Source organism: Antechinus flavipes, chromosome 3 (genome assembly GCF_016432865.1).
Source record: "Antechinus flavipes isolate AdamAnt ecotype Samford, QLD, Australia chromosome 3, AdamAnt_v2, whole genome shotgun sequence".
Lineage (NCBI taxonomy): Eukaryota > Metazoa > Chordata > Mammalia > Dasyuromorphia > Dasyuridae > Antechinus > Antechinus flavipes.
The window spans coordinates 580,886,063-580,939,975 of record NC_067400.1 but is presented as its reverse complement, the minus strand read 5'-3'; the positions used below and the strand labels follow the sequence as shown (position 1 = coordinate 580,939,975).

General features: G+C 41.1%; 1 protein-coding gene across 2 annotated transcripts; it reads left to right on the top strand.

Moving 5' to 3' along the window:
• Positions 1-26,830: 26,830 nt before the first annotated feature.
• On the top strand, positions 26,831-46,898 carry ELOA (elongin A). 2 transcript variants are annotated; one of them, XM_051988232.1, is made up of 11 exons: positions 26,831-27,023; positions 33,659-33,715; positions 34,609-34,727; positions 35,649-36,849; positions 37,311-37,425; positions 38,499-38,654; positions 39,079-39,176; positions 41,957-42,137; positions 42,617-42,728; positions 43,008-43,186; positions 44,242-46,898. In XM_051988232.1, the coding sequence occupies exons 1-11, from the start codon at positions 26,949-26,951 to the stop codon at positions 44,301-44,303; spliced, it is 2,355 nt and encodes a 784-aa protein (XP_051844192.1). In that variant the 5' UTR covers positions 26,831-26,948; the 3' UTR covers positions 44,304-46,898. The 2 variants fall into 2 exon arrangements, with proteins under 2 accessions (XP_051844192.1, XP_051844191.1); XM_051988231.1 differs by having other exon boundaries at positions 26,871-27,023; positions 38,502-38,654.
• The last annotated feature ends 7,015 nt before the right edge of the window (positions 46,899-53,913 follow it).

The window sequence follows — 53,913 nt, the reverse complement described above, 5'->3', positions numbered from 1 at the left end:
GAAGCAGCTCGCCACTCTAATAATCTGCCTAGAAAACCTGTGTGTCATTAAGAGGCAGAACTAAGACAGATGGGTAACCACAAATTGGTAAAGCCAGGACCTAATAACCAAGCATCCCCTGGGGGAGGAGCCTTTCCACAAGGCCTCAGCAGGGGGGGACCGTGGAATTGTAACCTGAGCTTAGTTGGAAGGCTTGGAGATGGCCTTGTGGTGACCTGCTGCCCAGCAACACTGGTCTGAGTCCAGATTTCGTATCAAGGGCCAGAATAGGCCTTACACGGATTGGACTAGCCGCTTAGTTCTGAAATGGGTGAATCTGAGGCTTAAACCCATCTGTGCCTCTTGGTCCAGAGCAGGGACTCCTAGTCATGATCAGTCCCATTTCTGTGCAGCTTGGTCTGCAAATGCTTTTCCACATAACTTTGTGCGACTCGGTATGTGGTTTTAGCAATGAGGGGCAGCCATAGGTAACTTCCAGGTGTCAGTGGGGAAGGACACAGCAAATCCCCAGGCACGCAGACCCTTGTGCTAAAAGGAAGGAGTACCAGATTCAGGTAGGGGTGGGGCATGCTGAGCAGTGTCTCCTCTGAGCAGTCACATTGGGCTGCACCAGCCATGCGGGGAAACCTTGTTCAGGAGGAAGAAACCAGTCGGGGACAGAGTGGGAACTCAAACCCAAGGTCAGATTGGCCACGTCCGCCCCTTCCCCACAGCACAGAAATAGCTTGCCTGTTAGCTGTGCCGGACTAGGAGGGGGGAACGCTGAGTTCCAAATCTGCCTCAGGCACTAGTTAGGAGAACATGGGCACAAGAGATTTTTACCTCATAGGATTGTTGTAAAGATGTGTGGGGAGTGCCTGGCCTAGGGCTGCTTGGCACTTTGATGTTCCAGTTAGTGTCTTTCTATGGTGATTTTCAAGTCCCATGATTGGCTTGGTTTTCTGATGTCTAGAATTCCAGATTTAGGCCAGACGTCCCTTCTAGATCCTTTCGTTGTGTGTCTGTCTGTCTTCCCCTTCCCACTCCCATCCCCCTTTGGCTCTCCCCAGCTCCTTCAAGCATTTATTTAGCACCCACTTCATACTAGGCAATGTGCTAAGTGATACAGAATCCTAAACATGGCTGCCCTTTAGGACTTTCCAATCTAATGGGAAGACACCAATAAACTGCTAGTCAGTAGAAAGAAGATCCTGTTAAGGAGGGCTGGAAAAAACTTCCTACATGAGATGAAAGCCAGGAGGCAGTGATGAGGGAAAGCATTCTTGGCCTGAGGGACAGTGGGGGGAGGTGGCAGGAGGCTGGTGTTACTGGGTGGGAGGGCCCTCTCCTCCCCCACCCCTCCCACACCACCACATGTCCTAGGCTATGGAAACTGTTGCTTAAGCCTCTCTTTGGCCTTCCCCAGCATCTTAGTAACTTATAAAAGTCTATTAAATGGTAAGTTTTTCAAGGACAGGCCCAGTGTATCTGTTTAATCCTTGAACTTGGCATAGTGCTTGCTCATGTGGAGGGTGCTTTGTAAATGATAGAATGGCTTCAGCTTTTCTAGCACTTGTTTTATGAAATGCTTTTTTATTACAATGGATGCTCAAAACTGAAAGGCTTGTGTGGAATAAAGAGCTGGACTTGGAGTTAGGAAGAAAGGATTGGCCCCAAATTCTCTTTCTAATACTGAGCAGTTGTGGGACCTGGGCTGTGTCTCAGTTTCCTCATTTGAAAATGGGACTAATCTCTCCACTTGGTACCATTGATTCTAAGGATCAAGTGAGATAGCCATGTAAAGTGATTTTAAAACTTGAAATTGATTTATAGATTGATTAGTTGTATTTAAAAAAAACACAAGATAGTTAATGTGGGAATTAACAAAGCCAGACATATTGATCAAATAACTTAGCCAGAGTTACGGAGCTAAGCAACAGTAAGTCTGGGGAGAGAATAGAGTCTAACTTCAGATCAGTGCTCTTTTTGCTTGAAAATACACAAAGGCCCCAGCCCATCTGCTCTACTAGATAGTAATCTGGCTGGGAATGCACTTAGAAGAAACATCACTTCAGTGGATCTGGGATCTATCAGTGTGGGGTCTCTCTCAGGTACCACTATCTCAATCTTGTCTTTTTGGCCTTTTCTGTTGGGGGATTTATTTTAGTATTGTGCAAATCAGCAGCGAACATTTCACACCACACTTGACTCACCCAATGAAATGGGGGAGTTGGAACATTGCTTGCTCCTTTTTACTGTAGATTCCTTACTTGCTCTGCCACTACATCCGTCACTCAGTTACCCTTCCTTTGAACTTCATTCAATGTGTATTTAATCACCCAATCAAGAATCTGATGGCTTTTTTCTACAAAGGTCCGGCTTGCTCCCTTCCTTAACAAGTTCAGTTCCTGGTTCACAGTCTGGAAGTAAAGAGAGCACTGAACCTAAAGCAGTCACTTAATAGCTGTGTGACCCTGGGCAAGCCACTCAAACACTTTTCTCGATAACATACATACTCAGTATGAGCTTAGAAATCTATCTTACTCTGTAGGAAAATAAGAGGAGAATATGATATGGGAAGGGGAGGAGCGAGTAGTCAGATCTGGTGAAGGACAAGGTAAAAGGAAAGAGAATTAATGGTGTGTGTAGGGGGGGAATATAGTTAGCAAATCTCTCTGATAAGACCTCATTTAGGAAAATGAGCCAAATGAATAAAAAATAAGAGCCATGTCTCAATTGATAAACAAGCAAAAGATGCAAAGGGCTATAAATTTATGTATATCCTTTGACCTGATTCAGTTTCCTCCATCATAAAATGTCGACAATAATAGCACCTCCTGGGGTTGTGAGGATCAAATGAGATGTAAAGTGCTTTGCAAATCTTAAAGTACTCTCTAAGTGCCAACATTACTCACATTGCCCTCCCAACTCTGCCTCATACCAGGAGACTTCACTGTACACCCTGATATTCCCTCCACTTTTACTCCTTTCCCATGATCCGCTCTTCTCTGCCTCAAATGCCCAGGGAGATGGCCCTCTCCCGGATCTTGCTTCCCACACCAACATTCCTGGACGCTGTCTTCATTCCCACTTGTCACAGTCTTTGTGGCCCTTTCCTGCTCACTCCACCTCGTCCTTAGGAGCCTCCCAGGGCAGGGATGAGGACCATCCCCCCCAGGCTGACATCCCTGCCCTGGCCAGACCCTCCTCCCTCCCTGACCTTGACCTCTGGGCGAACCACTCGGCTTCTCTTAAACTTATGCCCTTTATCCTTGCCAAGACCTCCACCAGCCTCAGCCTCTCATGACTCCCACCCACCCCAGCCTGCCGTGCTGCTGCACAAAGCTGAAGGGAGGCCGGAAACGGATTACATCACGTCAGCTGGCCCTGACAAGGCGATCCTTGTCCATCTTCCTCAGTGACTTACTGTCCCACTTCCCACAGCACTTTTACCAAACCTCAAACCTCCCCTCCTCCTCTCAGCTGAAAAACTTAACTCATTTTACTAGGAGGGGACGGGCCATTCACTAAGAACTCCCTCTTTCCCCTTCTCCCTTTCTCTTCATTTACTTTCTTGTCACCGCCCTTTACTTCTGTCACACATAGACATAACCAAGACAAAACTCACTGTACGATTCCCCCCATCTTCTCTAGCATTGTTCCTTCTGTCGTCTCCTCCATCACTAATCTTCACCCTCTCCTTGTCTGCTGTTTCCCTACTGCCAGTCTCCCACACCCTCAGAACAATTGCATTGATCTGTTCCTCTCTGTTAGCCACTCTCCCGTATCTCTGTGGCTTTTTTGGCTAACCTCCTTGAGGAGACTGCTCATAATGGATGTTTTTCCTTGTAAATCTACTTCAGGCCTTCAGACCTGAGCAATCAACTAGGACAGTTCTCTCCAAAGTTAACAATGATCCAATCTAATGGTCTTTTCTCCTCATCCTCAGCCTTTTTGCAGCTTCTGCCATTATTAATGAACCTTTTCTTGATATTCCCTATGTTTTTGTGACCCTACTTTCTCCTGTTTTTCCTCTTATCTATCTACTCACTCTTGACTCTTCATTCAGTTCTTGCCAGATAATGGTGGATCTACCCCAAGGTTCTATCTCAGGCTCTCTTTTCTCTAAATACTGTGATATCAGTTTCCATGCATTCAACTATCATTTCTATACTGATGGGCTTATCCAGCTCTAAACTCTTTCCTGTCCCTCAATCTCAGATCTCCAATTGCCTATTGGACACTCATAGTGGCTGTCTATGAGCATATGAAATTCAAGATATCCAGAACTGAAGGCATTATCTTTCCCTCCAAGGCCTTTGCTGTTCCTAGCTTCCTTATTACTGTAAAGGACATCACCATCCTCCCAGTCATCCAGGTGGCCTCTTACTAAGTAATCTCAACTAGCATGTGTGACTGATCCAGTCATTTAACCTCAGTTTCCTCATCTGTAAAATCTGATGCTATGTGCTAGGGAATACAAATAAGAAAAAGATAATTCCTGCCCTCAATGAACTTAACATTCTAATGGGGGAAGATGCCACACAAAAGGAAGCTGAAAAAAGATGGGAAGATGGGGAGCAGGAGGTACCTCTGGAGCTGAAACCTGACTGCCGATGACAAACTGGTTACCTGGAAAGTTCAGACCCAAACCCGCTCTGGAGAAAGGCTTTTAATTTTCGGAGCAGCTAGATGGAGCAGTACATAGAGCACTGGTCCTAGAGTCAGGAAGATCCAAGTTCAAATGCAGCTTCAGATATTTAACAGTTCCTAGCAAGTCACATAACTCAGTTGCCTTTAAAAAAAAAAAGTTTAATTCTCCACACTCTAACCCTTCAGTCAGGATATTAGGCAACTCAGAAGATGTTGAGTATCCAAAAAAAAAAAAAAAAAAAGGCTGAGTTAATCAATGGTGATGAGATTCCAGATGATCAGTGAAATACAAGCTCTAAGTGGGCCATTAGAGGATGGAGTATTTTACAATGACAACCCATGAAATGCATATAAAGGCCATGTGGCCCTTTCCTTTTCTACAATGAAGATGAAGGCAATATGTTAACAGAGAGATCCAGGATTGTGAGACTTTTTTTAGGCCATCTACAAAAATAAATAAATAATCATCTACAAGCATTAACTTAACCTGTTATTCCAAATTGAATGCCTCTTGTCGAATGATCATTGAACTCATACTACTGGAGAAATTGAACCATGTTCATAATGACAGTCTTTCGATAAATAAAACTAAAAGACAAGGAAGTGGGTATAAATAAATACCCAGTTATTGATACTTAAGTGGAAAACTATCACTCATCAATCTCCTTTGTGTTCCTGTCTCTATTATGACTCTTATTGAATTGGGAACCAACTCTCAATCCATGTGATTTCTCTCTAGGCCTTTGTTTCTCCATTTGGAAAATTAGGCATCTGAAGTAATTTTTAAAGTTCCTTCTTTGTAGAAGGCTGGAGCTCTGGAGAAGTATACTTGAAACAAGGTGTTAACTCAGTGGATTTGATGAGATATGGTTTTCTAGTTCACATATATACTTAGTACGGTGATGTAATGGGTCCTTCAAGTTCACACATATTCAGTGTGCTGTAATGATGTAATTACAATAAGGTATATAAGGGCTACGAAGGACTGGAAGATAGACATTCTATCTTTGACCAGGCTCTCATGCCTCCTGCACTAAGATCAAGACTGGGCCAGAATAAAAAATCTAGACTCTATTCTTGACCATTCTTGTGGTGTCTATCCTGTTGAGACCAAGGCCCGTCCGGAGGACCTCCAGAAACTTGGCCGGGACATTACACTTCTTGCTTTAATATATGATGTCCTAAAATCCTTCCAGTTCTTAAGTCTGCTGATAGTCTAAGGTTTTTATTTGCTTAGGCATTGGGAGTTAATTGGCTTGTCCAGGATCATGCAGCTAGTAATTTTCTGAGGCCAGATTTGAACTCAAATTCTCTTCACTCCAGAGTTTGTGCTCTATCCATTGCACCCAACTAGCTGCACCTAGTTCTGTGTCTTAAGATTCCTTCCAGCTCTGACACTGTTCCAAGTACTTTCTAACTTGGACATTCTATGTTCTAACGTTTCTAAGACTCCCTCCTGATCTGACACTGTTATTTCTAATTAACATTCTATGAGTCTAAATCATAATCAATATGAATCTCATTTCCTCCCAGTATGTCAACAAGGAGAGATGAAATAAAGTTTTTTTTTTTTTATTCTGTTCTTGAGGCTGTACATTTTCAGAATGTGATTGTGCTCAGAAAGAAATCTTCCACCAACTTGTAGCTATACTTAAAAGTGGTAATCAACTATGGAAAATTCACAGCTAGGAGTCTAATAGGGGCTAGAAGTTTTGGTTTCTGTATACCCAAAGACAGCAATTGCTTCACTGGTCCCAGGATACTTGCTTCACTTGCTAGGATTGATTGAGGGTACTATAGCACTCAAATAAATAAGTATTGATATTGATTGATTGATACAAATATTAATAAATCCAAGACTTCAGACCCAATCCCTAGTGATTCAGTTAAATTCTCAGTGGAGAATTTGTCCATGTTTGGAATGCTTTTGTTCACCAATTACCAAGGCCACAGATAGATTTGCCCAGTCTTTGTCACTGGGCCCAGTATTTTAAACTGGTAATTGGTGACTAGCTCCCTTAGCTCTCCAAGTGAACTGCCCCTTGGGAGAGGTTGTGTGCTATATAATGAGGTCCTCAGTGCTCCAGTGTCAGTTCCTTTTGGTCTATCTTTGTTATAAAGTTGCTCCCATGATGATCAATACTCTAAAGACTCACAAAAAAGAATCTTGTGTATGAATAGGACACATACCTGGGGATGGAACAGAGGGCTTAGGACAGAATTAAGGGCAGAGGCCAGAGGGGAAACTCAAAAATCCAGTCATGTTTTCTCTCAGAACTTGTTGCTCTGGAATCTACGTGATGATTAATAGAGACTGTGAAATGTTGTGGAAAGAGCAATGGGTGGGGAGTAGAAGCAGACCTAAGTCAGGGAATGATTCTGGCACTGATTTTTACTATTTGGCTAAGTCTCTTTACCTCTCTATTCTGAGTCTCCTCATTTGGAAAAGGGGATAATAATCCTTCCATTATCCTTCCTTCTAGGCTTGTTTGACACTGAAATGAAACACTGAACTTGAAAATGCTTAGTAAACTCTGCAATCCTCAGTAAATGCAGGCTATTAATAATGTCACTGGCAGCATTTTAAGGATTTACTTCAGGCAAACTGTTTGTATATAGCCTCTATCTCTGAGCCTTGAGATTCCTAAGTCTCAAGAAATGTAAAGCCTCAGAAATCCCTTAAGATTTGGGGATCAATTAATCTTTGTTGTTAGTGAACTTCTTTGTAAACAATGACACGCAGTTTTAATTAATAAATTCACTGAGGGCTACAAGTGTGTGATGGAATGACTTAGCTGCTAAAAATGTATTTATTCACCTCTCATGGGGAGAGCTGATGGGATCTTGGAAATCATTTTAGTTTGATTTTACCAAATGCCTATTTTTTAGATTAAAAAAACTGAGACCCAGAGAGGTTTAGTTTAAGGTCACCCAGGATGTAAGTAGCAGGACTAAGATTCAAAACCAAGTCTTAAAACTCCAAAGTCATCCTCCTTAGGTCACCTCGCAGAACAATTTGCATTCTGAGGCACTTTGAATACCTTAAGTTCTCCATTTCCTATCCTTTTCCTTTCCAGTCCCTCTCTTTAATTTTATACAGTCACCAATCAAGAAGCATTTATTAAAAAGCCGAGGTTTTGTCTGGCACACTATAACTGAGACTTTTGAAAGGAAAAATCCCAAACCCCAAACATCCCCTGCTCTACAAGAAGGCAGGTGGAGGTTGGGAGAGTAGCATGTACACATATATGTGTGGCTCTGAGTCCAAGAGCAGAGGAGAGACTCAGTTCTAATTTTTGGCCCCAGCCATAAGTCTTCTGTGGAATAACCAGGGTGGGATATCAAAACTAAAAGGGAGCTGGTAGGTCAGTCACTCGGAACCTATGGAACCTCCCATCAGACTAACTTTAGTCTGTGGGAACTCAACCACACAGAATCCAACAAACCCAAACTACTCACAAGCTAACCGGCCAAAATTGGACCAAGAATCTGCAGAGTAAAGACCAAGAGAACAGTGATCAGACTTCTCCCCAGATCACATCACTTTACAGGCCTCCAGACTAGGCTGGGAAAATAGCAAATCGTAAAAAGGCAGGTCAGGCTAGACATCTTCTCTGAGGTGACCAATACTAATACAGTCCAAAGTAAGAAGTAGGTTGGAAGAGCAATAAAAAATAAAAAAGAACTTGAGCATGAAGAGCTACTATGGTGACAGGGAAACTCAAGATATAAACTCAGAAGGGGACAGTGACTTGAAAAATCTACAAGCAAATGGGAAAAAATGCAGATTGGACACAGATCCATCAAGAATTTATAGAAAAGTTAGAGACTTTTTAAAAAAAGAGCAAAGAAATGAGTCTAAAAATCAGATAAGTGACAGGAAAAATTGGGAAGAGAAATGAGAGCTGTGCAAGAAAGTTATGATAAGACAAGTAATAATTTTGTAAAAGAGGCATCAAAAACTCCCCAAGAAAGCAACTTTCAAAAAAAAAAAAATTGACAGTCCTTTCCTTCAAGGAATTTACTCTCTAATGTGGGAAGACAGCATCAAAGGAAGCTGAGAAACAAGAGGGAAGGAAGTCTGGGCTTCTAGGTAGAAAAATCAGAGAAGTGCCAGTGTAGTATATCCAGATGAGAAATGAGATATTCTTTTTTTCAAGTTAATTTTAATATATTATTTTTCAAATTGCATGTAAAGATGGTTTTCAACATTTATTTCTATAAGATTTTGAGTTACAAATTCTTTTCTTTCCCATCCTCTTCTATCTCCTGCCTCCCCAAGCTAGCAAGCAATCTATATATGTTATACATGTATATTCATTTTTAACATAAATCTACTATTCATGTTGGGAAAGAAAAACCAGAACAAAATGGAAAAAATATAAGAAAAAAAAGATGAAAATAGTATGCTTTTATCTGTATTCAGTCTCCCATAGATCTTTCTCTGGATACAAATGGCATTTTCCATCCAAAATTTATTGGAATTGCCTTGGATCACTGTGTTGCCAAGAACTAGTCTATCATCACACAGTATGAGGATAAATTCTGAGTTGGGCTCTCTCCTTACATGGAGGTTTTGGAATTCAAGAATCCACTCTTCAATCAGGAGGGGAGAAGATCATGATGAGATGGGTGGGGGGTCAGAGTTACTGGATTTATCAGATTTTTCCAACAATGAACTTCCTGGAACATGGTAGAGAAATCAGAAATATCCCAAAATAATGCAGTCAGGTGAGAAATGAAAAGTATGGGGATAGGAGATGGAATGGCTGGAATTTAGAGTGTGTGTGAAATGAGTAATGTGGATTAGACCTGGGAAAGTAGGCTGGATGTAGATTGGGGAGGACTCAATCACCAGCAAAGAACTTTGTGTTTTATACGCATTGGAGCTTCTTGAGCAGAGAGTACTCTGATCAGACTTGTCTTTTAGGAAGATCCCTTTTTTAGTTGTGGATTGAAAAGGAGGAGATATTTGAGTCAGAGATACCAGTTATGAGGCTAGACTGCAGAAGCCAGACAAGAGATGATAAGGATTCTTAACTGGGGTGGTGGCTGTAGGAGGCAAGGTTAATTTTTCTAAAGTCTACTTCTGATCATATCACTCCTGCTCAGATAATGTGAATGGCTCCCCATTCTTATTGACTAAAATCTAAATTCTGAGTTAGTCTAAAAGACCCTGTGCCCCAACTCCACATTATCTTTCCAGAGGAATCTCCTGTTATTTAGTCTCTTACATTCATTTCGACAAATATTTATTAAAGGCCTATTATGAATTCCGGGGAAACTACAAAGCTATATAAGACATATTTGCTACCTATTTAGAAGTTAAGATGCAATGAGAAGAAATAATATGTGTACAAATACATATAATCCAAAATTAAGCACCATAAATAAAAAAGAGGTACAGAAAGCTGTGTGAGGTACGAAGTACCAGTCTTTCCATTTTGGAGAATTTCATGGAAGAGATTAACTTTAATTGGGTCTTGAAAAAAAGAAGGGATTGTGGTAGTAGGATTGGGGAAAGGATCGAGAAATGAATGAGGTGAGCTTGCTTTTTCCAAGGATAAAAAATAGCCTAAGAGTCAGGAAAAGAAGCATTAGAGAGGGGCAGCTAAATGACTCAGTGGATAGAGTACTGACTCTGATCAAATCAGGAGGATTTGAGTTCAAATCCAGCCTTAGACACTTAAAACTTACTAGCCATGCAAGTCACTTAATCTCAATTGTCTTACCAAAAAAGAAAAATAAAAGAAGCATTGGGGAGGTAATGGGTGAACTAAATATGGTGGATGTATACTATATAGGAAAGATTTCTATGAGATAAGTGGTGGGAAGGGGAGTTTGCTAGATTGTGAAAAACCTTGAATAATAGATTGAGGAACTTGGATTTTATCAGTTTACCAAGAAGTAACTGAAGGCTTTTAAACTGAGAAATGAGAGCAATAGACTGATCTTCTGTTTTCTTAGGACAAGTATTGAAGCTATTGCTAAGGATTTCCCAAGATTTTTTCAAATGGATGAATACTACCCATTTTAGTGAGATACATGGGCACAAATGATACTGCCAGAGGAACCTAGAAATCAATGCCAAAAATGATGATGTCTTAAGAAATAAAATGAAGACTTTATGGATCCTTTGGTGTCCACTGAAGGCAGTCAGAAGGGTGTCAGAAGGGGAAAGTATAGTTAGGGAAATACCAGCTGGTTTTGAATATGTTATTTAAGAATGGATTTCTGGGTTACAGTTTAAAACATAGGGACAGTAGGCTTCTGGCAGTGGATGGAATATAACTATTACAAAGGATAATACGATTATATTTATCCAGAGTTTGGGAAATATAATCAAAAGAGTTTAAAACTGTAAAAGGTCAGGAGAAGGGAGACAACTAGATATAGTAGGGGGTAATGAAAGTGTAGAAAGAATAGCAGTTGAGGCATCCAGAAGTTCAGAGGAGGAAGAATTCAGGAAAGGACCCAGTGATAAACCCTGGCCTCAGATGTTTATGCAGAAATCCAGATTATGGTTAACAAACCACTCAACTAGAGATCTCAAAGCCAAGAGGAGAATTTTACTTTAGGTTTCATTGAGACTAGGCAGGATGAAACCCTAGTTTAGAGGAGAGATAGGGGTAGCATTTTATATTTAGATATGAGGAAATCTAGGAATCAAGAATGGGGAAACATGGTGAGTTTAGGAAACAGACCACAAATCTGGCCCAGAAGCTTGTAAGAATAATAATTCACTTCAGTTATCTGACCACCCGTTAGAGTTTTTCCCACTAAAATCAGAGCATTTAAAAATTTTTAAAATTAATGATAATTTCATTTTTAGGCATTTGTTTAATGCATGAACCACTCTTCATGACCTCATTTAGAGTTTTCTTGGCAAAAATTCTGAAATGGTTTTGCCTTTCCTTTCTCTAGCAAATTTTTTTATACATAAGGAAATAGACAAATAGGGTTAAGGATTTTGTTCAGGGTCACACTGTTAGTGTCTGAGGCCAGATTTGAACTCAGGAAGATGAGTTTTTCTGTAGATTGTGCCTGGATCTTCCTAAAAGACAAGTCTGACCATAACATTCCCCTGCTACAGAAGCTCCATTGTAAGATAAAATACAAAGTTCTTTGTGATCAAGAGCTCTCCCCAATCTACATCTAACCTACTTTTCCAGACCTAATCTCACTTTTTCATATACTCTAATGCCCTCTCTACACTAAGGTACCACCTAGCTACCTCTTCAAAAGTCAGCGGGACCTACAAAACGACTTTGTGTCCAATTCTCACTAATATGGTTGCCGAAGTAGAAATTATGGGAACACTGGAAGAAATTGACCACTTCTATCTTAGAGTTTGTGGAAGAGAAGGTGAGGAAATTCTGGTGTGGTCTCTGGATTTGAGAGGGGGTCAGCAGAAAGAAAGGCAGGATCCCCTAAACTCAAGTTCTCTTGGTCAAGTCAGCCAAGGAAGCCTAAGACATAAGGGAAGCAATTCTGATGAAGAAGAAAAAGGAAATTATTTAAGGATATTGATATGGATGCAGGGAAACTCACAAACCTGTCTGGATTTTAAAAGGAAGTTTAAGTACTATACAGTAAGTACAAAAATGGAAGCAAGGACAAATAGCAGAAGCACAGAATGGTCCTGTGAGAAGAGCATTGGGAGCCAGGAAGACAAAGGGGAAGGAATAAAAAGCCTCCTCCTCTTGTTGAAGCTTTCTGTGGGCTAAAGAAGTTCGATGCAGACAGGATTATGGAACTGATGTCACAAATTGAAGCTGCTCAATTCTCCTTTTGCTCATTTTCTTGGATAAGGGGAATGCTTCAGACAGGATCTTAAGTGGCTTACAGGGAACTGGATACCCAAGTAAGGGAGCACCTGCTGCCCTTCAGGGGTTCTTATTACCTGATATCATTGGGCAATGTAAAAAGTGGTAGTTATGATTGCTAAACTATTATCAGGGGCCTTTCAAAGATGTTGGTAAGTTGGAGAGTTATTGACTTAGACCTTAGAAGGTCAGATGTCCTGGTTTTCAAAAACAGAAAGAGAACAGATTGCATACTTTAGTCTCAGAAGCTTGACCTTCATTACCAGGAAAATTCCAGAGCATACTATTTAAAGGATGATCAGTTAATATAGGGAAAAGGAAGCAATGATCACAAAGAAATATCTTGATTTCGGGAAAAACAACTCATTTCAGGCTTATATCCAGTTTTGCTAGAATTGCACAAGTGGTATTTGAAGGAAATATTGGAGATACAGTTTAGCTAGATTTTAGCAATGCATTTGATAAAGTCTTTCATGTAATGCTTATATATAAATAAGAACGAGAGATATGGGCAAGACAGTAGTACATAGATGGTTATTTTAAAAAATGGTTAAATAACTGACTCCAAAGAGTAGTTATTAATGGTTTGATGTTGATTTGGAATTAAGAATCTCTAGTCTAGTGCTCTAGGCAGCTATTCTTGGCCCTGTGCTGTTTAACATTTTTATCAGTGACTTGAATATCAAGATTCAGATGGCATGTTTCACAAATGTTCAGATGACAGAAATCTGGGAGAGATAGCTAACACTAGACTGAATAGTCAGGATTGAAAATGATCTTGGACAGACTGAATTGAATAAGATGGAGTATAACAGGAAAAAACTACAAGATCTCCTATGTGATTTCAAAAACAACTTCCTAAATAGAATAAATAGGATCATCTGAAAAAGATCTGGGGGTCTAGTGAGTGACAAACTATATGAGTCAGTTTTAGGATATGGTGGCCAGGACTACATTTAAAAAAAAAAAAGTCTAGTATTTAGTAATAAGAAAAAAAAGAATAAGCAGTCTCTGTATGGTGAAGGGCCTCAAGGTTCAGCTTTATGAGGTTAAGGGATGTTCAGGCTGAAGAAGAGAAGGCTTGGGGGAAATGCTGGAACTGTCGTCAGATATTTAAAGATCTGACCTGGAGAAAAGGGATTTGGCTTGTTCTCTTTGTCCTAAAGGCAGAACCATGTGGAGGGCAGGATCCTAACAACTCAAGCTCTCCAGAAATAGGATGTACTACTTGCCATGGCGGTGGGGTCACATCCCCCTTCAGGCCAGAGCTGGACAACCACTCTTCTGAGATGTGGCGAGATCCCTTCTGCCAAGGTTCCCCACCCTTGATGGTGGCTGTTATTCTGGTATAGAGTGGAGAATTGAGAGGACAATCTTTTTTTTCCCCATTAGGGAACTTTATAGGGAGAGAGAAAAGAGAATGGGAGTAAAGGTACAAAAGAAATGGGACTTTGGAGGAAGGGTCTCTGTGGAGACTCATCTGTGGAGGAGCTGGGCTCTCTCTCTTAGGAGCTTCATTGCTCTGCCATTTCACTTTGTTACACTGAAAAAGATGGCCTTGGCAAAGAATAAGAGATGCATTATGGGAAGGGAGGAAAATGCAGGGATTGAAGAAGTTATTTAAGGGAGTACCAGTGGATCTTGGGGAAGTAGGAGAGGTCCCTATGGAGGTAGGGGAGAGAAGAGGAGGACAACAGGAAAAGGAATGAGATTGAGAATCAATAAATGTGGAGGGGGACTCAGCCCCAGGGAAGGCCCAATTCACTGGACCTTAATGCAGGACAAACCAGTAGTGGCTGAAATCTGGATGATTTCCTCATTTTGTGGAGAGACCTCCTGCATCCTGGTAGGGGGCCAGCACAGAGAATAGACATATAGGCTGAGATCAAGATTGATTGAGGCAGGAGCCAAGAACTTGCAGCGGAACTTCCAGGAATTCTCCTTGGGCAATAGGACCAAGACCAAGTAGGGAGGCCAAAAGCATGACAAGTGGAGAGATAGCCTAGGAGAAGAAGGAGGGGTCTCGTCCACAGAGAAGACTGGATGACTGCTTGTGATGTATGTTAGAGAGGGGGTTCATTTGTTCAGCTTTGGTTTGACCCGGAAGGCTGCTGAGACCTCTCAGGTTGTGCTGGGAGCCTCCAAACCCAGATCTCTAAATTTCATGTTTGTTTTTCTAGGATGAACTGAAAGCTCTTGGAAGGTAGGGTTGTATTTGCATGTCCAGCGAACAATGGCACACAGTTGGTACTAAATAAATGCTTGTTTCTTTGCTCCTTTTTTTATTTCCTAATAAAGATTTATGGCAGAGAAAGGGTGGCAGTAGGAGGAGTAGAATCTGTAATAACAGGAAGGAAAAAGATAGAATGACAATGAAGGTGCATTGAGGTTTAGTGAAGATGAAGGGTAGAGTGCCAGATTTGGAGGAAGGAAGATCCCAGGCAAGTCCCCAGGCTTCAAAGGTAGGATCTGGAATGAGAAAAACCTGAATTCAAATCCTGCCTTAAATGCTTCCTAACTATCTGACTGAGCAAGTCCCTTAATCTCTGCCTTTCTTTCCCAAACTTTAAAATGAGAATAATAACTTTTTATCTTATTTACAAAGCACTTGGCACACAGTAGGCATTTAATAAATGTTTCCTTCCATTTCTTCATCTGTAAAATCAGGAGCTTGGACTTAGATTGCTTCTAAGAACTCTTCTGTCCTTAAAGCTATGATCTATAAAAGTTCTCTCTCTGCTTCAATCATTGAATTTTCTGATTTCACCTAATATAATTTCAAGTGCCATGGATATGCTATTCAGATGGTACAACCTCAGGGGACTGCCAGCATATTCTCTTCAAGTCTCCAGACTTAGCATCAGATGCGTGGGAAAGCCTCTGGTTTTCAGTCCGTGGGCTTGGCTTGGAATCCCAGTTCTGCTGCTTTCCACGTCCCCTTGCGGTGTCCCTCGGACTCTTTGGGCCTAGTCCCATTGTCCGTATAGGGCAGGGCGTTTCAGAGGAGACCACCGAAGATCTTCCAGCTGTTATTCCACTGGAAGATCCCCTCTGCTTCTAAGGTCCCTCCTGGCCTGACAGCCTGTGTTTTAACCCTTAGCTTCCTGAGACTCTTCCCCTCTCACAGTCTGCCTCTCCTGCGTCCAAGGCTCCTCCGGGCTTTGATGGTCCTTGTTCTGAGGTCTCTTCAGGCCAGACGTTCTATCCATACAGAGCCCTTTCTGGCATCCTCTCTTGTGAGGTCCTTGAGCCCTCCCGACCTGGGACTCCAAGCTTTGCTCCCACCGGCGAATGCCGGCTCTTCCATTCCCCTGGCTGCCACGCTCTCCCCTCCTTTTCCCTTGCCGAGAAGGACTTGGAATGGGGTGCTCTGCAGATGGTGGGGCGTCGCTCGCTGCTTGGAATTGTTTTCCTGTGCGTCTGCCCACCTAGTCTTCTGACAGCAGGGTTTGGCTCCTTGGTTACAGGAAGCAGCTCTCTAGAGTCGAAGTTCCTTGAGGACTGCTGGGAGCTAATTTGGGGCTGCTTGTTCTGCACCGCCAGTTCTGCAGCTGGGCTGCTGCTAGTTCCCCTTTCGTATCTGGAAGGTGCAGGAACATTAGATGGAGCCTACAGCATCTTAATTTCAAAGTGGGCCATCGAAGAGGATAGAATCCTGAAACCTGAGTCAGGTGGATGTGGCTCAGCCCTGCTAGGTGTGTAACCACTGGTAAAGCAAGCCACTTCGCTTCTTGGTGGCTCAGTTTCCTGATCTGTAAAATGGACATAATAATGTATTACTTCACAGGATTATTGGAAAGCCTAAGTTAGCTATTTGGCAAACGTTCAAGTGCTGTATTCTATTATTACTCTTCTAATTCTTATTTTTCATTGTTATTGGGGGGAGGCAGTTCAGAGGAGTAAAAAGAGCTTCAGACTGGGGTTCCAAAATCTTGGTTCCCAGATTTGTCACTAATCACATGATCTTAGGCAAATCTCTTGAGGATAAGTTTTCTTTTCTTTTCTTTTTTTTTTTTTTTTTGTGATGTGTAAAATTTTTTTTATTACTTTTTCATTTCTTTTTTTAATAAAGCTTTTTATTTTCAAAACATATGCACAGATAATTTGACAATATTGACCCTTGCATAGCCTTGTGCTTCAGATTTTCCCTCCTTCCCCCCATCCTCTCCCCTACATGGCAAGCAATCTAATATATGTTAAACATGTTAAAATATATGTTAAATCCAATATGTATAAACATATTTATACAATTCTCTTGCTGCCCAAGAGAAATCAGATAAAAAAAGAAAGCAAATGACCAAAAAACAAAATGGAAGCGAACAACAAAAAGAGTGAGAATGCTATGTTGTAATCCACACTCAATTCCCACAGTCTTCTCTCTGGGTGTAGATGGCTCTCTTCTTCACGAGATATTGGAACTGGCCTTAGTTAACATCTCATTGTTGGAAAGCTTCATGTTTGTCAGAATAAATGATTATAATAATGATTATAGTTCTCCTGCTTTTTTCATAGCACTGTTTGTAAAAGTGTCTAAAATGGTATATGTGAAGAGCTTTGCAACTATAAAATCCTTTATAATTAAACTGGAAATCCAGTTCACTGGATGTTCTTTCCTCACCTACAAGAATCACCACTGTGGAGGCAGTTGGGGTTAAATGACTTGCCCAGGATCACACAGCTCAAACGTGTATGAGTTCACATGTGAACTTTGATCCTTCTGACTTCAGAGCTAATGATCTATTCATTGTACCACTTAGCTATCCCCAAGAAAGATTTTACCATGTGTGTATATGTATGCATGTTGTTTCTCCCTTGGAATCTTTGCCAGTTCCCCTTTTTAAGAACACTTCTAAATTTAAAGCACGATCATTATTTAACATAATGCTTGGATTGTAATTCAAAATGGTCACCCTGAGGCAAACTGTTCCTGAACCTAGGGGTTATATTTGTCATGCCTAAAAAATGGGCTCACATGGATCAGAACCAGTCGTTGGGCTGACCCCCAAGTAGAAGCTCTGTTTTTGAAACTTTTAAAAAGCTATGCAAATGAGAGTTGAAATGCAAAGTCCAGCAGAGTGCAAGGTTCAGCATCTTAACAGGAAACAATTCATGTCAGCTCTTGATGTGTTTCCCTTTATGTGTTTTGTTGACCAACAACTTAATTTTGTTTGTATTTTCCATGTTTCTTCCCAGGTCATGTATGTTTTCATCATGTGTGTTCTACCTGTTCTTATGATACTATGGGAAAAAACAGACACTCCCCTCCCCGAGCTGTGCATGAGAATATTTCATCAATTTATTAGCTATGTCTGCTGTTAGATTTTGTTTTGGGGAGGGGAAATGCTGCTCAAATGTAAGTAGTAAGAAAGAAAGTTTCCTTATCTATATGTTCACAGTAGACAGTATCTAAGGCACTTTCTAGTTCTAAATTTCTGATCTTGTGATAAACTTCCCACTAATCCTGGTGGAAAACTCTGCATGTAGAATTTTGTGCTGGAAGGCATCTTGGTCCAAAATGTTGTCTAATATAGCTAAAAGAGACCTCACTGACATCAAGTTTGATCCGCTCAAATTGCAAATGAGGAAATTGAGACCCAATGGGATTAAATTACTACTCATGATTACCTAAACAGTGATGGTAGTCCTTTACATAATGTCTCTACTTGTTATGATTACAATAGGTAATAGTCAAATTTTGCTAGAAAGAGCAGATTGTTTAAACTTCTTCAATTTTGTGGTCTGCAAGATTTGCACATTATGTTGCTCTAGGGAAAACCATTCCTGAACCTAGAGTTCATATTTACAATAGCCTAGATGTGGACTTACACAGATCAGGACCAATCTTGGACCTGATCCAAAAGATTTCTATGATCTTTGGTTTCACATGAGCCTGCAGAATTTTCTTTAAGGAATTTCTGTTTATAGCTCATGTTGAGGTTTTCACAAATGGGGATAACCAGGTCGCTAACTTCCATATACAGAATCAAAATAAATCATTTTATCAGTTAGGATAATCTTAATTTTACTCCAGAGCACAGACTGATGGGAGCTTACACTAATGCAGAAAATGCACACTGGCATTCAACAATAACCCATAAAGAATCAACAAAGTTCTGCTCATTCCCTGGTGGGTTCCACTTTTTCCACAGGTTCCTAAATCCTTCCATCTCAAGGGCAGCTCGGAGGCTCCCAATGGGGTGACAGCACACTGACATTGGATCAGGAATCACTTTTGCACAGTCCTTACTATCTCTGCCTCCTCCACCCCCCAACTTGTGCCATCTCTTGTTTAGAATTGTTAAGGAAGGGAAACCCTGGAGCTGTGGTCCTGGCAGTGCCCTTTCCCTCCTCCTCCTAGACCTGAGTATTCTAGGCAGTTGGATGGCAGAGACTGTTAGCAGAGCACACAGTGCCTGGCATGGAGTAGGCATTTAGTGTCTGTTGAATGAAATACAATTGAATTGAATGGATCTGCCAAAATTTATGCTTCCTTTCAAAAACTTAGGGACATTTCCATGCTGGACTGAAGACTGTAGTTTAGGATTTGGTGAATTTCCATAAACAATAAATGTAGGGGCTCTGGGCCTTTGTTAAGATAACCAGAATCTTCAGAGACCAGCTCAGGAGCTAAACTAATTCAGCATATTCAGGCCTGCAGGCTTTAATGTTCCTCCTGTTTCAGCAGTGAAGGGGTCTCTTTCCCAAATAACACAGAGATCTAGATAGTACAAAAGACATCAACCAACATACACACTCCAGCTAGTCAAATCTCTACTTTAAAGGACTAGTTTGTACTCCAAGAACAGCAACTCACTTAATACTTCAAATGATCAATTATTTCATCCGTGTTGGCAGACCAGAATGATGTGATTCATGTAGGTACCACATGATGAGACCGAGGAGAGCATTTGGCACCAAATGTTGGGATTTGTCACCAAATATTGGAGGTTTGGCCATGGGAATTCACAATGGCCTTTCTCTTTGGCAAAAGATACATTTATTTACAAGAGAAGGTTACAGACAAAATGAAGAGGAGTGGTAAATATGAAACAGATCTGGGAGAGCATACAGTTAGTGAGGAAACAATTAACAGTGGAAAAGACAAGTTCCTCAGTTAACTCACAATTAACCAGAAGAAAGGAAATACTCCATGGAGTGGGAATTTGCCATTGACTGGTAGGTTAAATCCATGGAGGACTTTAGCACTCTAAAAGAGTTTTCTATAAAGAGAAAAACACCATGAAGCATGGAGGAAGTGGGGGAGAGAGACCCTGTGAGGCAGAGGATGGGCTAATCCCAAAGGGATTGAGCAAAGATGGACTGGGATGGACACATTTATTGGGGTACTTTAGCCTCAGGGTTAAAGATGGAAGTTGGCTTTGTGATCTGATTCAGTTAAGTGGGGTTACCCAAGACTTCCACAGGAGGTGGGCCTGTAAAATGGAGCTGACTCCCATCAGTGCCCTTCTGTGGGCCCTCAGAAAGTCATTTTATCAGTACTTTAGACTTTCTCTGCCCACCCCACCCAGTGACCCCAGGGAGAAGCATCTCCTCAACAAAGGACTGCAACCTTTCCAGGCTTTGGTATGCTATCTCCTAACAGTAATAGTAGCTGACTTTTTCATGATACCTTAAAGTTTCTTTGAGATTTTGCCTATTTTCTCCATTAGAAATCTCTGGTTATTATTAGCATCTCCACTTCTGGTTTTTGTGACTAGATTCTCACTCGGTTCTATTGGACCACTCCTTCTTAGTTTATATCTATGTCAGGCTCAATGGACTCTGCTCTGGATACTTTACTATTTTTGGTCTATCGTATCCTTCAATTGCTGTGTGAAGAAATTTCTCTTTCCTCATATAGCCCCTCAGACCTTGTACTTTACCCTCAATCTCATCTCAGGATCTTATCTCCTGCTTTACTGGAAAAAAAAATGAGGCTGTTAAATATAAGGCCTTATTTCCCATTCTCTTCATCTCAAACCCCTTCCCCACATTATCTCTCTCCTCCTTACCCCCAGCTTCTAACAAAAAGGGAACATCTCCTGTGTCTCTACAAGCACATTGGATCCTCTCCCTTCTTGTCTTCTTCAAAAGATTGCATCCTCAACCATCCTCTCTCTGCTTTTCTGGATCTTTCTGTTCCCTTCCTGTAAACTAATTTCTTCCCTACTGAGTTCACACATTCTTAAGTCAGTTAATTAATAAACTTTTAAACTGTGTTAAATGGTAGAGATATAGAGATTAAAAAATGGTCTTACCCTCAAAGAGCTTACAATTTTTCCCCCTATTCAATTTACTTGGGTTTTATTTTATTATTTAATATTTCCCCCAATTACAGTCAAAACAATTTTTTTTACATTTGTTTTTAAAATTTTTGAGTTTTAGGTTCTCTCCCTTATCCCTAAACACAATTAAGAAACCACTTGTGAAGTTATGCAAAACTGCAAAACATTTCCATAAGTCAAAAGTTGTGGGGGGTGGGGAAACAAAGCATAGATCTCTCACCCTAATGAAAATAAAAATCCTCAAGAAAAATTAAATTTAAAAAAAGAGATATAAAGAGAAAATGCTTCAATCTGTATTCAGACACACTCCTCTATCTCTGGGGCTGGATAAGATTTTTCTTCACAAGTCCTTCAGAGTAGGATGATTGTACTGCTGAGAATAGCAAAGTCATATCACAACATCCCAGAACATTTGCTATTCCTTGTATACAGTACATTTCACTTTGCTTGAATTCATGGTTTGTTTGTTTGTTTTTTCCTGAGAGCATCCTGCTCATTTCCCATAAAACAATATTCCATCATAAACACATAGCACAGTTTATTGACCCATTCCCTAATTGATGGGTATCCCCTTGATTTCCAATTTTTTTTTATCCTGAGAGTTGCTATGAATAGTTTTGTACATATAAATCATTTTCCTTTTTCTATTCCCCCCCCAAATCCCCCAAATCTTTTGATATTCATTCCAAATAGGGTAGTTTTTGGGTCAAAGAATCTACATGAATTTATAGGCTTTTGGGCATAGATCATGTCTTGATCATTTATCTATTTGGGCAAGGGAACTTAAAATTTAATGGGGGAGACTGCATGCAAACAAACATACAAAACAAACCATGTACAGGGTAAATAGGAAATAATTAAGAATGGGAAGGTGTTAAGAAGGGTTGGAATTTCAGTTGGGACTTGAAGTTAAAAGAAGGAGAGTATTCTAGCTCTTGGAGGATGGGGTGAGGAGAAAAGGTAGAAAATGCCTGAAAGAGAGAGTGGGGGCAGACAGAGACAGATGAGGTGTCTTGTTAGTGGCCAAGCCAGGAAGCCAGTGGCACTGTCCACTGTCCTCAAGCCATGACCCGAGATTTCTTCCCCTTTTCAAACTTTGAAAAAGCTGTCTGCATTTTTTTTCTGCTTCCCCCAACCCTTTAGTGTTTAGCTTCCTACATCTTCATTCTTCTCCCAGAATCACTAAGATTCTCTCAGAACTGGATGCCTTTTCTCAATCCTAAAACTTCCCAGCCTCTCTGCCACATTGGACATTGCTGACTCTCCTTTTCTCCTGGATGATCGCTTCTGAATTGTCTGAACATCACTCCCTCCTGGTTCTGATAATTGTCTCACCACTCTCTCTCGGTCTCCTGAGCTGATTTATGGCTCATATGCCATCCACATATTTTGGGTATTCCCCAAGGTTCTCTTCTCCCTCTGGGCTTTCTTCCTTCAGAATTTCATTAGTTCCCATGGTTCAACTTTCCCTCTGCCAGTGACCCCTTGGACACATATTCAGCCCCAGGATCTCCCTCAGCTTCTTATCATCCAATGCCTATTGGACTTTTCCTAGTTCTCTTAAACTTAATTCATTCTTTTTCCTCTCTAAACCCATCCTTCTTCCAGACTTCCCTGTTCCTGTGATCTACCCAGAGTTTAAGTGCACAGTCTCATGATTCCTTGACTTCTTAACCTCCAGGATCCCCACATTGCTATCAACTGTCAAGTTTTGCCAGTTCTACTTTTACAATATTGCTCTCATCCAACTTTAATTCAGGACTTCACCACATCTTGAACTGATAATCACAATAATGTCCTAATTGGACTCTGTCCAAGTCTGTCACCACTTTAGTCTATCTAAAAAGTCTCCCAAAGTAATTTTCCTTAAGCTTAGATCTGACCATGTGACTCCCTACTCAGCCATCTCCAAGAGCTTCCAATTGCCTCTAAAAAGGAAGGAAACAAGCATTTGTTAAGCATCTCCTATGTGCCAAGCATTGTGCTAAATGTTTTACAAATATTACTTCATTTGATCTTCATAACAATCCTGGGAGGTAGGTGCTCATCTTCATTTTTCAAGGAAGGAAACTGAGGCAAGCAGGTTAAATGACTTATCCAGGATCACACAGCTTGTGTCTGAGGCTGGATTCAAACTCAGGTTTTCCTGAATCCAGGCCCAGTTCTCTATCCACTGACCACTTGGCTATATTTAGCTTTTAAAGACCTTTACAACCTGGTTCCAACCTATCTTTCAAGTCACAATGGACATCACATCTCCTCCTGTACGCCTGTCTGTTCCTTACATACAATACCCCTCATCCTGCCTTTGCATTAACTGTCCCCCAAGCCTGGAATGCCTTCCTAGCCTTTCATTACTCTATGTGAGTAGCTCTGTGTCCAGATGTGTCTGCATTAATGTTGTATTGGTACTGCATACATTTTAATACGCACTAGTCTCCATCCTTAGAATGTAAACTTGCAAGTAAAAATTTCCTGCTGGTTTAATTGTATTTGAAGTGCCTAGTGATTAGTTCCTGGCATTTAGCAGGGACTTAATAAATATTTGTTAATCAACAACATAGATAGGTATATCTAATGAACAATCTAATAAAAGGTACTGGGAATGTCATCATTTGGAAAAAATAAACTAAACTTTAAAAAACTAAATACCTTAACTGGTCAAATGGATTTCTGCACTGGATGAAACATGGATCTTTTGTATGGCAGTAAATGTACTTTTTGTGTGGTAATAAAAATGTATATTGAATCAAATACCTTATAATTATTTGTATATATGTGTCATCTTTCTTATTAGATTGTGAGCTTCCTGGGGGTATGATTTAATTTATCTCTATCTTTATTAGCTTGAATTGAATTTTATTGTATACAACTCCAGAGCATTTTCATCTCACAGCTGCCATTAGGGAGAAAACTCTTGGACAGTACCAGGTAACAATCATGAGAAAACCATGTACCAGGCAGGAGGAGTTCATATCAGAAACTCTCATGATAAATACAAAAATGGCTTAAGCTGATTCCAATATTGGAGCAATAGTCCCAGTCATTTAAAAAAAAAAAAAAAAGCCTTGAAAACAAACTACAGTATTCACAAAAAGTGTCAAGTTTTACCAGACATTTTTTGATTTTACTATAAAATGATCAGTTGAAGAATCTGGGATTATTATTTAGCCAAAAGAGAAGACAGGGTTTGCTCGATGTAATAGTAGTTATATTTAAATATCTAAAGAGTCTTTATATAGAGAGTGATTAGCACAGTCCAGTTTGATTCTAAGGGCAGATACAGGAGAAAGAGGGAAATTGCAGAGACCCAGTGACTATGTTCTGCCTCTTGGACTGGCAGTAGCTGTAGGGGAGAGGCAAAAATGGCCTACTTCCCCAAGCCTCACAACTAAAGAAGTGAAAATCATTTTCAAAGTGGAGTCCATTGTTTTGTGGTCACCATCCAGTAGCCCCCAAAGAGGCCATTCATAAAGGAGACTGCAGTTCAGTTCAAGAAATGTTAAGCTTTTGTACAAAGCCGTGTGCTAGTAAGTGAAGAAGGTTCAAGGTCTGTAAAACAAGTCTTTCCCTCATAGAGTTTATATTAAAAATGACATTCAATTCAACAAGTGTAGTGTTCTTCTTTTCTAAAATATGATCATTCTCTGGGAGCAGATTTCTTGGGGGACTTCTGGAGGCAGTTTTAGTTTCAGTTCAGATTAATAATCACCTCAAATGCAGCCATGAGTCAAAATCCAGTCCTTTATTGTATCTTCCAAATTAGCCCAGTTAGCTCTTTTAGAGGCCTATCTCTCTCCTTGGTTCCAAGAGCTCTGCCGCTAAGTCCTTTTTCTCTTCCAGCTTCAGCTTCAGCCTGCAGCTCCCTCTGAATCCTGGCTCTGAATCTCCCGAATGAATTCTGGCTCTCAATCTCCCCAACTGACTCTTGGCTGAGGCTCCAAGAGCTTCTTATATATGTTCTCTTAAAGATGTGAACTCAAAGGTTGAGTCCTCCTCTGAGAGTGGGATTGTGGGAGCTACTTGTGAATCTCCTCCACTGAACTTGTGAATCTCATACTGAATCTTGACTTGTGAATCTTCCAAAAGTGTGAACTCCAAAGGTGCTAAACACATTAGTGAGCTAGAGAACTTGTTAAGTAAAGTTGTCTAAATTAGACAACTAACTTATCACTTTGTAAGAATCCTAACAAACAAGCATTTATTAAGTACCTACTTATGCCAGGCACTGTAATACATACTGGGAATACAAAGGAAAAAAATCCCTTTCTTCAAAGAACTTATGTTCTTCTGGAGAGGAGGACAATACATACTTGGATAAATATATTCAAAACATAGAAAGTAAATTCAATGCATTATTGTTGGAGTTGTGAAATGATCATCATTCTGGAGAGCAATGTGAACTATGTCCAAAGGGCTATCTAACTATGTATATCCTTTGATCCAGCAATGTCTCTATTGTATCCCAAAGATGGGTCGGTATCTCAAAGAGATTATTAAAAAAGGAAAAAGGACCCATATGTGCTGCAAGAATTCTATTTCTAGTGGCAAGGAACTGTAAACTGAGTGGGTACTGGTCAGTATGGCTGAATAAATTATTGTATATGAAGGTTATAGAATATTATTGTTCTATAAGAAACTATCAATAGGATAATTTTAGAAAGGCCTGGAGAGACTTACATGAACTAATGCTAAGTGAAGTGAGAAGAACTAAGAGAACATTATACACAGTACCAACAAGATTATTTGATGATTAATTCTAATGGACTTGGCTCTTTTCAACAATGGATGGAAGCATATTATTTTCATTTTTTGTTTGGTTTGGTTTTTTTCTCATTTTTTCCCTTTTGGGCTGATTTTTCTTCATAACATGATAAAATATGTTTAAAAGAATTGTACATATTTAACCTATATCAGAGTAACCTGTGTGTGAGGGAGGATGGAGGTAAGAGAGAGGGAAGGAGAAAAAATTTGGAATACAAAGTCTTACAAAAATGAATGTTGAAAACTATCTTTACATGTATTTGGAAAAAAATAAAATACAATTGAAAAATTTTTTAAATTCACAAATAATAGTGTGGGGGGGTACCCGAGAATGACCTTCTACAGGAAGTGGCCCTTGAACTCCCTTGAAGGGAGCTAGGGAATTGAAAGGACACTCAGGTAGAGATGTTCAGCAGGATCTTAGTGGTGTGAAACTGCAACCTCCACCCCACCCCCAGAGAGATGAGGGTTGTCTAGATAGATTTAGTAGCCATCTGGGAACTTGGGAGATCTCCCAGAGAGGTTCTGGGAGAGAAGTCCCAGGCTGGCGCTCAGGGTTGGGGGGACACACCGAAGGACATGGATGATAATCCAGAAGAGCAGGCTGGGAAGGAGCAGGATAGGAGAATGCTAGCAAGGGCCAGCAGGTCTAGGAAGGAAAGCACTCTGGCTAAATTGGCTGGGAGTTTGGGGCCTGGGAGCAGAGAAGGAAGTAAGGAAGCAGAGGTTACAAGCCAGACAACTTTGGTTCCTCCGGGTTCTGGGTGTGAAAGAGGCAGAACGTGGTGGCCTCAAGGCCTGGCTGTGGACCTCGGCCCTCCCCATTACTCCCTGGGTGGCCTAGTTAATTTCATCTCTACGGTGATGGGATGGGGTGGATGTCTGCACTTTCTAAATCTATGCTCTTGTGCACGGGTCTAGGAAATTGTGGTTTTTCTTTTTGTTTGTTTTGTTTTTTTAAGGATGAGAGAGTCGGGGCAATGCCTGGAAGCAGCAGGAGGGCTGATAAGGCCCAAACCGAGAAACAGGCTCGAACTACGCGGCTGGAGTCGGTGGGGCCCTTGGGCATCAGCTGCTTCTCACTGCAAGGAGGCAGGCCTGTCTGAGCTCCGGGAAGAAGCCTCGAGCACAAGCAGCAGCCCAGCATGTGCCGTACGCCCCCAGGCCGCTGCGCACGCGCGGAGGAGGAGCGCACCTGCTCTGGGAGAGCTCACACCTCGCTCGTCCGTCGGGGGCGGGGCCAGAGCACGCTGGGGGAGGGGCCACCCTAGGGCTCACTCACCCTTCCCTCGCGGCCCTGAAAGCGCCAGTTCCGCTTCCGCCAGCGCTGTGTAGGCGGCGCGGGAGGTACGCTCCCCTTTCCCTCACCCTCTCCCCCTTCCCTTGGCCGTGGAGGCGCCGCGAGCCCAGTCCCGGCGAGGAGGCCGTGCCAGTGACCACCATGGCGGCGGAGTCGGTCCTGGAAGTGGTGGAAAGGCTGCAGTCGAGACTGGCCGGGAATCCCGAACCGAAGAAGGTAAGTCTTGGGTCGGGACTTGGGTCGTGGTTGTGGTAGGAGTCGGGGTCGGGGTCGAGTCGGGGTCGGGGTCGGGGCAAGGGCCGGGCGAGGGGCGGTGCCGGCGGGGCGGGGCGGAGCTGGGCGTTCGAGGCCCCGCGGGGGGCGTTGGAAGCGGGGGCGGGGGGGGGAGAGAGTTGCGCGAGCCGCTTAACGGTCACCCGGGCACCGGCCTGGTCCGGCTGCCGGGGGAGGCGGCGGGCAGGCGAGCGGCGCGTGGGCTCGGCCGGGGCCGGCCCAGGGCTCGGGGACGCTCGGTCCCCACTCTTAGCTCTCCGACAGCTCCCCATGAGTGACACCGTCAGTCCCTCGAACTCACTCCCACTCCCGGAGCGCAGCCTGGGATCTCCCTCCCCTCCCTTTCCCCTCCAGCCCCCGGCGACTCCGGGATTCGAAAGTTTGTTCTGGGTGAGGGGGGCGGGGCGGGCGCCCGGGATCTGGCTGAGGCCAGGCCCGGCCCGGCGCTCCGGGGGGAGGGGGGTGTGGGGGTCCCGGCGGAGGAGTCGGCGCAGGCCCGGCACGTAGGCAGTCCTCAGTAGCCGGGCACCCGCCCGAGGCTCCACGGCTGTGAGAAGTTGGTGGACAAGGAGCGTGCCTCCTGCGCCTAGCCGCTCTTCTTAGGCTGGCCTCCCTGATCCCCGAATTTGTGCTGAGCTCCTCGGGCCTCCTCTCGCTCTTAGCTTTGCTCTCTGCCCTTTGATTTCCGAGTAGTTTGTCCGGGATTCCCAAACCGAACTGTGCGGTAGCTTCCGCCTGTGGCCTGGAGTGACTACAGACTTTTTTTATGGCCTTCTTTCTTAATAATTGGGAGTTTTGACCTTTGCCGCTTCCCTGTCACTTAAAAATATCCTAATCTGCAGTTGGAAAAAATATATACATATATTTACATTTCATTATTACAGCTCTCTTTAAAGGACCATTTTGTCCAAATCTCTTAATTTTATACGTGCAGAAACCCAAGGCCCATACTATATAACCGTTCTTTTGTAGTATTTGAATAAAAATGCCAGCTTCTAATTCCTCTCAACAAACTTCATCCAAAAGATTTTGTTTATAATTAATTAGATTCTGCTTTAAATAGCCATTCTCAGAGAAGGCAGTTTTACACTACTTTTTCTACTCTGTTCTTCACTCCTCTAAAAGATTTCCAGCATGGCACCACTCCTTTAGTAGTTATACTCTTGTGTACTAAGATGTATATCAAAATTTCTTAGTATGAACAAATTTTCAATTTAATGAACCAAAAGTTAGCTAGTGATTGGATATTCTTTGGAATCACAGCATGATATCTTAACTGAAAAGTTTGGCTTAGCGATTTGTCTTTATATTTATATTTAGGATCTAGTGAAATTCACTTTCCCCTTAAGTGCTCAGACCTGTGTGAGCTGCTTTCCATTTGTCACAAAACTAGGTTTTATGCATCTGTGCATGCTTGAAATAGCCTCTATATTCTGTCTACTAAACTAATTAACTTCGCTCATTCAGAACTCAATTCAAAGAAATTCTTGAGGAAGCCATCTTATTTGGTAGTATAATGTAGTGGAAAGATAATTGAAATCTAGGGACCTGAGTTATATTCCTGTCACCTTTTTTTTGTGTGTGTGCACTATTGAGCTTTTAGTTCCTATGAAATATGGCAACTTTATTCTTTATGTTTCACTAATAGCTGGGTGCAATTTTAAAAAATTTAAACATTAATTTCAGTAACTGTACATTTAGTAAATACTGACTTAAGTCCCTTCACATACTTAATTTCTGCTAGGCAGGAAATTTGTCTTTATTATCAACAGTTAAGATTTTAATGTGTGCTTGTCACTGAAGACCTGAGATTTCTGTGTATCTAGTGGGATAGCACTGCATGCATATTTTCAGATTTCTAATACTGATTTTTACGGGGATGGGTAAATTCTAGTTAACAAACACACTAATGGAGTTCCTCTTTATGACTTAACTAGCTTGATGGGAAGATATACCTCATTGGTATATATGTGGGATAAGTTTCACCTCTACTTCATGATGAACTGCCTAGGTGGGCATAGGACCATCAATTGTATTCAACTAAGTGACTTCTACTTTTTGCCATTGTTCCCCCAATCCCTTACTCCCATTTCCTACTCTATAATGGGGAAAAGGAGAAACCTCACCTCATTAGGTTTCTAAAGATTATAGTATGTAAAGCCAAAAAGAATGATCTTAAGATTTTTCATATGAAATAACTGAGACTCTCCAGAAGGGAAATAATTTTCATAAAGTGAAAACAGCAGGTAGTAAGACAGCCAGGATTCAAACTCAAGTCCAATGTCTGTGCATAGTTTTAAAATCTTAAAAAAAAAGTCTTTGCTGCAGTCATATCTTCTTGTACAAATCTATCCCATCATTCATTAAGCATTTATTAAACACCTACTATGTATTGGGCACATAGGCTCCTAGGGGAGTGTGGGAGAGTGCCATTGACAAGGGGGACTGACCACAAAGAAGAAACAGAAACAGAAAATTGTGATATCAGCAGATATATTGTAACAAGGGCTTACTAAACAAATAAATCTGATGTATCTCTGTGTCTTTGTATTAGCTAGCACTGGACACAGGCTTTGGTTTTTGTGAAGAGTAAACCAGGATGAATAAAGAGTCCCGATTCTTGAGAACATCATTATACAAACCACCTTCATGTACAAAAAAGACTACAACTTGTAGTGCATTTGGGTGGTTTTGTATTGTGAGGTGGGCAAATTTTTGTAATTCTAGCTTGGCATAATTTTTAGCAGTTTTCAATAATTAAAGATCGTGCAAAATTTCCCTTTACAATTGGGATTGTATGAGACGATGGTAACATTGGATTTTTTTTTTTTAATATTGTAAATATAGACAGAATATTGCTGACAGGACTGAAGGTAATATGCGATTTGAATTTTTAAAGTATAAATATATGTTTTATATACAGATTGCTTATTCTCAGAGTTTCATAGAGTCATCTTAAGTGGCACAGTGGATAGCGTCCCAAAGATCTGAGTTCTCAAAGTCATTTTAAGATACTAGCTTTATGATCTTTGTCAAGTCACTGTTGCCTAAGTTTTCTCAGCTGTAAAGTAGGAATAATAGCACCTATTTCCCAGGATTGTTGTGAGAATCAAATGAGATAATAATTGAAAAACCCTTAGCATAAGATCTGACACATGGTAAGCATTATGAAAATGTCAGCTGTTATTATCATTATTATACCATAGCAGTTCAGGAAAGTGGCTACTTGTCCTCAAGTAGTTTAAAAGTTTTAAAGTGGCTAAATAGGCATATTTTACTTGTTTCTAAAAATATATTACAAAACCAAGACACAGATCCATAGTTTATATTCCATATTTATTTCTTTAGATTATTCAATATTAAATGTAATTTGTAATTCCCACTTTTTCCACGTAAATGTAATAGCACAGACTCAGTACATAGTTATCAGACAAATGTTGGTGTCATTTGTTGGGGAATGATTTTCTAAGAAACTGATTGGCAGGTTATTAGTGTACTTTGACATATGTCAGTGAGAAGACTCATTGATGTTTAGGTTTTAAATGGATTTATTTTAGAAAGTTAGTAGAAAAATTGTGTGCTACTGTTTCCTAAATGTTTTCCATTTCAAAATCAGGATATTGCTTACCTTAACCTCCCCAATTTTAGTATTTGTGTGCAAAGACTTGTCTTTGAAATGATTCTGGCCATACTCATACTTAAGCAAAATATGTATGCTGGTTTAACCTTACAGAGTGGTAATTATCAATGTCTAGAATTTTGCTGTGTTATAAATGCTTATGTACTCTTTGATTGGCATTTTAATTTTGTCTCTTTTATTTACATTTCATATTGTGATATAAGAGACACAATCTTTACAGTTTACTTTATTTAGTTATCTTGTCTTTTTTTCCCCTCAGGCCCTTATCATAGTTTCTCAGGTTAATCTAGTATGTTTAGGAAATAGGATGACCTGATTAAACTATTTTGGTTAGAAAGTTAACATATCATGGATATCAATTTTCAAAGAATTATAAGTTGTGCGGAGTATGATTATAAAAAAGCATGTATCTTATAGTCTCTCAGGGTCACCATTGTGAGGCTCTTTTTCTTCATTGTGGGACAAAGTAAAACTGACAAACCTCAAATTTCAGGAGACCCCAAAGGGTTTTGTCAGAGGTACCCTCTTCATTTGGTAGTGGGTTAAAAAGAAAAACATACCCTTGTTGGCATTGCTGGGGGTCCAGGAAATTTGTTCATTAACCAATATGGTGTGATAATGTGGAATTGCTTCTGTGGAATCTACAATATGTTAAGAGGCCAGAGAATCTTTGCTCCATTTCCTTCCACTTGTTACTTAATGTTGTGGTGGTTTATTTGCGTGGGGGTGGTAATTTGTCATATCTCTCAGTTTCCTGGAAATTTTTTTTGCATATATCTTAACATTTGGGTAGATCAGATCATTCAGATTGCTTTTTAATCAGTTCTACTTTAATGTGATACTTTAATGATCTTGGAACCACATAGAAGTTTTAGAGCTAGAAAGAGGATTTACAGGTGATTAAAGGCTAGGAGGGGGAAGTGATATATCCAGGATTCCCCAAGTGGTAGCAAGAGTTGGGATTTGAACCACGACTTCTCGTTCCTAATTAGGTGTTTGTTCCCCTGTACTATAGTTTCCCCAAATTTTTTACTCATATTTGAATGTAAAACCTTCTCCTTAGAGATGGCACCAAATCCCTTTCTTAATGCTCATTTTTATCCAGTAAGAATTGCTTTCTTTGCTCTATTCTATATCATTACTGCCATATTTCAAAGAAAAGTGCACAGAATATAGGCTTTAGGGCTTTGGGATCATTTAGTCCAACTTTTCATTTTATAGAGAAGGGAAGTGATTTGTTCAGGGCTTGATTAGTTAAAGTGGGATGCCCAGAAAGTGGGCCAAGTACTGAAAGTTTTATGTCAGACTTGATGGTAGGTAGAGGGAGACATTGAAAAACAGCACATCTCATTTTCTGAATTTAAATGTGAAAATTTTATTCAGAATGCTACTTTTTGTACTTTTGTTAGACTTGGAATTGTATACTGTAAGCAAAGAAGGCAGTGACCTAGGATATAAAATTGGGTGGTAGAGATGGGGGTGGGAGACTAGCCCTTTGAAAATACAGTTCTTAATGTAGTGGTGTAGCAGGTTTGGAGACTGAAGAACCTGGGTTTGACTCTGGTTCTGCCGCTTATGAGCCATGTGACCTTAGGCAAGACAATCTAGCTTCTCTAGTCTTTGGTTTTCTCATCTATAAAATGAGTCTGTGAAGTGAGCTAAATAAATTGTAAGACAGGGGTCCTCAAACTTTTTAAATAAGGGGCCAGTTCACTGTCCCTCAGACTGTTGGAGGGCCGGACTGTAGTAAAAACAAAACCTTTGTTTTGTGGGCCTTTAAATAAAGAAACTTCATAGCCCTGGGTGAGGGGAATAATCATCCTCAGCTGCAGCATCTGGCCCGCAGGCCGTAGTTTGAGGACCCCTGTAATCTAAGGTATTTTACAACTCCAAACAGGACTGTGTATTAGAGAACCCCACTCTCTGTCATCATGGTATTGACTTTGTGATACATTAGTAAAAGATAGAAGTGTGGATAAGTGTGTGAAAGATAATTTTTCAACCTTACTTGAGGTAGACATATGCACTATCCCATAAAATCAAAGATTCAGAATGGGAAGGGATCTTATAAGTCATTTAATTCTACCCCTTCATTTTACAAATGAGGAGGACCCAGGCCCAGAAAAGAGAAAGTGATCTGCTCAATAAGTAAGCAGCCTTGTAATCCTAACCAAATCCCCAGACTTCTCACTCTACCACACTACTGTGCATTTACTATATCACAGTCATTTTGTTGTGGGTACTTCTATAGATTTTCTAAAGAAAATAGAAAATAGCATACAGGAAGCGAAAAGCTAAATAAGAGCTGGAGGAATTTGAACAGACTAAGAATTAAGGGCTCACTAGCCATAAAGTTGGAATTAATTGCTCAACAAAGTATCTCAATTAATTGAATCCCAGTTAATTGAATCCCAGTTAGGGTGAATACTGAGGTGAATAATAATAAACTTAAGTATGTGTAGGGTAATAGTTTACTAAACACTATCTTCCAGAGGCTCCATGAGGGAAGAGTGCTGAGAAGAAAATAAAGAGAATTTAATTTGGTTCTGCTCACTACTCAGTCATCTTATATATCTGTTATTAATAGAAAAATTCTAATAATGGCAGATTAAATTTCAGCAGGAAACTACTCTTTGCCTGTGCCTTTTATTTTGAAAAAATAGTCTTTAGAGAGTAACTACTTCCTGAAGGCACAATGCCCTTTTTTTCTGAGTTCCTCCTCTTCCTTTTTTCCTCTGCTGCCAGGCCTATGTGGCATTTTTCTGTAATTGATGTTGTCTTGCTATTTTACCAAGTCTTAGGCAAAACACTGAATGTCAGTAGAGTTGATGGTTCTTTCAGATGTATTCTGTAGCATTGTTACTTCAGGAAAGGAGATTTTCATGTGTCCCAGTCGCATTAAAAACTCTGAACTGTGCATTTCTCATTGTCTCTGTAGCTACTAAAACATCTGAAGAGACTCTCAGACTTACCTATCACCGTGGACATTCTGGCGGTAAGGGAATCTTGACAATTTTAAATCTTCATATAAAAATAATAGAAGAACCTTAATGATAAGAGCATTAATAGATATTGACAGTAAACTCCTTGGAAGCAGTTTCTGAGTCTTTCTAATTTTATTCTTGGCACCTGCTGCATTGCCATTCATACACTGCAGGCACTTGATAAAAGCTTAGTAAATTGAAAATAAAATAAAAGGGAAAGCAGATATTTCCCTCTTAACCCTGATATGATAAGATGCTTAAGTATATTTTCATTTGTTCCCCATAGCAAGTAGACCAGTGATGGCATTAGTTTGTCCATTTTATAGAAGAGGAGAGGAATCAGAGAAATGAGAGAACTTTCCCACGTTTACACCTTCATTTGACATTCATTGAGGAAACAGTGTATGTTATATAGTTTAGAACTTTTCAGGGTATTAGGAGAAATAATATTAACTTTTCTGGGGGTTACAGTTTAATTGGAGAATATGACACATAGATAATATAAAATATTATATAGTAGACTCACTAGAGGTTGTTGGGGGATGGGAAAGAATGTTGATATTATAATAAGTGGTAAACCTGGGATTTAGAACACTAGTTTTTCTAGTATATAAGGTCAGGTATTTTCTATCAAGTTCATTGTGGTCCTTTTGCTTTTAAAAGTCTTTCTAGAATTGGGATAAATGTTATTCCTTACCACACTAGAGTTTTGCTACTCTTGTGATCAGAGCTTTTAAATTAAGAAATTAACTAAACTTGAAGAATTCTGAAAAATGAGTTTTTGATAGGTAGAAATGCTTGTTAAATTGACAGTGATGGTTTTACCTCAGAGAATCTGAGGTCTTTCAGTTTGGTGTAAATTAGGTTTAACCCCTCTTGCTGTTTTCTTCAAATAATTTTATAGGAAACAGGTGTCGGGAAAACAGTGAATGGCTTACGGAAACATGAGCAAGTAGGAGGCTTTGCCAAAGACTTAGTGGCCCGATGGAAGAAGTTAGTCCCTGTTGCTCAGGAGGTTGAAAGGTAAGATTGGTATTCTATAACCAGACTTGCTTCATGGCTGATTTTTTGTGTCCAAGAGTGACTGCAGAAAGGTTCTTCAGGTTATAGATTTGTGCTGAAAGGAACCTCAAAAGGCCATCTCATTTATACTTGTTGGATTGAATTGGTCTTGGTCCAACTCTCTTATTTACAGAGAAGAAAACAGGCCACCAGGCCCCAGCGACTTGCCTAAGTTTTAGGAATAATGGGGGCTCAAGCCAGGACTCAGCCCATGTCCTCTGATTCCAAATCCGGCACCCTTTTCCTTTCTTTGCTTCCTTGTTCTCAGTTCTGATAAGAACGTCAGAGTGGTTCATGTAGTCAGACCTAAGAAGAATGGCAGCTGTTCTGATTCTGGGACTTGAAAGGTCTTTTTTATCATCTTTTCCAGGACTGAATTCAGTAGGCCTAATTCCTAGTCTGGAAAGAGAGTCAGTATTATTTGGAATAGAAAGCCTGTTGGTAATTGGCCTAGTTTGAGATTTGTAAGGTGGGTGTGATTTAGGGTAGGTAGATAAATTTGAGCTGAAATTTCCAGAGTTAACTTGACTAGAGAATAATATGTACATGGAGGATTGGGTACTTAGGTAGACTCACAAAGGAAAGAAGCAAGTCGTGTTCTCTATTATTTTTCAGCCTTACCCATCCCACCTGTACCACAGTTTTAGCTATGTGTGCTCATCCCTTTTGTTGCATATTTTCCTAGGTGCTCCCTACTCTAATCTATCCTTAATAACGTGATAGGATCTTTTTTTCTAGATAGATAATGTTTATGTCACTTGGAGCATTTAAGGATTTTCTATTATCTCCAACTCCTTGCCCCTGTTCTCTACACAGGTGGCACTTGATGAATGTTAATGAAATGATCCTTCTCCCCCTCCCCCCTTTTTTTATTTTGCTTAGGAATATTGAGCCTGAGGAGCAAGACCTTGAGAGAAGTAGCTCTAGAAAACGTCCCCGAGATGTTTTTCCCAAGGAGGAGGAAATGGAGGAGGAATATCAGGAAAACTGGAAGGCCTCTTGTAGCCAGCCACACAGTCCTGACTACCGGGAGAAAAAGCATCGAAAGCTTTCAGAGTTTGATAGAATGCCCAAGGCCTCACATAGTGGTGAGACAAGAGAAGAAAGAAAGCGATGGAATAAAACCTCCCCACTGTACACATCCGATCAGGAGCTATCCGACAGTAGTCATGTTCACTCACCTCAGCCTTCCACAAGCCCTCAGCAGTTATCTATGGACTATGATCAACTCCCTGAAGAGGAGGAGGAACAGCCAGTACCACATCGGAAGGCTGGCAAAAGCCATAGTCATGCCTTTCAGGATCGAGGCTTAAATAGCCAAGAGAGACGCTTGGGTGAACCCCAGGATAGAGGCTCTGTGAGTCGGAGCAAAGAGCACAAAACTTCACAGAAGGAAAAGCATCGCTTGGATACAAGAGAGGAAAAGACCTTTAGTTTGGGTCGAGACAAAGTGTCTAAGGCTGTTTCTCGAGAAGAGGGCCGAAGGTCTCCCTCAGGAACCAGTACCAAGGAGAAGCAGACACTGTCTAGTGCTGCCAAGAAAGAGAGGGACAAAGAAAGCGGCGGTAGCAAGAAGAAGTTTTTACCTCCCTTGGAGGTGGCTTCTGTCAACCATACGAAAAAAGCAAAGCACAAGGATGTACAAAAATCCAAATTGGAAAAGACCAAGCTTAGTGGGGACAGCTTTGATGTGGGGAAATGGGAGGGAGAATTTTCTCCCAAGCCAAAAGAGAAAGGGGGGTCTAACAGCTTAAAGATGCGGGAAGGAAAATCCAAAGCCTCTAACTCGGACAGAAAACCATCGAGTCACTTTTCAGGGGCTGGAGAGACAGATGTGGATGATGACTATGAACAGCCCACCATGTCTTTTGAATCATACCTCAGCTACGACCAGCCCCAGAGGAAAAAAAAGAAGGTTGTTAAAACTACAACTGGGGTTCGTGCAGAGAAAAGTCACAGTAAGCAGAACGGTTCCAAAGCTGATCATAAAAACTCTAATAATGCCATTCAGAAACTCCCTAAGATGAATGAGAGCAAGGCAGAAAAGCAACATTCTGGAACCAGCTCTGCCAAACTAAAAAAGGTGAGAAGCTAGCCGGGTCTCCCCAAGCCTGACATCTGCTTGTTAATAACAAGGAGCTTCCTGCTCCTGAAAAAAGTACTCTTGCGAGGATTTAAAAGGTTGTGTGAAATTTTACATGGCTCATGGCAGTGGTCTTGGAAATAAGTGTTCTTTCCTATTCATCAGTGTCCTTTGGGGCCTAGCCTTTACAACTTTCTGCTCTGGGCCTCTCTTGCTGCCCAGGTGGATTTTATTCACTTGTTCCCTAAGTGTCCCATAATGTTTCTCCTTGCAGCAGTGCTGGAAGAGGGAATTGATTAAAGGCCTTTGGCATGTGCTTATTTAATCATTTCCTTAGTAAAGAAGGAAGCCCAGCCAATGAGTGTCATGATTTGGCCTTAAGAGAAGAACAATAACAAAGAGTTGTGATAAAGTGAGAAGGGTAAGATGAGACCTGTCTGACTGACATTTTCATTCCACAGGTCTCCACTGATGTGACCCCAACATTACCAGACATCCCCTTGCCTACCATTCAGGCCAATTATCGTCCACTTCCTTCTCTTGAATTGATTCCCTCCTTTCAGCCAAAGAGGAAAGGTAGGTTCCCTATGTGGGGATGGGACAGTTGCTTCAATATGGAAAAGGACAGGGATATCTCTGAGTTGCTATTTTCTGAAAGAAGCTTGAGCAAAAGCATTTGATGAGGGTCTGAAAAGCTGAAGATAACTTCTTGATTGCTCTTCCAATAGCTCCCAAAATCATTTCAGAATTTGAAATTTGGAAGGGATCTTAGCCTTTATCTAGTCCAGTCTCTAACTGAAAAGAATCCCCACAACATCAGACCCAACAGAATAGTGTCCAGTCTTTGCTTAAAGACCTCCTGGGAGGGAGAATCCACCTATGGGAGCCCTGCCCAGTTTTGGAGAGCTCAGATTATGTGGCATGCTATTCTTGACATCCAGCCTCTTTACAACTTCTATGTGGTGCTACCAGATGTGTCTGATGGAGCTCAAAAGCAGAAATCTCAATCCCTTCTCCATGTGACAGCTCTCCAAAGATTTACTGCTATCTTATTCCCTTTGACTTTTCTCCAGGATAAATGAAGGCCATTATATATTTGCTGTCCATAACTAGTATTTAATTTTAAGATTCTTTCCTTGCTAGCACTTCCTGGAGGTAATTTCCAAACTTTAGCATGGAAACCTAAAATAAAAATTGGTATTTTAACTTGGCAATTTTGTTGGAGGGGCATGATTTCGTGAAGCAGCTGTACTTGTTTTGGATGTTTGGGTAGGTTTAGTGGGGAAAACTTGTTGATATGAGCATATGGTAGTAGATCTTTCCTATTATCCAGTATTAAATTTATTATTGGGATATAAACTAATATCAGATTAATTAATTAGTCTTGTTTGGTCTGAGATCCTGCTGCTCTCCAGAAGAGCAAAAGACCTTTGAGTGCAATCCCTGGGCTTCTGGGGGCTACTTTTGTTATATAATGGTTATTGCCCTTGTTATTAATGTTTAGCTAGAGCTGGTCTGAACTAAGATGGTTCCATATTTCAAAGATGCAGCTCAATAAAGGACTAACCTGTATTTTTGTGAGTGACATGGTTTCAAAAGGAATCTTTTGAGAGAAAATTTAGTTTTATATTCCCTTTTCTTTTCTATAGCAGTCTCCTCACCCCATGAAGAAGAGGAAGCTGGATTTACTGGACGTAGGATGAATTCAAAGATGCAAGTCTATTCCGGTTCCAAGTGTGCCTACCTACCGAAGATGATGTCCTTGCACCAGCAGTGCATCAGAGTCCTCAATAATAACATAGACTGTGAGTATACTTGAGTCCACCTTGGGTTTTATTTGTGATGGAGCCCATCTCTAAGTGAAGTGCTTTATGTTTATCACTCGGTCTTTTTTGACTCTGTTTCTTATATCTGGAATCTTCTCTCCTCTCCTGTCTCTGACACCCAGAGTGTGTTCAGTTTCTCATTCTCTTAAGTCTTTGTTCAGTGCTATGGAAAACTTTCCCCAGTCCCTTTTTATGGACTCTTCTATTCTTCCCTGACTCCAGTCCCCAAGTTGGAAGTGATTTCTTACTCATTTGGTTTTCTTATCACTTTATATTTTTCTTAGTGTATTATAGTTATGTATGTCTTATCTCCATTTCTCCCAGACTCAAATATGACTTTGCATACAATGTATTAATGAAACTGAAGTTCACCTCATTCCTGTTTTTTTTTTTCCTTTTGTAGCAATTTATGAAGTTGGGGGTGTTCCCTATTCTGTACTTGAACCAGTTTTGGAAAGATGTACTCCTGAGCAACTCTATAGAATTGAGGAGTGCAACCATGTGAGTTTCTTCTTTAAAAGAAGTGTGTGTGGGGGGTATTATGACACTCCTTGAGTAACGGCCTTGTCTCTTGTGTATTTGCTTTTCCTTTAGAAATAGTTCAGGGTTCAGCAGGCACTTGCTTTTTTTTCTGATCCCTGGCTTGGCTCAGGGGCTTCAAGTGAGCATGTGTTCAACACCTGCTCCTGTCATTTTCAATAAGCCTCTGGGGCCAGAATCTAGGTGGGATTCAGCGGGAGGAAAAACATGCTAACTACAGCTCTCCTGGCACCCTTGGGCTTGCCTAGTCACAAAAGGTCAAGGGAGAATTCTGCCACCAGAACCCCTGGAGTACAGGGAAGCAACAGTTGAGCTTGATATCCAGGTACCATTGTGGTTATTGGAAAGAATTATATAGGTCAGATGCAGACCTGTCCAAATCATTTTGCTATCATGTTGGGGCATTGTCTTTTTTTCCCCTTGCATTAACTGTTTCACTTGAAGATAAATAAAAGTGCCTTTTAAAATAATTTCCTCCATAGCACTGGAAGTCAAAATAGAGTATCTCTAACATAGGGATTTTGCTGAAGTGATTATTGGACCTCATCTCTGTCTCTTGGAGCTTGTCTTGATAAATTAGCAGAAGTAGAGCTCCTGAGGCTTTTGGAGCCCCAAGCCTGGTAGTGATTATTTGTCAAGTCCCTTGGGATAGGGGCTGGGTTGTGTTCTTTGTGCTGAGAGCAGTGGAGAAAACAGACAAAAGGTGGAGAGGAAGATCCCGGACTGGGATCTTGGCTTTACTGCATGTTTTTCACATGACTTTGAGCAAGTCATTGAATTTCTTTGGGTGTTAAACTTTTCCTCTACAAATTAAGAATTCAGTTTGCATTCAACAGACAGTAATGAAATCTTCCCTGTGCATGACATTGTTCTAGGTTCTGGAAGAAACAGAAAAATTAGACATTGACAGGCCCATTTTCATGGAATTTAAAGGAGGGAGGAGGGAAGGGAAAAATTTTATTAAGTACCTACTATGTGCCAGGCACTATATTAAACACTAAATAATTTCATTTGGTTTTCACAACAATCTTGGGAGCAAGGTACTATTATGATTCTTATTTACAGTTGGAAAAACTGGGGCAAACAGGTGAAATGACTTGCCTAGTGGGTCCCTGGATAGGAGTAAGGGATGGAGAAACCACATCTACTGAGAAGTATGATATACAGTGTGTATGATATACAGTATGATAGGTATATTGGATGAATTCTTATCAACTGGGGATCAAAGGCGAGATCCTTGCATTACTTCACCTAGGTTGTTGTGAGAATCAAAATGCGCTCTTATATAACATTTGGTGTGAATCTGAAGGACTTGTAGCTACAAAGATAAAAGCCAGATTCATCTCTGGCCTCCAGGAGTCGAAATTTTCTGGAGAGGAGTGAAGATAGGAAGCTGAGGGAGACAGAATATGTATAGCTAAGGAGATTGAAAACATATATACAAGCTAATCTGTGGGCTGAGTAGTAAAGTACTAAGATTTTGGGAGGGGAGGAGACAGGAGATGGAAAGTCATGTAAGGGAGAAAAGAGCAGGGGCCAATCTGGCTGGAACAATGAGTACATGTGGCTGAGTAAATTAAAACCAGGCTACAGCAGACTTTAAAATACTACACAGGAGTTTGGAGTTTATCCTGGAGGTGATAGGGAGCCACCGAAGCTTCTTGAGCAGGAGTGTAGCATAGATCCCTTTATAAACTAGAGTTCCTTGCACAATCAATGAGGTGCCATGACAGATACTTGTATGTCAGAGGGTTTTATGCCACTGCCATATTTCTCTTCCTAGGAGAATGAGCAGAGTTCTGACCTGAGGGAAAAATTTTTTTAAGGTACCTCCCTACTGCCATGCTGATCAAAGAAGTATTCGGAACAATTTGTTGTGAGAGAGAAAAAAATTCTAAGTACATCTTGATAAAGGGTACAGTAAATAATGAAGTAGTAACAATACTAACTGTGTATTCACCAAGTGGTAAAGCAGGCAAATTCCTAGAGAAGATTTTAAGTCAGTTACAGGAAGAAATAGACAACAAAACTATTCTAGTGGGGAATCTCGACCTTCCCCTCTCAGAATCAGACAAGTCTAACCACAAAATAAACAAGAAAGAAACCAGACAGGTTAATAGGATCCTAGAAAACCTAGATATGATAGACCTCTGGAGAAAATTGAATAGGGACAGAAAGGAATATACCTTTTGCAGTACACAAAAATTAATCATGCTTCAGGGCATTAAAAACTTCATAATTAAATGCAAAAAGGCAGAAATAGTAAATACTTCCTTTTCAGATCACAATGCAATAAAAATTATATTCAATAAGGGGCCAGGGAAAGATAGGCTAAAAACCAATTGGAAATTAACCTAAGAAATTAACCTAATTCTAAAGAATGAGTGGGCCAAACAACAAATCAAAGAAACAATATGTAATTTCATCCAAGAAAATGACAAGACAACATACCAAAACCTATGGGATGCAGCCAAAGCAGTTCTTAGGGAAATTTTATCTCTCTAAATAGCTACATAAATAATAAGAGAGAAAGAAGAGATCAGTGAATTAGCCATGCAACTAAAAAAAATTTAAAACCCCCAATTAAGTACCAGATTAGAAATTTTGAAACTCAAAAGGAGAGATTAATAAAATAGAGTAGGAAAACTATTGAATTAAAAAACAAAACTAAATGTTGGTTTTATGAAAAAAACTAAGAAAATGGAGGAAAAAATGTAAAAGTTATTGTGTTTTAATTTCAGGTGTTAACTGAAGAGACTGATCAGCTGTGGAAAATTCACTGCCATCGAGACTTTAAGAGAGAGAGACCAGAGGAATTTGAGTCTTGGAGGGAGATGTATCTTCGACTCCAAGATGCTCGGGAGCAGCGACTGCTCCTCTTGACTGAGAACATCCGATCAGCTCACGCCAACAAACCCAAAGGTGAAGAGTGAGGAGGGAGGGGGAAAGACTATGAGATTTGGTCAGGAACACTGGGGGTTACCAGGATGGCCAGTCATCCGGCCTTGGGGGGGAACAACAAGGCCTTAGTACAGGTCAGACTGATCCAAAGATTCTAGTGTCTCCTACATGGTGGGTGCTGTAAGTAAAGGGAGGCTTTCAGAGTTGATAATTTATTAACAAGCTAGTGTCTTCACTTGTCTTAGAAAGATCTCGGTCTCTAAGGTGAAAGTTGAAAAGAAGCTAGATTTTAGTTCAGGATAAGGAAAAACTCAATCATGTTTCCCTGTACTTGGAGGCTCTAAGAGAGAGCAGAAGCTGGATGACCATGTGTGAGGGCAGTTGTCAAAGGGATTCTTGCTTAGGGACAGTTTAAGTTTCTTCTATATCTTAGTCTGTGACACCTGAATGAGAGCCTTTGTGTCCCCTAACCCAGGAGTGACTCCTTTACTTTCCTGTAGGCCGACAAGCAAAGATGGCCTTTGTCAATTCTGTGGCCAAGCCGCCTCGTGATGTCAGGAGACGGCAGGAGAAATTTGGGACCGGAGGAGCAGCTGTTCCTGAAAAGATCAAGTAAGACTTCTTTCAGTTTTGATTCTCGTTGTGCTCTGGTGGGTAGGAAAGCACTAACTGTGCAGCCAGAACCGAGGGCTGGAACCCCGCCAACCCCCAGGGAGCCGGTCCCCCTGCGTCTCTGCGGACTCCCCAGAGTATTGAGGAGCTGTTGTTTCTAAATGGTCAGGGGCTATTTCCCCATAACAGCGAGATCAGCCGGGACAGGAGGGGGACTATCTGCGCCTCAGGGCAGGCCTGGGCTTGGGCCCGCTCTTACCCGCCAGTCTTCTTTTACAGGATCAAGCCCGCCCCCTACACTTCCAGCAGTGGCTACACCTGCAGCAGTGGCAGCAGCAGCTACAGCAACAGCACCGAGGAAGGGCAGCCCTACGACGGCCCGAGCACCAGCAGCGCCCACTCAGCCCCAGCAGTCAGCAGCACGGTGTCTTACGACCCCAGGAAACCGCCCGTAAAAAGTGAGTCCCAGCAGGGCTTTGGGCCCCCCGCCTTGTCTGCCTGTTGTCCTGAGCTCTGGGACACTTTGGGGGGCGGGGCACTTAAAGCTCTGCCCCTTGGTCAGTTGTAGATGGCCTTGCAAAGAGCACCTGCCTCATGGGGAACCCTATGGTGTCTGCTTTGGCCACTAGAGGGCAGCTCAGTCCTACCCACTGGGTGCTCTGACCTTTTAACTTGAACAGTGGGATTGTTTTGTTCAGTGAGCACCAATGGGGGAAACAAGCTGGGGGAGGGGCTGCCCCGGCTGGCTTTGAGTGAGTGCCATGGCCCTGGACCCCCTGTAGGCTACCAGCTTCCCGGCCTCACTGGGTGTTCTGTTTGAGAGGATCTTGCTAGTCATGGAGCAGTGGAATTAGAAGGGACCCTAGGTGAAAACTGGCTTTTGCAGCGAGTGGCTTAACTTTTCAATGTGAGCTCTTCCTGAGATGGTAGAGTTTATAAAAGGTCACGACAATGTTGCTGGGTTTGGGTAAGGTGAAAGAAAGATCTTTATAGCCTGAAACCAGGCTGGTAGATCCAGGGATCCTTACCCGAGGTGCAAAGTGGCCAAGGTTGGAGGGGAAAGTGAAGTCAAAAGTCAGGAGCTCAGAACTTTATTTCAGAAAATAGTTGGTTGTGAAAGAACCCGGTTGATTGGATCCTGGTGTATTAGCAAAGATAGCATAATCTGCTTGAAGAAACCTCAAGATGGGGTCTGAATGTCAGGCTGAGGTCTCTGGGGCCATTAGTCCTTGCTTAGTGGTGACTGAGTGAAGTAGCTCCTGCCTCAGAGGCTTCCTCATGTGTTTAAGTTGGGGGGACGAATGGAGAGATTGGTTTGCATTTTGAGCACTGAGATTTTAAGTCTTCTGGGCTTTTCCAAGTCTTTAATTGCTGCCTATTTGGGTTGTTTAATAAGACTCAAAATAGTATCTGAGCACCCAGCCCATGATTATAATGTGCTTCTTGGCCAAATTGGGGAGGTTGGAGATGGAAACCCAATGGTCAGGCCTGACTTCTTTGTCTTCTCTTGTAGAAATTGCCCCAATGATGGCCAAGACGATCAAGGCATTCAAGAACAGATTCTCCCGGAGATAAAAAAAAAAAAAAAAAAAAAAAAAACCTTCCTTGAAGATGGAAAAGGAAGAGGAGGAAGGGGAAGAGAGGGAGTAAAGCTCACAGGAGTCTCTGTTTGGCTCCATAGAGCCAGTTGCTATCACATGCATCTCCAAAACCTGCCCAAGGATTGACAGAACCATTTCTTCAGGTGTAGTGCCTGTAAACTACCTGCACACAGCCCCTGCCTCCCTGCCCAGAGAGCACTTGAGACTTATAAAGAAAGATGTGAAGCCTTGGGCCTCCCGAGGATTTTAAGGTCAATTCAACCTTGTTAGCAAACCTCTTTGTAAACTATGAAAAATAGTTTTAATTAATAAATATTTCCCCAGATTGTATTTATAATACCCCCAGTATTTTTTCCTCCTTTCTCTGTCTCTGTCTTTCCCTCTCTCTTTTTCTCTGTCTCTCTTTCACACATACACACACACACACACATTCTCTCTCACACCCCTACCTTATATTGTTTTAGACTGCTTTCTTTCCTACCATTGAGTTAGAATGCAAGTCTGATCAGTCAAGGCCAGAAGATCCCCTGAACTCAGCTCAGTCACCATCTCTTCTCAGGGTGGGATGCTGTTCCAGAGGAAAAACTGGCCCTCCCCTCCCACCTAAAGGCCCCCATCCCCCAGGGAGCCTCCATGGTGCCTGTTGTGTGTGTGTTGGAAAAGCCTTGGGAGTCCTTCGATGCTTCCTTACAGGGCAGTTTGCCTCTCCCTGGATAGCTCTAGGATCTTGAAAACTGTTACCGCGTTCTTGTTTGTTAACCCCAGGTGGGAGATTTTCCTGGTGTTGCTTTTCAGTTCCTGTACAGATGCTTATCTTGCGTTCTCACTTATTGTCATCAAATAGTATTTATTAAGGCGCTTATTTGGGAAAGTGAGTGACTCTTTCCTCAACCCTCTTGATCTATCCTATTGTGCTTTGAGTATTAGTGCAAGACATACATCCTGGGGGAAAAACTTTGATTTGCACAGCTTGTCCCTTCCCACTCTTCCATCCCCTTAAGCAATTTCAGAATTTTCCATTTCTGCCTCAAACAGTTTTAAAAGATTTTTTTCTATTCACTCTTTCTCCCTGCTCAAGGGTGGAAACAGGCAGCTACGTGTTTCCAGATTTCATATAGCCCAGGAAAAAATTTCCTGCTTTTTTAAAGTTAGGCACTTTAATCTCTTTGCTCCACGTGAATTTTTGCTGGAAGTGAGTGGTTTTAAAAGAGTAGTGTGTTTGAAGGGTTTAAAAAGAAAATGGTAAGATCCTGTGTTAAAAGAGCACAGTTAACTTTCTGGAAATTTTTATAGCTCACAATGGTCAACACACAGAGCATGAGCCCCTGCCTTTGGAGGGAAAGATTTGACTAGAATGAGACCTTTGCTGCCCATTTGTCTGGAAACTAAAAGGAATCTGACGCTAGTGGCTTGTGTAATGCCAAATAGAAATTGTGGCAGTAGCAGCATAGTCTGAGATGTTGGAGGAGGAGTTGAGAACCATGGACCCTGTAAAGTCAAACCAGAGTGCCACCCGGGAGTTAGGCTTGCAGACAGGAACTCTGGAAATTGCACATTTAGTTGCTAAAAGCTCAGCTACAAAAAGCACCAAGATCAGAGAGGAACCAGACACACTTTGTTCTCCCCTTCTCTCACCCCTCGCTTCTGCTGAGGGGGGGACCCAGCTAAACAAACCGGAATAACCAATCCAAGCACCTCCTGTCAGCCTGGGAAGGCGGCAGGGCCAGGACCCTTTCTGACACATTTGGAAATGCCCTGAAAAGCCGCCATCGCTTCTGGCTTAGAGGTTCCAGGGAGGCGAGCATTGGACAAGGTGCAGCAGTCTCCATGCAGGTGCTTCCACGCCCCCCGGCCACATCAATCAGTGGTCTTGGTCTGTACTTCGAGGATAACGAGAGTTTCTTCTGTGCTTTATGGCTCCTGTTTCTCCTCCACCCCCATCTCCCTTCTTTACTGGCATGACCTCTTGAAGGTGGGGGGGTCACCCTCTGGGTCCCCCATCTCAAGTCTGTTATAAACTGTTTAGGGATTTTGCCGCTGAAAGCTTTCGTGATGTCAGATTCAGCCGTGGCAAGTTCCCCTACACAGTGGCTTTTGGATGGGAGAGATTTTGAAAGGGATTCTGGCACCCGGTGGGGGATCCCCGCAATATCTTTGGGCTGCCATTTTAACAGGCTTCCAGGCAGCCCTGCTCACCACCAGAGGGGGATGGGGGCAAGGAAGGAGCCAAGCCAAGTGAGCCTCTGTGAATGGTAAACTGATGCCTCGGCCTTCCTGAGCCTTCCCTTGTGCAATTCTAATGTTCTGTGCTCACTCCATGCAGACCGCCAAAGTCATCCTCTGTGATCTGTTGTGTGTGGGGGGGCTTCTTGGGGACTTTGGTTTTTGTTTGGGGTGGGAGGGGGGAGTCAGGTGTTGGCCTACTCTGCATTTGTATTTTGGTCCCCAGATGTAAATAGAATTTTCTATGTTACTTTTTTGTGGTAACTACCAAGATGAATATTTTAATTAGATAAGTTATATGAAAAGGAACAAAAATTCCATGTCTCAATAAAAAGAAAATACTAGATATTGGCCTATTTTCTTTTGTCACAATTCAGCAAAAAACTTGATTTGATAGCAAGTCTGACATAGTTTGGGAGACTCCCACCCTTTTGGCTTGGATCTTTGGCAATGAATTTTAGGAGGAAATGAGCTGGAGGTGTACAGAATGAGAAAGGTTCAGGTGGGTAACAGCTGGGGGTGACAGACCAATCATCCCCTCGGCTCTGTAGGGAGCTGGGCAGGACACAGGCCAGAAACATCATGTCTTAGTGCACTGTGGAGGAGAGAAGGAGCAAAACAAGAGGAACATTGATAGAGAAACTTTCTGGGAAAAGATGGAGTTAGAAAGCAAGTGCTGATGGAGAGGAGAGGGGACATGGGAAAGATACTGTGAAGGAAGCCTCCAAAATACCGACTGGGTATGGAAAGTGAGAAACTTGTGTGATCCAGAGAAACCCAAACCAGAGAGGCAGACTGGATTGTGATCAAGGGGCCAGGGGCCAATGGGGTGGAGGCAGCTCTGCGAGGCAAAGGGCAGTGCTGACCCCCAGAGATGTCAGGGGCAGCAGATACAGGGTTGAGATGGGTCCTGGATCCGAGGTCCAAAAGGAGAGATTGGAAAGAAAAGGGAACTAGAGAAAAACTCATGAAGAAACTTAGTCAAAAGGGGGATGAGGGACAGAAACTAACAAGAATTCTGAATCTTGAGAAATCCCACAAGGATTAAAAAATATTGGGTGTGAACAATTCCCAAAAAGCGAATGCAGACACCAAACACACCAAATGGATGCAGTAAAAATGAGTGGTTGACAAGCCTATGGAAAGCAAAAGCTGGGGAAAGGAGGCAAGAGCTCATCGAAGAAATTGGCAAGTAGATCCATCTCTATCTTGTACCACATCAGTGGATTCTGGAGATGAAATGGTTTTTTTTTTTTCTCCAAGTGAGTGAATTTATTTTTATTTATTTTTTAAATAACTTTTTATTGACAGAACCCATGCCAGGGTAATTTTTTACATTATCCCTTGTACTCACTTCTGTTCCGAGTTTTCCCCTCCCTCCCTCCACCCCCTCCCTCAGATGGCAAGCAGTCCTTTACATGTTAAATAGGTTACAGTATATCCTAGATACAATATATGTGTGCAGAACCGAACAGTTCTCTTGTTGCACAGGGAGAATTGGATTCAGAAGGTATAAATAATCCAGGAAGAAAAACAAAAATGCAGTTTATATTCATTTCCTAGTGCTGGAGATGAAATGTTAAACATAACCCTAAAAACATGGAAGGAAATAAAATATCTTAATAGTGAAAGGGAGATGAGAATATGGGAGGAGGGGGCGGTCAGGATTTAGTTTTGGTATTTAGCAAGCAATTACTAAAGACAGATGTACAATATATAGAGAATTGACTCAAATTTATAATAGTTGAAGCCATTCTCCAATTGATAAATGGTCAAAGAATATGAACAGACAATTTTCAGACAAAGAAATTGAAACTATTTGTAGTCATACGAAAAGGTGTTCCAAATCATTATTGATCAGAGAAATGCAAATTAAGACAACTCTGAGATAGACACCTCAGGTTGGCTAAGATGACGAATGTTGGAGGGTTTGTGGGAAAACTGGGACACTGATAAATCGTTGGTGGAACTGTGAACAGATCCAGCCATTCTGGAGAGCAATCTGGAACTATGGTCCAAAAGTTGTCAAACTGCACATACCCTTTGATCCAGCAGTGTTTCTACTAGGCTTATATCCCAAAGAGATATTAAAGGAAGGAAAGAGACCTGTATGTGCAAAAATGTTTGTGGCAGCCCTGTTTGTAGTGGCTAGAAACTAGAAACTGAGGGGATACCCCTCAGTTGGAGAATGGCTGAATAAATTGTGGTATATGAATATTATGGAATATTATTGTTCTGTAAGAAATGACCACCAAGATGAATACAGAGAGCCTGGAGAGAGGCATTTAAGCTAATTGAAATGAGCAGAACCAGGAGAACATTATACCCAGCAACAATAAAATTATATGATGATCAATTCTGATGGACGTGGCTCTCTTCAACAATGAGAGGATACAGATCAGTTCCACTAGTGCAGTGACAAAGAGAGCCATCTACACCCAGAGAGAGAACTGTGGGAACAGAGTGTGACACACAACATGGCATCCTCACTCTTGTTATTTGCTTGCATTTTGTTTAATTTCTCAGTTTTTCTTTTTCTTCTTGATCTGAATTTTCTTGTGCAGCAACATAACTATATAAATATATATACATAGATTGGATTTAACATATACTTTAAAATATTTAACATGTATTGGATTACCTGCCAGCTAGGGGAGGAGGGGATAATTTGGAACAAAAGATTTTTGCAAGGGTCAATGTTGGAAAAATTACCCATGCTTATGTTTTGTAAATAAAAAGCTTTAATTAAAAATAAATAAATAAAAGACAGATGTACTGAACCATAGGAAAATGTTCAAAAATATAAAACACTGGGAAAAATTTTATGTGTGTGTGTATGTAACAAAACACAACACAAAATAGAAGCAACTTAAAAGTCCACACTGGTCATTCCCAGTCTACGATGGATAAATGGTTAAAGGACATACATAAATGACGATTTTAAAAAGGACAAATTGTTCACAGTTCCTTGAAAAAATGCTCATCGTCCCTAATTGAAGAGTAAAAACAATTTTGAGGTGCTGCACACTCATTGAATGAACAAAAATCGTTAAAAGCAATGAAACCTAATGCTAGCAGGGTTGTGAAGAACATTTCTGGTGGACTTGCAAACTTGTAGAATCATTCTGAAAGTTCATTTGGCAATAGCACTTATTTATATACTTTTACATGTAATTATATGTGTATATATGTCACATACAGTTATATATACACGTGCATATGTCGATATGTAACTAAACATAATTATATAATAGTAGTCTAAAACGAGGCATAGCTTTTGACCAGTAATTCCAGTAATTGTTGGCAATATCACTAGAGAACGTTATTAAAGACAAAATAAAGCTATTAGTTCAAGGATTTTTATAATGTGAAATTGCAAATAAATAAATAAAAGGTAGTTAAATTGTGTTATATTAACATGATAGGTTATTATAATGGCATTACTATTGTCAAGTGTAAAGAATACAAAGAAAACTAGAAAACCGTTTATGAAATAAAGCAGAGAAAAGATAACCAGAAGAATAATGTTACACGCTATAACTACATGAGGGCAAATGAAAGAGAAAGAAGGCACAAAGAGTCTTGATGAGTTCCTAGTGAGGTAGCAAGTAGCAAGTTTGAATCCTGCCCCAGAAACTTAACTACCTGGGTGACCCTGTCCAAATTACTTGATCTGGCCTAATCTATACAAATCGAGTTTGACCTGCTTCTAAGGTTTCTTCTACTATAAATCCATGAGCCTGTAACTCAACTTTGTTCCAAAAATAGGTGTTAAACCCTGCCCTGCTCAGATGACATCTGGAGCACTGTATTTAATTCTGGGCTCTATCTTTTACTGTCACACTGATAAACAGGAAACTAAACTATAGAAGCAGTTAAAATAAGAGGATGGGTTAGCCTGGAAAAGACCAAGGATGCCCTTGAGAAAGAACGTCCATGGAGAAAGCATTAGATTTACTGCTTGAGGCCAGATTAGGAAAGTGGCTGCTCATCCTCCAGGAGCCAGGAACAGCTAGATTTTGAACTTGGGTCTTATATGAACCTAAAGTTGTCCTCTGACTCCAAAGCAAACATGCTTTTCACTACCCCACACTGATTAGAATGGTGAATAATTAACTAAAAATCTAGTACATTTACTGTGAGGTAAGAATAGCTTCAAGACCTGATTAAATGACCACAAGAGGCAGCATCCCTTGAGGGATGGAGAATAGGCTGGAGTCTGGGAAGATCCTAGTCCTGCTACTGATACCATATCGGCTGCTGCCCTAAGCAAGTCACCCTCTCTGAATAGCTACCAGGAGACAGAGCAGGTGGGTGACTCTTGAGGGAGTTTCCTCAGGGCCATTTCCTTATATTAACAAAATTAAGAGTGAAAGAAGCAGTCCATAATACTTGCAACAGGTACTTTTTTGTTGTTGTTGAGGCAACTGGGGTTAAGTGCCTTACCCAGGGTCACACAGCTAGGAGATATTAAGTGTCTGAAGTCACATTTGAACTCAGATCCTCCTGACTTTAGGGCTAGTGCTCTATCTACTGTACCACCTAGCTGCCCCTAAGAGGTACTTTTAAAAGCCACCTCTCCTTGACTAGGAATTCTGGAGATTTGAATGTATGAGAGAAAAATAATTTGATTACTCTCCTGTGGGGAGGGGAAATTAACAAAAGGTGAACTTTTTAATTTTTAGATATTTAATTTATATGGCTAAATGATCATTCAATATTGAAATGTTAAAGCATTTTAAGTGCTTTTAATGAAAATACATGTATAGTTTATAGCAGGAATGTAGGGCTGGCTCAATATTAAGAAAGCTGTCAGCATAATTGACTTCGTTATTGATAATGATCAATTGTGCTAATGTAATAATGCAGCCATGTAATTATATCAATAGATGTAAAAAAAAGTCTTTGACAAAGTATAACACTCATTCCTATTAATGTATGAAAAAGCATAGAAATAAAATATTTAGAGCAATGAGACAAATTTATAAAAAATAAATGCATTCTCCGGTTGACAAATGATAAAAAGCATATGGAACAGCAGTTTTCAGAAAAAGAAATAAAAGCTCTCAACAGTCACATTTTAAAATGCTTTAAATCAGTAAATCTGATCCAAGAATTACAAACTAAAACAACTCAGATACTACCTGCGGCCTGTTGGATTGGCTAATAATACAGAAAAGGAAAATAACAAATGCTGAAGTGGATATGGAAAAATTAGGACACTAATGCACTGTTTGGTGGAGCTGTGAACTAGTTCAAACCATTCTGGAGAACAATTTGGAACTATATCCATTTTGGAGATATGTATATCCTTAGACCCAGGTTTATACTAGGCTTATATCCCAAAGAGATCACAAAAAAGTGAAAGGACCCACATGTACAAAAATGTTTATAGCAGCTTTTTGTGGTGGCAAGAACTGGAAATTGAGGGGATGCCCATCTATTGGGAAATAGCTGAGCAAACTGTGGTATATGGAATACTAGTGTTTTATAAGACATGATGAGCAGGCAGATGTCAGAAAAACCTGGAAAGACCTACATGAACTGACACTGAGTGAAGTGAACACAGCCAAGAGAACACTGTACACAGAAGGCGCCACATTGTGCTCTGATCAGCTTTGATACAATAATCTTTCATGATTCTAAAGCACTTATGATGGAAAATACTGACAACATCCAGAGAAAGAAGTGCTGAAGTCAAAAGCCAAATAGGTCAAATGGTCTCCCTATTCCCAGAAACGGCCTTCTCATTCCTCCTCTCACCTTCTCCCAGTCTAAACTGGCAGGTTAGACAGAGCTTCCTTCTAAGCTGTCCTAAAGAGCCCTATTTCATATGATTCAAAGGGGAGATGCGAGTTCTTTTCCTTGTTGCTTTATGAGGTTACCTGGGCAAGTCCCTAACCCCAGGGGGCCTCCCCATCCTCACAGTAAAATGCAGACAGATGTTCTTAAAACAATCCAGATGTGATCAGCTGAGAGGAAAAGGGAACTCTGGTTTGTCCACAAAACTAAGCTGGCCTTACTGGGAATAGGCAATTCTGTTCCCGAGATGAATGAGCGAACATAGAGCACCTTTCTTTGTCCCTTCTTTCCCCATTGCTCAGCGGCTAATAGATAAATGTAACTTTGCCACAAAAACTATCTTTGAGCAAACAGACCGACTTACCTCCTGAACACCATCCCCTTCAGAAGATACTTTGAAACCTGCAGGCTGAATCCAGGTGCCATATTTGGAGAGGAAGCATGGGGTGTTTTACTCTAGAAAGAACTGAGAATCACTTTTGGAAGACTTTTTCTTTGAACCACGAAGATTATGAGGGAATAGATTTTTTGGTAGGGACATAACCTAGTTTTGTAAACCTCAACCACAGAACTTCAGAAGAGTGAACTATGGTAAAGTGGCAATACTATCTTTTTTTTTTTATAACTGTTCTTGGTCCAAGTCTAAAATAGTCACCTTTTGCCTCATGCTTGTAAGCGTGTCAGAAACAATCCATGGGACAGCTAGGTGGTGCAGTGGCTAGAGCACCATCCTAGAATCAGGAGGCCTGAGTTCAAATCTGGCTTCCGACACTTAACACTTCACACTTCCTATCTGTGTGACCTTGGGCAAATCACTTAACCCCAATTGCCTCAGCAAAAAACCCCAAAAAACAGAAAAATGAAGCAAGAACTCTGGCAGCCTTTTCTGACATCTGGATCACTGTGCACACAAGTGGCCTTGGCTTTGCCCACAAGCTCTCCAGCTTTGGGGCTCTAGCCTGGGCCAAGGGACAGTGGCCAGGTCAGGCCAAGCAGCATAAAAAACACTTTCAAATCAACATAATTATTTCTGAAGAGGAGAGACTTGGGGAGCAAAGCAAGGCTTCCCCAAGGGGAAGGAGCAAGGCTGGGCCAGGGCCAGGAGGATAGGAGTGCTTCCTGTTTTAACAAATTCAGCCTGTCCAGAAACTAGGCAGTGACCCACTCTTAACACCCTATACCAAAAAAAAGGTCAAAATGAGTTCATAATTTAAATATAAAGTGTAATGCTAAAAAAAATTATAAAAAATAAAGTGTAATTCTATAAGCAAAGTAAGGAAACAAAGGATAGTTTACCTCTCAGATCTGTGGCCAAAGAAGAACTAGAGAACATTATAAAACTCAAAATGTGTAATTTTGATTATAGTAAATTTAAAAGTTTTTCTACAAACAAAATCAATGCAGCCAAGATTAGAAGGGAAGCAGAAAATTGGGAAAAATTTTTTCCATCCAAGGGTTCTGATAAAAGCCTATAAAACACATAGACAACTGACTCAAATTTATAAGAAAACAAGACATTCTCCAATTGATAAATGGTCAAAAGATATGAACAGACGAGT

Bases quoted from the DNA above. Each gene is read 5' to 3' on its own strand.
- ELOA (XM_051988232.1), top strand. From the start codon at position 26,949: ATGGCGGCGGAGTCGGTCCTGGAAGTGGTGGAAAGGCTGCAGTCGAGA. The intron at 33,716-34,608 runs GTAAGGGAATCT...ATAATTTTATAG, and splicing joins TCACCGTGGACATTCTGGCG to GAAACAGGTGTCGGGAAAAC. The intron at 42,138-42,616 runs GTGAAGAGTGAG...ACTTTCCTGTAG, and splicing joins TCACGCCAACAAACCCAAAG to GCCGACAAGCAAAGATGGCC.